The sequence below is a fragment of the Pelecanus crispus genome, chromosome Z (assembly GCF_030463565.1).
Source record: "Pelecanus crispus isolate bPelCri1 chromosome Z, bPelCri1.pri, whole genome shotgun sequence".
In the NCBI taxonomy this organism is placed as follows: Eukaryota; Metazoa; Chordata; class Aves; order Pelecaniformes; family Pelecanidae; genus Pelecanus; species Pelecanus crispus.
In genome coordinates this window covers 7,157,251-7,229,339 of record NC_134676.1, presented here as the reverse complement: position 1 = coordinate 7,229,339, position 72,089 = coordinate 7,157,251, and positions in this window count along the sequence as shown.

Here is a 72,089-nt window from a genome sequence, read left to right as displayed (position 1 = left end):
TGGAAAAATCACAGTCTCTCTTAATATTTATGTCCCCAGGTTAACACCCACCATTTAATCTCTCCTCATCACTATCAGTTATTTCCAGCCTGCCTTATTTAGGAAATAATTGCTCAAAGTTCAGTGGAAGCATCCTCTATGCTTTAGGAAAGCTTAGGATGAAAATTAAGAACATTCTACCACTTTGTAATTACAGAAAGGTTTTCAGAGGCAGGGTAATTAATGTCATTTAATTGATGGTCCAGGACAACTCCAACATCCATACTACCACATAAGTACCATAGTATCACTATGACCGCATTTGGTCAGCACCTCAATTTTATGTCACAGATGAATGATAGTATATCCAGGAGCACAAGTGCCTTTTGCAGTGTGTTTGGGTATCTATGCGTAACCAGAACTATATTAAGATTGCAGTCTATTACATTAATAACAAGCTTTCCAACAATTAATTTTCTCTGATCCTCTTTTACCCAAAATTTTAACATCCTTGACAGAACTTAAGAGATTATACTATCTATTAAATTCACAAATTTGTATGTTTTGGCTGTAGGTAACTTTTTAATGAAAACGATCGTTGTTTACCTTACTGAGAATACAGTGTGAACTGCAAGGAAAAACAGTGACACTATCCAAAACTGTATGGATCACATTTCTTGATAAAGGAACAGAAATGAACATTAGTCAAATAAATCATTGTCTGTTTGACAGAACTTCCTGAGTTTGCATTTATTTTCTACAAAGTAGCATTATCTTGGTTTTGGGACACAAAGGATCTGGTTCAGATGCATATTTATTAAAATTTTGCTAGGCTGATCAACATTTCCAAGATAAGTTATCATTACCTCTCATTCAGCCTGTCCTTCTCATTGAAGTCTTTTAAAGCTGGACTAGTGATTACAGTATTTCTGATCATCAGTAGCGTTATACTAAATGCTGCCAAGTTGGCTTCAGCTCGAGACTTATCCCCTTGCAGTATGAAGAATACAATAGTTCAGAAAGAGAGAATAGAAAGTTCAGAAGGAGATGCACTGAGTTTCAGTGGTTTTGTGTATTGATAGGACTAACAATCCTTGGGGGAACGTAGCAGTCAGTGAGAAAGAAGTTAAATGCATCTCGGTTTACCACTGTTTAGAATTATGCCCAGCCTCAGAAGATGGGTTGAACCTCCTCAGCCCTGGTGGTTAGGGGACTTCTGCAGATGTGGACCTTGTTTAAGTTAAGAAAGACCGTAAGAGAGGAAGTGCCTTTCTTTTACCCAGGACATGGGTGGGATTATTTCACTGCTAAAAGAAGATTTGCACCTTCCAAAAGAAGGTGACACCTCACTTTCTTCTGGCCTCCGTCTTCACTGACGCTGACTTGTGGTGGTTGTAACACTACTAACTGTACCCTCAGTTTTTAATGGAAGACCTAGTAAGAAAAAACCCCAGCACAAATTCTTAATTATTCTTCCATAGAAGTTGCACCTCCCCTTCCGTTCCCTTCCCTTCCCTTCTCTTCCCTTCCCTTCCCTTCCCTTCCCTTCCCTTCCCTTCCCTTCCCTTCCCTTCCCTTCCCTTCCCTTCCCTTCCCTTCCCTTCCCTTCCCTTCCCTTCCCTTCCCTTCCCTTCCCTTCCCTTCCCTTCCCTTCCCTTCCCTTCCCTTCCCTTCCCTTCCCTTCCCTTCCCTTCCCTTCCCTTCCCTTCCCTTCCCTTCCCTTCCCTTCCCTTCCCTTCCCTTCCCTTCCCTTCCCTTCCCTTCCCTTCCCTTCCCTTCCCTTCCTTCTGTGGTGGGTTGACCTTGGTTGGATGCCAGGTGCCACCAAGCCACTCTACCACCCCCCTCCTCAGCAGGACAGGTGGGGAGAAATGAGATGGAAAGAAAAAGGTCTTGGGTCAAGAAAAAGACAGTTTAATAAAAAAAAGCAAAAATAAAGGCCATGCACAGAAGAAAAAGAAAAAAAAAAAAAAAAAGGAAACAAAGAGTTTATTCTCTACTTCCCGTCAGCAGGTGATGTCCAGCCACTTCTTGGGAAGCAGGGCTTTGGTATGCATAGCTGTTGCTCTGGAATACAAACGTAAATAATGAATGTCCCCCCTTCTTCCTCTTTTTTCTTAGCTTTTATTGTTGAGCTGATGTCATATGGTATGGAATATCCCTTTGGACAGTTTGGGTCAGCTGTCCTGGCTATGTCCCCTCCCAAGATCTTGCCCACCCCCAGCCTACTCATGAGGGGGGAAAAATGTTGGCGAGAACACCTTGATGCTGTGTGAATACTGCTGAGCAGTAGCCAAAACACTGGTGTGTTATCAACACCTTTCGAGCTACCAATGCACAGCAGAGGACTATGACGGCTGCGGTGGGGAAGACTCCGTCTCAGCCAGACCCAATACACCTTCCCTTCCTCTTTGTGTTTCACTTTTTTTTCCCCATCCCTTTTTCTTTCCCTGCTCTTTCAGTGAAGACAAAACACGGCCCATCCAGATGAACATGTTAAAAGAGTGTAAAAGCAGCTTGTGCAATCCTTTCCACCACTGTATTGCCTACAACACTGCCAATGACATGCTCCAGTGCTCCATAAGGCTTTCACTTCCCTCTATGACAGGTGCCCAAAAAGCAATACACACCCCGGCTTCATCAGACTTGCACTTTAATGGAAAACTTGAACAGCAATCTTCCACACTTTTATATCAGCACCTTTGCCTCCAACACACTCCATAACTTCCATTTGGAAAGTTATTCTGCCTTAATGTGGTTAAGGACTTTGACACACAAACCAGTCACTGCAGAATAATAACTTACAGAGCATCAGAAGGTCCCTGGTAGCTGCATGCACATCCTTATCCCAATACACCCTTCAGCAGACATGAGTTAACTTAGCCACTCTCTCTTAGAGGGTGCAAATTAACAGTTACGGTGAAGCTGGTACCTAATTTCTGCCCCCCCGCCCCCCCCAGTGCCAATGCCTGACTGTATCACTCAGTGTCTCCGTCTCCTTTAAGGACTGTTAGAATATGCATACAAATTCTTGTGCCACTTGTTATCTCCTAAACAGGGAGATAAGTGAAAATGATGATAAATCATGAGGAAGCATTTCCTTTCTCAGTCAGTTAGCAGGACATTCAGCAGAAGTCTGTGGCCAGCATCATTTAGCAATACCTATTAACTGCAGAGGGAGAGGGAGAAAAACCCACATCAGGTAGAGATTAGCTGGAAAGGCGCGCACACGATGTAAAGGTCGGTGCTGTGTGAAATTCTCTCCTATGAAGAAGGTTAGCACAGGGTTCTGTTTGCAGGGGTGAATGTTACTCACACAGAGCAGAGCCAGCAGCAGCAGCCTTAGCTGCCTTGGCAGATAAGCATGGCTTTTCTTTCCCAACAAGAAAGCAGCATTAGCATCCCTAAGAGTTTAATATGAGGTGTCGGGTCCTATAAAAATCATGGAGCTGACATTTAAAAAAAAAAAAAAAAATCGTAACTCTGAGGCTTGCAAACAGCATATTCAGGGTACTTCTGCTATCTGCTGGTGTTCTCTTCAAATTTTAATAAGGATGACTCCCCAGCATGATGCCTAATGGGGGCTTCATAGTCACCAAGATGCAGTTCTTCATCATCTGTTTTGCATCCATTTTGTCATTATTCGAGTCCCAAAATGTTTCTTGCTCCCAAGATGGCCATGAAGTCAATGCAGCAGCATCTCCTGAGTCCTGTGGGTATATGAGGATGGGGACTGACAAGCGCGATGCTCTCTGCTGAATTGAAGGGGATAGAGATGAGAGCTGTAGGACAAAAGACTTGATAGTTGCTTTAGCTACAACTCTTTGAAAAAAAAAGTATGTTTTATGTTAACTCTTCCTTAAGAATTACCTTGAGTCTTAGGCTTGCAGGCCTGCATAGGGGAGACAAGACATTCTTTCTGTGTGCCTCTGCTCTTCTCCAGTGAGCACAAATCCTTAGAAGCAGCCTGCCACGGTGTCAAGCAAGGTCAGTATTGTTGTAATGAGTGGCTCTATATTTATTCAGTGCACCTCCCCAGTTCTCTTCCATTAGAAGGAGCAAGCTCAGTTTCAACTGGATTCACAGCAGCAAAAGCTATTGCCAAAGGTGGGGTGCCTGTCTGTAAAAATCAAATCCAACCGGCATGATGTGCCTGTCAGGGAAAGCTTCACCAAGCCAGCTTAATGTGAATTATCTGACCAGAGCTTCCCAAGGCAGATGGGAGAGAAGTGCACATTTGCTTACAATCAGCATAGTGACTTTCCATTGCAAACATCCCCAATGCAACTGGTACAGTGCTCCCAGATAGACAGACATTTACCAGTTGGTACACATACTTCACTGCTGGCTTTGCCTGCAGAAGTCCTGATAACATCTTATCTGAGACCTCTGAATATTACATCAATTCATTGTGTTTTAACAGTTAATAGGAGATGTTTTACAATACCTGACCGTTCTGCTCCCTCACCCCAATTTTCTTCATAAAGAGAGAAGCATATATTGCTTTATAATAGCATTTTCCCAAAGACTTCATGTTTGGGGAGTGAAAAAGGAGCCTGCATACTCAAAGAAGTGTTTCCGGTCATTGGCAGAGCCAGCCCTGAGCAAGGGAGGCAAGTTCCCACAGCATTATGGAATCAGCGAGTACACTGCCAGCCTGGAGGCAGACGCCATCCCTCAATTGGTTTATTGATGCACTTGGTAGTGTTAGGTTAATGGTTGGACTGGATGATCTTAAAGGTCTTTTCCAACCTAAACAATTCTATGATTCTGTGATTCCATCTTCCACACCAGGATCTTGCACAGGAGGAAAGGTTCAGGTTTCTGTTAGTGGTAAATAGTATGTTGAAGCTTGAAGCCCTCCATAAGATTTTGCTTGTCATCATTAAGGTGCATCAGTTTCAGTGGGGCAGTATGTATGACAAGTTTTGTGACTGGTTGCCAAGGTTTAGCCCTAGCCAGCAACTAAGCATCACACAGCCACTCACACATTCCCTGCCCCAGTGGGGCGGAGGAGAGAATCAGAAGGGTAAAAGTGAGAAAACTCGTGGGTTAAGATAAAGACAGTTTAAGAGGGAAAGCAGAAGCTGTGCACACAAGCAAAGCAAAACAAGGAATTCATTCACTCCTTCCCATGGGCAGGCAGGTGTTCAGCCATCTCCAGGAAAGCAGGGCTCCATCACACGTCATGGTTACTTGGGAAGACAAAATGACATCACTATAAATATCTCCCCCTTCCTTCTTCTTCCCCCAGCTTTATATCTTTATATGCTGAGCCATGACATCATATGGTATGGAATATCCCTTTGGTCAGCTGGGGTCAGCTGTCCCAGCTGTGTCCCCTCCCAACTCCTTGTGCACACCCAGCCTACTCGCTGGTGGGGTGGGGTGAGGAGCAGAAAAAGCCTTGTCTCTGTGTAAGGACTGCTTAACAATAACAAAAACATCTCTGTATTATCAACACTGTTTTCAGCACAAATCCAAAACATAACCCCATACTAGCTACTAGGAAGAAAATTAACTCTATCCCAGCTAAAACCAGCACACTGGTATCACATCTCTGTGTATGTTACAAAATGGATTGAAGCAGGTGGCTACAAAAGTGAAATCCTGGATTGTTTTCACACAGCACAGTGTGGCACCAGGTGGACTTAAGCACAGGTCTGAGTGGAAGGACTTATTAACTTGAGTTCGGTCCCAGACAGCACATGGACCCAAAGGGTACGTCTGTACTGGTAAATTAAATGTTCCTGGGCTCTGAGGCCAACTGGCATGGAGCAGTCTGCCTTTATGCTGGTAAACTCTATCACTTTCCAAACCAGTTGGAAGATTTCAAATTGAAATGGGCCACATTCATGCCAGGAAACAGTCCAGTCATTTAGTAGTATCATCATGTTTCAGCACACAGGCACACTTGAATTTACTAGTATAAACACAGCCAATCTGTCTCACCTGGAGCAGTTGAAGTATCCTTATCCTCTATTTCCATGCCACTGTTTTTTCCAATGCTAATGAATGAAAAGCAGCTCTGAGTTAGCTGCACTCATGATATTAGAAACACTTTTTTTCCCAACCCATATAACGGAGTACAGCTGGGTTGACTGGGAGTGAGTGTGGAAAGAGCTATCAGCCTTTGGCATCAGTGTTAGATAATGGTTGGTACATAGCTCCAGAGCTGCAGAAGTCTAATTTGGTTATTCTGTCACCATACACAAAGATTAGAGGGTTACTGATTGCTGTGACATTATTTCCAACGTAGCTGTAAATTCCTCCTGATGCAGCATAATTCTTCAGACAGTCCAGCTCAAGTTGAAATGTTATGGTGTTATGAATGTCCTACAGAGAAGTGCCTATTATATTACCTGCAGAGCAGTTAGACTCTCTAACGGATCAACCAAAAATAGTAAACGTCTCTAAAATTGGAGGAAATGCATGTGTAGATGTGCTCTTGGGGCACTCCTTCTGGGAATAAGTCCTCTTTCTGCACTGAAAGGGCACAGATCACGATACTTTGCTTTAGTGAAAATGATCCTTCTATGAAAATGGGGAGGATATAATTTATTTTCATACCTATGAAATAATAAGAATTGTTTATCACTCCAGTCGGCTCTAAAGGGCATCCACTGTAGGAATGAAACAGGAAATGTTTAACAGAACAAAGCTGAGTTTCAAGAGAGATATTTAATTTCTCCAGCTAAAGACAGGAGATAAGGTAAATTTCAAGTGTTGGTTTCCATTTTAAAATTGATTTCTACATGGTCATATTTGCACTTGCTTCAGACATACTTTCAGCTTTGCCGGGCAAGTAACCCAAGCTACAACTTGGTAACAATACAGTAGTTTTGCAAAGTTATCTTCCAAAAAACACTGTGATACTCTCAAGGTTCAAAAGTGTATCTAGTTTCCATGCATGTATGTATGTTCAGGCCTACAAAGGTAAAATAAAATGGCTTTTCCTTCCTGCTCCCAAAAAAAACCCCAAGCAAAAAAATAAACAAAATCCAAGAAAATATTTTTAGATGCCTTTGGTGAAAATATTTATTATTGTTGTTGTATTTATTTATTAAAAGATGTGTATGATGATTCTGATATTACTACTATAATGTTTTGTGACAATATTAAAAATTAAAAGTCCTAATACTTTCTCAAGCTGGATTAGCCCTTTGTCAATAATAACGGTAACAATTAAAAAGTCTGTAGTTTAGATAGCTGCCCACACAACTCACCTTTTTCCCAGATTATCCACTGGGTTTTAGCCTGTCAGTTTAAAACAGATCCTGGTTTTCCCTTATCATAAGGAATCCTGTCCCCCAAGAAGCACATCAATGAGTGAGAATGAAGTAAATGAGACCTAAAGAGAAGGACTTGCACATGCTTCTCTAGAAGGTTAGCTTTAAAATGTAATCTTTTTCTGATTTGATCTTTTGCAGGGGGGATTTATTTGTTTCCTCCTTTCTTTGGTTGCCTTACCTTTGGGAATCAAATAACATGCACACCACCATCTTTGTTCCATGCCCTTTTCTTTCCCCACTACCAAAAAATGTCTAATCCAGTGAAACTGTGTATTGTTACATAAAGAACAAAAGTTAGTGAAACTTCAAGAAGTTCACCAGGGACTTTATTCTTTCCATTATTTTCACTTGGAAGATTCTTTAAAACTTCACAGGGGAATGGTGGCATACACCAAAAACGAGACCTTTCTGCTAACTTTACTTCTGAGAATAAAGAAGGAAAGATGCAGAGGTGAACTCAGCTCATATTACAACCTCTGGCGCCCTTTGCAAGATGAGAATAAACTCCACAAAATTAAGTAATGTACTGTACAAAGCAAAGGTGGATAGCTATCACCGAGTTCTGAGCTACCATTCCCAGCATAGCTGAGATGCCTCAAAAAACCCACAAATTAGTTACACGTACATTGTTCTGCAGGTGGTAACTGAGACAGAGTTAAAAAAAAAAAAAAAAGGTCCTTCAAATTCTTCACTTCAATTCTAAAAAGGAGCCAAAGCCAAGAAACCAAGCCAATAACGACTCCACAATCATACAGCATGACCAATGATATTTATGGACGGCAAGAAGCCCTGTATTCAGCAATTTCCCAGGTCAACAGGGAAGAAATGGAGAAAGCAAATCCATGAAATAAGAAAAGGAAAGGCCATCCTGTGACTTAACATCAGCAGGTAGATGTTAGAGCCAATACAGTACTCATGGATAAAATAGAGTCTTAATTAAATTGAAAATACTCTTAAGAGAAGGTGTGGATGCTGAATGTTGAAATTACCTTCCCCTCTTGCCAGCTGAAAATCACATTTTTGGTATTGAAAGCATGTATCAAATCTTCCTTAACCCTCTGCTGTCGTCTGGGGAAAGGAAGGGAGGGAAGAGGAATACTAAGTAATGTAATGCAAATAAAACACTTAAACATCCTGATGTGATAATGCTAGATATATGCTGCAGGTAGCCCATGTAATAGGGCCTAAACAGATATTTTTTACTACTAGATATCTTACTGGAAAGGTGAGCTTAACTGAGTGGATGCTTTAAAGATGTAAGGAATATGTTTACATGGTCTTAGAAATTCTACATAAGATATGGTCAGAAACCCCTTCATTAAAGGCAGAAGAGCCCTTAAATGCAGACGGCTTCAGGTCTGAGCCACAGGCAGACACAACTGGTTCATTGCATATGAGGAAATCAGGAGAATTAAACAGTAGATGCACAGAAGATGTCTAACCACTGTAGAGAGGCTATGGAGATCCACCTGGCATCTCCACTTGGACTTGCCCGGGCTCCTGACCTGATGCCCACCCAGACCTTTAGCTAACAGCAGAGCCCTGGACACTTTATGACACTCTGTCTGCTTAATTTTGTTTGGTTTGCTTTTTATCCACTTTCTCCTTCAGGAAATATTTTACTCAGATCCCAGTTATCAAATGGCAAATAAATAAAACCTCGCCCTAAAACCATGTGAAAAATAAACAAAAAGAGCACAGAAGAACTGTGATTCTTCACAGATACTATTTGTATATGCTGTTCTTGCCTGAATTTCTTGGGAATTTGTTTTTGTTTCATTTTTTAATCAAAACAGCAAGACTTGTAAGGTGAAGACCAACTCGTTATTTTTTGCTTTAGTTGTGTCAAGGCTCAAAACTTGGCTACAACACCTTTGTGCTTTTGTAACAACAATATTTAGAACAATCGTCTTCCTTGTAAATAGTATTATTGTACAATACAGATGCCATGTAAACATATGTATTACACATATACATATATGTAAGTATATACATCCATGTATATAAAATCATAGTCATAGATAACATACTGCACTGCAATTTGATATTGAAATTGCCTATGTAGTAATAGCCCGTGTTTGTGGCACGGGAAATATAAGAAGCAGATGCTTTGGTTTGTTTTATTCTTGACATAAACTTTGCTGGAAATACTATGTGCAAATGTAAGTTTCCCAAAGGGGAAAAAAAGTATTATCTATGGGGAATATTTCCTTGATGAAATCACTCAGAATCCTCTTTAATTGTTTCCTCACTCATTTGCAGACCTTTAGTCCCAGATTAAGTCAGTTGTGCTTCCAGTCAAACAGAACTTGATATACTTGTAATGTCCCGGGGAAATTTTCTCCTTAATTAGGATTGAGGGCTTGCAATAGCCTGGGATGAACCTCCTCTCACTGAATTCTTTCCAGGTTTTACTTTGACACTATTGCACGATGGAAAGGGACACTGAGAGTTCAGTGTTTTGTTGGCATTTATGTACTACAGACATGATCAATAAAGCTCGCAGTCACTTATTTTATTGTAAAATACACAGTATCTATAATATATAGGATCTATAGTTTGAAGTGCAGCAGAATCATGTATTTGGAACAGGGAGTTCACTGTCAAGCAACGAGAAATATGGGGAGTCGTGGAAGGTAACAATACTAGGTGGATGTCCCTACTTCTAAGAAACAAAATGTAAGACTGAGATCACACATCTAATTTTGACCCTAGCTACTGTCCCTAGACAGGAGCCTGGACGGTGGCAGTTTATTCCCCTCACGTCTCTGCTAGGAATAGAGAAGGAAAAGAAGAACTACGCACATCTAGATAAACTCCAGTGGGGCCACAGAAGACATTTCAAAAAGTCTCGCTGGCATCAGTATGTACGATCCTAAAGCATAGCTGAAATTTATAGAAATTTTAAAATCAATTAACATGTTAGGTTCTGAAGAGATATTGTTAACTGTCCAAAGTAATAAAATCAGCAATGCATGGCATTACTTTCCTCTATGAAGAGCTTGAATAAATAAGACATTTATAAAAATGAGCAGAAAATATGAAATGAATATCCCAAGAACCATGAAAAAATATAAACTAAAAGAGAAATTGAATTTTCCTCTGAGTTTCTGAGAGAGAATGCAGTTGTGGATTTTATACATAATTTATAAGGGAAATTGGCCAGTTCACTCAGGTATACACCATATCAACTTTTAGGAAAGATTAAGCCAGCTGTCTTCTTTTAATTGAAATCAAATATAGGCACAGAAGAAAATGACTTCTGCCCATGGAAGAATACGGTGATGTCACATGGCCAACAGCATTTACAGTGTACATGAGGTTTTCTTCTACAAAGTAAACTTCTGCTTCAGTTCTTGATCTTCTACAAAGTAAACTTCTGCTTCAGTTCTTGAACAGCCACAAAACAGTGTGAGCATCGACAGCTTCCCCCATCTCTGAGCCAGTTCTCCCTTACCACAGCCAGTACATACACTTACATTTGACTTTGTGTACAGTAAAGAAAACCTATGCCCTACATACTGTTTGCATCTCTAAGAACATAAGAATTGACATAATAGATCAAACTAGTGATCCATTTAGTTCAATATCCTATCTCTGAGTTAAGCGTCGGACGCTTCAGAGAAAGGTGTAAGAAAGTCTTTAGTGGGCAGTAATGGAATGACCTGTCACAGGGAAAATTTGGTAGGGACCTCCAAAACCACGGAATGCAATTTCCTGCTGTGTCAGGCACCACATCCTAAAATGCTCTTCCTAAATATATAAAGCTCAGTCTTAACTTGTTCCATAAAATACAATCTTTCACCTTTCCTGGACTGTTTCAAATGATTAGGAAAGGTAACCGCCACTCCCAGGTTCTGTTATTGGCTCTGTCACTGTCTTGCCATCTTAAACTCTCAGTGATTCATTTTCCCAGTCTGTAATTAGGCTTCCTTATTTCACTGCAAGAGGTTTCTGATGACTACAGAGATCCTCAGCTAAAAGCTTGTAGATGTCTAAGTGCTTATTCTAACAATAAAAATAAAGACACCATTACAGTCAACTTGCCATTAACCAGCATAACGTAAGGTGAGGATACCCTGGTGATGGAAAAACACTGATGATACAGGTTATCACTGCTAGTGGACAAGGGAAACTTAGCTGCCTCTCCAAGAGGTTTGCTTGATTTCTGACCTGCAAGCTGGCAGTGGCTGTTCCTTAGCCTACTGGGGGGAGTTGTGCTTCTTGAGAACCCTCCCGGGAAGCTCTACAAGCTGGTCAAGTTGTTCTTCTGTCAGTAAGCTACATCATTAAGAGAAGGAGATAGGAAATACCTCCTCAGCTGTGTGAGAAATGTGCCTACAGCCCCCAGGTGTTTTGGGCATGCTCCAGCCAAACCTCCCTCCCCTTACATCCCTGGCTACGCCTCACAAAGACCATAACAGTGTGACAGCTAGGTAGGATGAGAGCTTTACCTCGGCAGATGTAGTTCATTCCTGACACTCCTGAGTCTGGTGCTCTTGGAATTGGGCAAGGTGAAGACCAAGCAGAGCAGCAATTCCCAAACCTGAAAGTGCTATCCAGTGACACTTCAGCTGGGCTGTCCTCGAAACAGCAGGACTTAAAAGCATAAACCTGAAGGAAGACTGGTTGTCACCAGTCAGCCATCTGAACCCAAGAGCAGGGAACAAGTGCATCTGAGCTTCCAAGTCCTGTCACAAAATTCTAAGGCTTTTCATATGCAACCTGAAATATAAAAAAGCAGGTAAACAACCACGACTGAATTCTGAACTTCATAGCAACCTAGGGAAAAAGATCAGATAACACATAATTCTACACAAGCTAAACAAGAGCTATTCAGTAGTCTTTTTAATCCCTTTACTAAAAAGGCTTAGGATTTGCCTGTTCCTTAGCTCAAGTAAAATGAGTTTTTAATTTCGAAGCAGTAAAATCTATGCTCAGTACTTAGTAAGTATTCTATGACTCTATGATTCTAAGTCCTTCAAGTATCAAAAGAAAGGACATACAAGGTTCCAGACAAATATATATTCTTGAATGTTGATAAACAAAAAGAGCTTATTTCTTGTTCAGAAAGAGCATGTGTCATAAGGTCCCTTTTTGCATTAGTTCTCTATAGATGTAGTCTGGACGGACGCAGCTAGTAGCATGACCATAGGTTTGTGAAAACTAAAAGATGCTAGAAGTCTTCTATTCCATTCCTAGATCCACGCACCTTCTGAAAATCATAGTAGCATCCTATAGCATATTTCCTAATGCTTCTCCAGTTTAACTTGAAACATTTCAGTAAAAAGCTGGTCCATCAAAATACCTAAATATTCTCCACTACCTTGAAATATCCGCTAAGGATTCCAACTTATGCGTGTGTGTGCGTATGAGGATGTATATGCATATGTATATGTATGTGCGTGTGTGTGTATATATACACACATGAGGAAAAAATACGTAAGAATACATATATGAGGAAAAATGCACAGAGACCCAGGAGGTTTATGTTTTGAAAAAAGGTACTTCTGCAGTGTTTGGAGGGTCAGCAAAACAGCAGTGCTAAAGTCACACCTGAAGATGGAAAACATTGCAGGGTGTAGTGTAAATATGTGGGATACAGTTGAGAAGTCTGGGCAGAAGTTGTGAGAAAATTTTGCAGGACAGAAATAAAGATTCATGCAGAAAGACTGGGGAATAATTAAAAGGAGCAGGCAAGAATAAGTGCTAGCACAGAAGCAGAAAGGAAGATAAGTTCTTTAGCTAAAAGGGGAATATAAATGGGCACAGACAGAAAAGTAATTTTCAGTCAGTTAGGTAAGAGAGAGAGAAGCAGCAGAGTTTAGAGATGAGTTTAATGCTTGTACAGGAATGCAGTTAGAGTAGAAACAGATTCTGAAAGAGAGGAAGCTGCTGGATGGGCAGAGATTTTGCTGTTTTAAGATAAAAATTAGATTAAGCAGGAGCCATCAACACCTAGAAACAACAGTTAAGTTGCAGCAGTGACCAGGGACGATTTTCACCCTTCCCCAACACCTCAGTCACATCTAAAAGCAATTATCAGTATTAATAGGACTCTTTCCATTGACTTCATTGTGCTTTTGAGCAAGCCTTGACAGAGGAGTACAAATCTGCAGTGCCATTAAAGAGACTTGACAGAAGGATCAAGTTTTTATACCCTAGTCCTTCATCTCAGCTCTCATCTGTAATCTGATCAATATCTCTTTCTAAATTCTTTTGTTTTAAGGATTCATTTTTATTCTTGTTTTGGAGGATGGATAACTGTAACAAGTATTTTGAACTATCTCACGAACAGTCAGGAAAGAGTATGTCTGGCAAAGCGACATGGTCCAGGGAACATTGGTCCTTATCAGTTCTGCTATTCAATGAACAATTTTACTAGTGAGATGCAGATGACTCTGTCAAAGATTAAAAAAACAACCCTACACATTATTAGCATAGGATAGGGAACAGGGCAAAGAAGGGAATCCAAAGGAAGAAATGCAATTAGGATTAATTCCTGGGTTTGGTTTGGTTTGTTTGTTTTTTTTTTTTTTAAATAAAAACTTTACATAGCTGTATAAATCAGAGAGCTGTAGACCTTAGAGAAAGAGCTGGCATATAATCAGTGAAGGTCTCCCTCCAGAGAATAGTATTTAACAATTAAACAACAACTGTTATTTAAAAGTCAGCAAGGCATGGGATGAACTTATTGACCAGTTTTTCAGGTCCAAATGAGGTTGAAATGGCCCTGTATGTTTACTGGGTCATCTCTCAAGATTGTGGAAGACATGTGTTCCACCCCAGACTTCTGTATTTCCATTGCAGGACTTCCAACCATTAATTTTAACTATTGTCCAAACATTTTGATTACTATGAGAAATAATTTACTGTTGGCAATGAAGTTATTGTTGGAGAAGTTTTTCCTCATTTGTGTTTAGACATCTGTGCACAAAAAAGGCAGTCTCACTGATCATCCAGCACACAAACCACAGTGGTGGATAAGTTCACATGTCTCCACATTCTTATTTTGCATGGTTTTTTAGCTATCTGACAAACTCCAACAAAAAAGTAAGTGAGAAAAATGGGAGAACTTGGATTATTACAGAAGGACAATTTAAGAAACATATAGGTGGCTCTGGGGAACTGTACAGATCCTGAGGAAATTAAGATAGAAGAAGACCTAGGACACAGGAGAGAGAAAATGTTCCTGTTTAGCCCAAGACACAGAGGCATAGAAAAGCAGACTCTTCACAGAATTACTTTTCTTGTTTTCTTTTCTTTTCTTTTCTTTCTTTTCTTTTTTTTTTTTTTTTTGTTTTGGGGTTTTTTTGTGTCTCCTTATTGGCATTTGTAACACACTAGCATTCCCTAAAATCATGAATGTGGTGTTTACACCTTCTTCTAAATCATTAATAAGACTGCCAAATGAGAATACACCAAACACAAATCCCTTTTATAAACACTTTCCCCTTGGCTTGCTACATTGTTATTTATTACCAAAGCTTGTTTATATACCTAGGGCACTTTTTATTCCATCTGACAGCATTCAAATTCAAGTCAGTTTGGATTAATTTTCTTCATCAGCTAATTTTGTAATTAATTTTTAAAAGTCAAGAATTTTGGGGGGTTTGTTTTTTGGTTTTTCCTTGCTGTCATCTGTTGTTGTTGTTATTTGTTGTCTCCTTTTACATGATTCTAAGTAGGCCAAGGAGTAAAGACAGTCATATTATTGATAACAAATATGATATTCAAATATAATAAATTATTTTCAGATGTTGTCCCTGACACAATGCATTTACACATTGAAATTAGTGAGATAATGGTAACAGTTGCCCTTCACTGAGAATGACTGTACTTACCAATTGTGTTATTAAACTGATGACATTACAGGCATTTAGGATCCATCTGCTATTGCCAAACATAAAAATTATTCCAAATACTAAAAACTGGAGGGGGAGAGGAATCTGAAAGAAGACAAGACACTGAATGGATAAGTCAGGGCTAGACAGATGCTCATGTACTTAAATTATATTGTGCTGCTCAAATCTGCAACGGAATATTTGGTTGCGAAACACTGCATGTCATAAAGCATGGTCTTATATTTTCATATTTGTTTTATAACATTTTGGATTGGTCCCTGATAATTGATAGCTTTGTATCAATTTGAGCGTCCCATCACCTTGGGATGGTGGAAGGCAAGTTCTGATGAAACATCGTACTGTCTAAGCTAACAACTAGCAGGTTGTCTCACATCTCTGCTTGAACCTATTTCTTTTGCTATATATCAGGGAACAATCTCTGGTGAAGAAGTTTAAGCCTAAAACTGAGTGTCTGATCTAGAGGTGATCCCCTTTTCTAAGTCTGTTTCTTCTTTTTTCTGACTTGCTTTCTCTTACACAAACACACACACACACACACACACACACACACACACACATTCAGCATTTCTTCCAGCATTTTGCTTTTGAAGAACTAGCCCAGCCATGGGAAAGGAATAGTTAAAGGGCTTCAATCAAAGATCACAGCTCTGTTCCTAAAGTTGCCATAAAAAAAAATACCCTTTCTACTTGAGGAAGTAAACCACTAAACAGAGAGACTAAATGGATTTTCCAAAAGCACCGAGAGGTGAATGGCAGAACTCAAAACCCAGCCCAGAAATTTACTGCTCTGTATTTTGGCAGTTATGCTGCTTCCACTCCCTATATTTCAGATTTCCCCACTGAGGGAAGTTTCTAAGTGTATGGTGTTCCTTCCCAATACATTTGTCAGGACAGTGCTTTATAACTGTTTCTATCCTGGGATTTCTTGCAAAAAGAATAAGCTTCTACACCAACCTGCACCCCAAGAGTTTTTTCAATAAACCCCCAACAAATCCCTCTAGATCTCTAAGTATCTCATTGTCAGAAACACAATAAATTTCTGCACAAAACCGGTAGTACTTTGAATTACTGTCTGTCCAGATTCTTATCTGCCAGCAAAAATGGTAAAATAATCAATACTTTTCATTTTCAAAGAGTCTTAGCAATAAAGAGATAATATTTTGTTCTAACTTTCCCCCCCCCCCCCCCCCCCCCCCCCCAGAAACACTGTTGGCCTCAGATACTGCCATAATAGTAATCCTTCACTTGGATGCCAAAATTACCACAGAAACAAAGAGCCAGCTGTGTGCCCTGATGTAAATCTCCATTGACTTCAGTGCTATGTGACCACATATTCTTCAGGTAGAACATGGTTGGACATCACCATGGAAGACCTGCCTGAAAATCTTAGTTTCACCACAAACTTCTAGTTTTAGGGCCTTAAAAGTGTACAGACAACTAAGTTCTTTAAGCAAGGTAATAACCTTAGGTCTTCTGTCCTTACATCTGTCAAATAATGGAGAAAGTACCTTTTTTTAAACCTTACAGGAGTTTTTTGGCAACAGTCTTGCTCAGTATAATTGAAAGTAGCTCAAGATAGCTAAACACTGGGCAGAAGATTTAGTTGCCTACACATAATCACCTAAAGCAACTTCTAAGACCTCTTAATCTCTGGGATACATGCATGGGACTTTCACCGATGACAGAAGATCTACAGGAGATTAATGCCCTTCTGGAGAGGCAGCAAGAGGCAGAGTGAAGGAGCAGGGGATGAGCTTAAAACGTCACAAGGTGCTGACACTTGGTAAAAGACTTGTACCTTCAAACCATCTGTGGACACAAGAGCATGATTTAGTCACCAAAATGTAGGGAGTTTAATCTGGAGCTAAATACCTGCCTGGAACATTAATTAACCTCATTAAGAAAACATTTAGTATGCTAAATATCAAACCACACATTTTGGAAGGGATGACCCAAATTCACATATAAGTCCACAGCAAAAGTAGTGATAGAATTTGGGAAACCTGGCTCCCTCTCTTGAGTGTTTTAATCTGCCAGTGTTCAACATGGCAGAACCCCAGACTTCTGTCACTCTAAGAAGCAGCTGGGTATTGGGCAGAAGTGTCTTTAATTTATATTTTCTGGTCATACTCCAAAAACAGTGGTCATCTGAGTTCAACATAAAATATGAATGAAGGTCAAAGCGATTGGTTAAGGTTCTTCTTTTACCTCAGCATTTAGCAACCACAAATGAATAAATGTTTTCACAAGAGTGCTGAGTATTTCTTTGACTTTGTCATCATGTGTTTCAAGGTTTCTAGGCACCTGGGCATAATTTAGTTTGATTTTAACAGGCAATCTAGGAAAATCCATTCCCCACCCAACATATTTCACATTGAGCAGGTCAAAGGAACTTGCCAAGACAAAATGTTGATCCAATAAAAGAAGGGGTGGGGGGGTGGGGGGAGAGAGAGAGAGAAAAAGAGAATGAGAAGATTTTCAACATCCACATTGGAAGTGTGGTTGATGTCCAAGGAGTCTGCACATGAAAAATCATAGGTGGTATGAAGATGCTTGCCTAAAATATGACAGAAGGTTCAAGTTCCTCATGCCATAACAAGTAGCACAGGAATCTAGTAATGTGCAGGGATCTGAGCCTAAGTCTTTTACATTCAAGAAACTACTCTGATTATTAGATTATTTCAGGTTGGACATCAGTGTTTCTGGTTTGTTTGTTTTGGATTGGTTTGGTTTGGTTTTTAATTCTTATTAGCTTTCTCAGATGAGCCTGATCTCAATTCTATACTTAAACACAACCACAGTTTGAGACTGCCTCCTTGCTTTGTTTGTTCCTGCCCTCCTTGCAATTAGCCATGACTTTTGTTCATTGAAATGTAATGAAAATATACACCTTCAGTGGAATTTCTCCCAGTATATTTTGGAAATAGAGCCTTGCAGTAATTCCAGTCAATCCAGGACAAAACAGAACAAGTCTTTATTTTTATTCTTTGTGCTATCCATTAACAGTGAGAAAGCTCAGTCAGATAAGTGTTTACAAGTCACTTCACCTGAGCATCATGTCTGTGTATGATTCATGACAGTCAAAAACATGTGCCCTCATGACAGCAGAGATATTTGATGTAGACCATGAAGCTAACCCAACCCTAAGGCTGTATCCTTGGCTATGACAGACCCAGTTAGCCAACTGAATGTCTGTCACTCTTCTGCATTTCTGATTTTCTGTTTTGTACATCAGTTTATCCTTGTTTTCCCCTTGGGAATACAAGAAAAAGAGTCAATGCCAATCAATCTCTAAAGGAGCTCTTGTCCTATCAGCACAATTTTGAGTATACTCAGTGTCACTTGGAGTTCTGGATATGGCCACCTTCTCATTTTCTTGGTTCTTCAGTAACCTATGCACACCAGCTATGTGGAAAAGCAATTCTTGGTGAGAAAGAGGTGATATCTCAGTATGGTGGTGCACAAAGTGTTTCGATCTGTATGTTATTATATAATTTGTTTGCTGTCACCCCACCCGCCAGCCATGTTTGTTTCTTTAAAAGGTGAGGAGACCAGTTGACTGCAGAATCTGGGGTACCCAGGATTTAAGCCAAAAACTTGCTTAGGAAAAGTGTGTTAAATAGCTCTACCAAGATAACTCAGTACTTGTACTGAGATATGAATACTTCGCAGGTGTAAAATTAAATGCCGAGTCAATCCGAATATACCCTGGCAAATCCAGCAATGAATAATCTTATCTGGAGACCATTGAAGTCAATGTGATGCCTACATTGGATTTTGGGGGAGAGTGAATAACAGCCTGGGGTTTGGTCTGAATTTAGTCCTATAAACTATGAGAACTGTCAAGAGCTTTTTAGCAGGTAGAGGATTATGGGAGTCTTGCCAACCATGTGTCTGATCTGAGAGAGGTTTTAAAAGCAGTAGAGAAATTACTTCAAAGGAGGATGTCAGAAAAGATATGGCCTCTCTTATTTCTTAACAGATGGACAAAATGAAGAGACTTTGCAACAATTTTCCCAATAACATACATTTATTTGTTTGCCTTCATAGAAACCTACAGAAAAGGGATGTGGGCTGACCTGTGGTTGCGACTTTCATTTTCTTCACCTTCTTTGTGAGTCTGCATGGTGGCTTATGCAAGGAAACACTGAAGTGACAGAGTGAATATTTCATATTCCTAACTTTAGAGCTTACCTGAAATCCTTTCAGTCTGCCTACGCAGGGAGCTACACCAATATGATAACCTGCCTACCTATTTTAATGATACATTTTCCAAGCAGAAAAACCATATGCCACCTTTTTGTCCTCTCTGCAATGAAACCTAATGAGGGGACATTCAAGGTATTGCAGAGGATTAGAAAGAGGTAAAATTCTCAGATGGTCTGCATGAAAATTTGTAAAGTTGGCTGCAAATATCATTGCATAGCCCCTGACCGTTATTTTTAATCTCTCATTGACAAGGAAAAGCTTGCTGGGAGTTGGGACTTGTTATCTTCGTTTTATGGGCCACTGCTCTCAGAATAACAGGGCTGATAAAGCACTGGTGGTAAGTCAGTTGGGAAAGAGAAATGGACAACAGAGCCACACAGAGCACAGAGTGTGAGGATGGGAGAGAAAAGTGCTGTTAATGTTTCTGGCAAAGAATAGTGATTTCTTCATCAGTGGAAGGAGTCCTTGTGAAATAAAGAGTCATGCAATTTATCTGGTTATTTATTTACTCATTTATTTTGATGTTGACCTAATTCAGAGTGCAATGTGCTTTCTTTCTTTAAAACCAGTTAGATAAGAAGTGAGATGAGAAGTTTTGAAACATATTTCCAGGGAAAAGTTGCTCTGTTTCCTTTATCTTTTACATATATTATCATGTCTGGTATGAATATTGGTATCTGAATATCTCAGTCTTTGATGTATTCATCTACATAGTTCCTCTCCTGCTACCAGCTCCACCACCACCACCCCATGCCCCAAACCTCTGGAAAGAAAAAACAGTGAAGATAAAGAAGGACAATGGAGGTAATCTGGCTTTCAATGGCTTCATACCTGAGCTGTCAGGTTTCTCAGATGAGGGTTTTTAGACATCCAGGACCATGGAGTGGGGATGAGAGCTTCAACTCATGCTACCCTTTACAGAGAGCACAAATGTTGTGTGACACTTTACTGAAGACTGATCTATTTAGACCAGCAGAGCAGTCTGAATTATATGTGACTCTGAATTATATGCACTCTGAGTTACATGTGAATTATATGTTGGAATTTGAAGAAATTTAAATTCCACTTCTTCTTGGAGAGCTCCAGTTGTCCAGTTACCCTTAAGGTTTCAGTTTGCTCTCTTCATTGTCTTCTTTCACAGAAGTGGGGCATATATTTATTTGTTTATTTCACTGGAAGCAAGCTGATTAGCTCAGCTCATCTATGTGAAGAACAAGCAGAAGTTTTCTTGGGAAGTAGGTATGCGAGGTGAGCATTAAATTTCATTACTTTACCTCATGGTGAAAATCTAGTGTCTGAATCCACTGGGATTTTACAGTCAGAGTTTTAAGGTATATTAACTACCCCATAGTAAGGATTTACAAGAAAGACCAAAGCAAAAACAGCAAATAGGATAGGAAGGTGACATTATACTCAGTGCACAGAAGCAAAAGGGTCACTAGTTCATAGAATCGTCAACATTTTTGACACAGATAATTCTGAAAACATCCACCAGTCTGATATCCATGTGGACCTAATGAGATTTGACACAGTAGACCCCCTTGAACTTCCATCCCCAGAATGTTTTCACGTTGCCTTTTGGATGTGCTCACAAGGGATACATGTTGGTCCTTTCATGTCAGACCTTAATTGGAGCCTATATTCCCTTCCTCACTGCATCTGTTTCACTAGGGACTTTCATCAGACAAAGTAAAGGGCTTTTTCACTCTCTCAGCCCCCTTTAATACAGAGCATTCAGCTCTTCCTACAAAGTGTCTTCATTTTTTTTCCCCTGTTTTTGAGGTCTCCCACTCATTCTACTATTGAAATGTTGTCTTTGTGGAGTCTGTCCTCTGTATTAACTTCTCCTTGTGCGTGGTTCTGTCTGCTCCTGCGTGAGTTTGTGTTGGAGGGGAGAGTGAGGGCTCAGGCTTCCTTTTGCGTTTCGTTCTGGCTTTCTACATTTATGAACATATTTTCCATCAGCATTGCATAATGTGGGAGATTGTCATCTTTCCTCTTTTTGCCTGTTCTCCACATATATTCCTGAACCTTCATCTCTGTTCCCCACATTTTTCAGACCCAGAGATCCACTTTTTTTATTACCCCAAATCTCTCTACTTCAGTCCCGCTTGCCTTATCACTTTTGCTTTGTGAGTCCTTTTCAGTGAGGACTCCTTTTCCCTGTACCCTTTGTTCATTTACTTTCTTTTCTTCCTTGTTAACTGCCACACAAAGCCGTCTTTCAGTAGACAGAATGGTCCCCATCGGTCTGATAATTGTGTTGGCTGTACTCATAAAAATGTTATTAGGAACCAGAAGATTTGACCTTGCTTGGTGTTTCTCAGTCACTGTTGTGTCTCAGATTTTGGATCTCAGCTGAGCAAATCATGTAAACATTTGCTGTTTTCTGCAAGACTGCTATTACAGTTGATTTGATTCAATTCGATTTGATCCAGTTCGACTCTACATAGAGTACTATAATTCCCATAGTACCGCAGTGTTTAATGCCTTCCAATACTGCAGAGACCAATAACATTCTGCCTCCTAAGGGTGATCCTGCTTCTCAGCTTCACTGGTGTCAACGGAAACTAAGTGCTTTGCTTTGGTCAAAACCTGTGCTGAATTATGGTCTTCTGTGCAACCTTATATGCCTGCAAACGGTAGCCAGAAACAAATGTGCACATGTAATAGGCTAATTTTATCAAATGCTGTCTTACAAACCATTTAAGAATTCAGTTGAATGAAACTAAAATAATAATATGATGACAATTTTGAAGACAAATTTATCATCCACAAGCCAAAAGGGTTTGCCTTATCAATATTTTTCCAATCATATATTGGACTGCAATATATGATTTTGAACTTAGCTATGTCATTGTAAGCCATTATGTAAAGTACATGATCATGTTTAGAATACAGCTTGAATTTCTTTAAAATGTAACTCAAGTGACTGTTTCAAAAACAGCAATAAACAATTTTGTAATGATTGACTTCTGAATACAGCCTTTAATAACACTGATATGTTGAGAGACAACCTGATTTTACTAGGTTTTACCATGCCTGTTACGAAAAACACTTTCAAATTCATAAAATGAATTAATTTCATAAAATCCATAGGAAATTTGTTTTAGATGTATAATTTAACACATATTTGAAAAGATTCAAATAGTTACTTGTAGGAAAGAGAAGCAGAAAAGGCTCGATTCTAAAATCATGTTCAGCATTTATTGCAGAAGACAGACAGCCAAAATAGAGGCCACCACTCTTGAGACTCTAAGATAGCTAGATAGATCTGACTATTCATTTAGATTGCATTACAGATCAAAGCATACCATCCAAAGTGGATGTAACAAAATATTCCTGCTACAAGAAGGTGCACTCTGATAATAAAATTTAATAATTACTTTTCCAAAGTGTCGTCTTCACCCAATTAACAGGCCGTTACTGTCAAACACTCAGGATTTAACAGGTTATGTAGCATAATGTAGTGGACTGAGTAAGAAGCATATTGCAAGAATTTTTCCAGCCAGCCTGATTTTGTAGCACCAGTAGTGTCCTGTACATTTACTATCATGGCATTTGTGCTACCCAAAGTTGCTTGAGCCTAAAATCCAGATGCAGGATGAGATGAGCGAAACCTCCAGACCAAATCAACCGAGGCTGTATGGAAAGACTCGGTGTTGTATGCAAAGACAGTCTAGTGAGACTGTATATATACTACTGTCTAGAAAGATGTGCACGTATGGGAGATCCAATTGTCCTAATTTTGCAAGGACAGGTATAGCAACTCTATCTTGAATGCTTAGTGAAGCAGGCTTCTAGAGACCTTCCAACCGAGAACATACATCTGAACTAGTCCTCAAGACTTGCTTGAGCTGGCTCTTTTCAGTGGCAACAGCTGGACTCAGAGCTTTCTGAAAATTTACTCTTTGGGATAACAGCCAAACATTTCTGATAATCTGGTCAATGCTTCAATTTGACACAATGATTGTGTAATTATTATGAACAACAAGTAACAGAAAAAATGCCAACATGAGTGACTTTTGAACATTAAGAATTTTTTTAAGTCCTGCAAGAAAATAGATATCAATGAAAGGCAGAAGTGGAGGCTGAGATAGAGCCCAGCTTTTGAACAAATAGCAGAGCCTCCTCTGCTTTGAGGAGAGATGAAGGAGAATGGGTATCCTGAAAGAAGTCCCAGCGGAAAGTCACATTGTCCTAAGACTTTCTAGAATAAAAAAAATCACAAAGAAAATCAGACATCTGCATGATTTAACTTAGACCAGCATTGGAAACACTCCCTAAAATGATTTTTTTGTATAATTCAGTTAGTTTCTCACTTGTTTGAAAGCCAAATGCCTAAGTTACTTTAAAAAAAAAAAAAATCTCCCTTTGTTTCAGCACCTTCTGCCTAAGCACTTCAGCATATTGCATTATGCACACTGTGAAATTTGGGGGTGTAAATCTTCCCTCTGCACAGAGTCCTTGTTTTTTGTTTATAAAAAATAGAGTGTAAGGGGACATAAAACGTAAGTGAATCAAGCCCTCAGCTAGCATTTAATTGATAAGAACTAAAGCTAATATTAGATAACAAATAAATGGTCTGTTGCACAGGCATTTAATTAAACACCAAATTAATGCAGTAATGACCTACTGGAACTAACAGCCAGAAATGCTTTACTGCAGGCAAGCATCTGGAATGTTTCACCTTTTTTTTTTTTTTTTCTTCCCTCCTGTACAAATACATTGAAAAGACATACATTCATTTTTAATACTTAGTCTGGAGGGCTTCTGTTTTGTCCTTTACCCTGTCTGAAACCCTGACCTGGACACCAAACAATCTTTGCTTGTGCCTCTTTCCTGATAGGCATAGCAAACAAATGGTAAGTTAGTGTTCCTCTCTCTTTCCCCTCCACACCCCCCTTCTGTATCATTATCTAGGTGAAACTCAGCCCCGTACACCTTGGGTGATTACACGCTGCCCGGAAGATTAATTGCAGACAGTGCTTTGGATAATGGTCTCAGGTAAGAAGCCTACCATGTTGTGGAGAAGGCACAGGAATCAATACATTTCTTTATCTGTACAAGTCCATGTCTATAAAGGTGCTTTCCATCATAGCCCAGGATATCTGAGAGGTGCAGGAGATTAACTCTGCTCAGACCCACTCAGAAGGCTTTCTGTCAGTCCTCTCCAAGCCAAAATATGCAACAGAGTCTTTAAGGGGGCCTTAGTCATACCCTGTCATCCTCTGCCATGCTGTTGTATGAAGTTATCCTTGTACTACAAAGTTGTGTGGCTATTAGTTAGTGTATATATATATGAGTTACTGACTGGATTCAACCCACCTGGCTCTGGATATTGAACTGAGTCAGGTCCAAGGTCTCCCTGGTTTCCTCTGCAGCCGGTGGAGAGAGATACCCACCTCCCTCCAGTGGCTGGTGCAAGCACTGGGTGAGCTCCACCTGTCCTGGCAGTGCCTTGCTCTCCCCACAGGATGCAGAAGGGTCCCACATGGCCCGTCCCAGCTAAATACTGATGGATATACTAGATGCGTTAGGGCCTACCTGTCTTTCCAAAAAAACCTAATGATTTCATGATTATTAAAGTACATTTGTGCTCTAGAGATCCAGCTTCTGGGCCAGTCTTGTCCCAGTTTCAAGCCTTTCTAGTTTCTGTGCTTTACAAAAAGGAGATCCCATGTGGAACAGGCACATTCATCAGCCCCGTTGTAACACCCTTTGAGTTCAAACATCCATGTAAGTGTATGAGGTAAGAACTGAGGCAATGCCACTGCTTCAGCTGTTATCTTACTAATTATGGTCTGAATGCTAGAGGAAGCGAAGGGACAAGACTTCAATTGTATCCCCACAGTTCACATAGGATTTAATGAAAGTTAGGTGCATAGATTATTCTAAGGACTTAGAGCTAAACTCAATGTCTCACAGAGCGTGTGCAACACAGAAGATGTGTACCATATATATCTAAACACATTGCTTGTTAGACTGCATTTTCTCTTCAGAAGGGATTTTCTATCACCAGGTTTTACTTTTTTATTTATCTATGGGCTACACGGGCTGGGATAGAAACAGAATCAATCTTACATTCAGCATCTCTGGTGTTCTCATCTTCAGATTTCAAATTCATCAGGCTACACTGAAAAAAATGTTCATCTAATACTTGTTGCAATATGATCCCACCTGGATGAAAGCCAGTTTTGGAACAAGACTTTAGATATCTATTTTACAAATCTACATTTAACCCAGTGATATAGATTTGTTGTATTATCAATAGAATACTAGTGGAAACAGTCAATGAAGTCTAGAACACCATTCATTTCACCTTAAAATAGACACTTGCATTTGGAGAACTGAATAATGCCCTAGACTCCATTCTCTGTATTGACTAGATCTTCACTGCCCATGGCTTAGGTTAGAAACCTAAAGTCAAGTGAATTTATCAAAAACTTGGTACTAGCATAATAATTATCCTAGTAATAACCATAATAATAGTAATAATAATAATAACCACAACGACAATAATAAAAAGCACTCTCAGAGAACTGCAGAGAAATTGAAGAGATTTGTAATGGTCCTGATGATTCAATAGGAGGCTGAATGCTGAATGAGTATTCCAGCTTGTGCCTGGGCATTATGTGTCACTAGAGTCATTGTTTTTTCGATGAAGGATAAATCTGAGACCTTTCCTTGCCATTACAGACTTCTTATCATTTTATAAGAAGTAAGGGTTGACCTCAGGGTCTTTGCCACATGACAAGGGGGATTATCATCTAGTTACTTAAATTCTTCTTGCAGCTTCCAGTACAGACCTTCTGTATCTTTTCCTATCCTCCACAGTTAAGAACTAACAATATCCATTGAAAAAGTAGTTCTTGTGTGCTCTACAGAAAGCAGTAACTTTTCGAGACTGGGTGACAATACTTTGGTATATGGCTAAATGCATACACAAACACGTCCATGGAAACGTATGATTACTCACACACTCTTCAGGCAAATTCTATTCCCCTTTATAGTCACTGACTTACTGTGATCACTTTGATGCTTGGCTTGAGACCATTTATACTGATATAAGTAATGGAAAAACTCCTAAACAAGGAGCAAATTCTCTTCTTTTCTCAGGCAATAGATGAAGTGCTAGCTACACCTGCTCTAAACAAAAGTACAGGTAACACCTCCCATCAGAGCACTGAACAGTACTAATTAGTTCATTAAGCATCTCAGCATCCCTGTGGGGTAGGTACGTATTTTATTATCCCCAAGTTAGCAGGCAGGTAGAGTTGACTAGCTCAAAGACACACTTATGGTAAATGAAGGAACTAAAACACCTACTCCTTTGTTCTACTGAGTAAACAGGCAATAGTTCAAGGCAGCTTTAGTTCCATGTCCCATTATCTTTGTTATTTTCCGTGTGTCACATGGCAATGCAACAATAATGTAAGAAGTCACTTTTTCAGTGGTGAAAAAAAGGAATTGTTAAAACAAGGTAGTTTCTTGTTATAATAAAGGAAGTATTGTTGAATATATAGAGTTCCTATTAACAGCCCCCTTTATTCCCCATGCTCACACACCTTTTCCTGTAAGGTTTGCAAATATGGTTTCAAGGAAAGCACGGTGTGACTTTGAGAAGAAACCTGAGCCTTTTCAATGCAGCCTGCATTATACACATGTGTACACAGTATATGAGCTGGTACTACTAGGGATAAGGCATCTGGAATTTCAAGTTCAGATGGCTCAGAACCAGATTGAGCTCATAAAATGAACATTACCAGAGCCACAAAACTAACTGAGGTAATCATGTACTATTTAGACAAGCAGCGGCATTGCCCTTTGTGAAGGGCTTTGGAATGTGCAAGTCAAGTGTATGGTTGCATAGAGATTGGGGATATTACACCCAGAGAAATCCTCAGAAGACGACAGCATCATTAACTATTTACATCGTGACTCTACCCATTATCACATTTGACAAACAGTTTAATTTCAAGGAGGAAAAACAAAAGTAAAAAATAAAACAAACACCCAGAGACACAAATAGGAAAAGAAGAAGGCTATGTGTCAACAAAAGTGGTTCAGAAATGAAAAGCAGACAAGATGTCAAGCACCTCAAAGGAGAGAGATGGGAAAAAAAGGTTTTGCTGCTTTCCCTTTTCACTTACTTTCATTTGAGATAAATGAAATTTGTTTATCAAATTTAGGCTTTAATACAACGTGGCAATAATTTGAAGCCATGCATAGAGAAACAAAGAGCCTTTACTCTCAGCCCCATTTTTCACATTGAAGTGAACAGTCACTTATAGAAATGACAATTGTCAATTTTAGCCATATATGAGCAGGTATATATATCATATCCAAAAATATCCAAGTAATGATTAGACTGAGTGTTTGCAGTATATAAAATTAGCCCAAGGGATAATTTGGTTTTTGTGTGACTCAGCTGCTACTTTCTTAGACCAGACAAGGTTCATAATATAGCAATTGTTAGAAAAGGCTGAGGCTATAGAAAGCTGATATTTTTCTGACTATTTAAACAGGCTCAGGAATATGTACTGAACAACTGACAAGAGCTAATGTATGAAACACAAAAATGCCTGAGTAATTTCAACCATTTCAGTTGAGGTCAGAAGACTCCTGAGGAAAACCAGATTTCTTAAACATGAGCTGGAGTGAGTTAAGGCAATTCATTGTGTCCCTTTCTGTGTCAGACTAAGGTGAGGATAATTTTTTTGCATAAGCAATTGTTAGAGCTGCCCAAATGATCTGCTGGGTAGCTCAAATCCTGATGCAGGTCTGTCATGCAAGTTCAGAGACAGGATGAGAGGAAACAGCCTCAAGTTGCACCAGGGGAGGTTTAGATTAGACATTATGAAAATTGCCTTCACAGAAAGTGTTGTCAAGCACTGGAACAGGCTGCCCAGGGAAGTGGTTGAGTCCCCATCCCTGGACATATTTAAAAGACGTGTAGATGTGGTGTTTAGGGACATGGTTTAGTGGTGGACTTGGCAGTGCTAGGTTGATGGTTGGACTCGATGATCTTAAAAGTCTTTTCCAACCTAAACAATTCTATGATTCTAATAGGTAACTTATAAAGCTGAGAAACAAGTTTCTCCAAAACTATAGGGTTGCTCAAATGGGTCTAATGAGAACATGAAACCGTGACCAAGGAGGAGGCATGTTCTTTTTTAATCAACTCAACAAAATACCTTGCCAATCATCCAAATATGACATTCTTATAGAGGGAATAAAGTTTTTGTATAATAACAGGGGGTGGGGTTCCTCTAAGGAATAATGTTCTTATCGTGGGAGAAGGACAGTTCCCACTGCATTTGGTAGATCACTGAAAATTTCACATCTTCCATAATATACAGTGTCATACATACAGGGGACAATATGCAAACACCTACATACCCATATTTTAAGGATGAAGTTATGAATAAAACCGTAAGCTGTTATGTCAGTCTTCTTGTAAATATGTGACATACACACAAGCAAAGGAATTAAGGCAGGACATTTCTTTAATTGTGTCCATTTTAGTATGTTATTAATTATTTCGCACTGCATTTCTCATTGCCAAAAGGAGGGTACCCGCTTTGTGAGCACTTATTAAATGATTTTTTCTTCATAAAGCAAAGTACAGTCTCATGATATGTTTACTACATATTATTCAACCTTTATTTTAAAGACAGAATCATTTATTTCTTCTCAAGCTTTTCAGCAGTTCTCATCAATATACCATCTGTCTGTTTTGTAGGCGTGAATATATTTATCTTCACAACAAGAGGAACAATGTGCTGTATAGGTGGGGATATTGAGGCACAAAGTGATAAGCTGAAAAATGCTATCTAATTTTGAGGGTACGGTTTTCTATGAGAGTAATATGACCCAGCCTTTCCTCTTAGTCCTTTTGACATGGTCATAACCATGTCTGTGACCTTCTTATACAGCGTCCACCTCTGCTGCTCCGTTGGTCAGGGGCTGCCCCAAGAAGGGGAATGAGCCAGGAGCTGAGGGTAAATCAGCATGGGCACTGGGGCCAGGGCTGAGCTGAAATGGGGCTCATGGGTCATGGGCCAGAGTTGGGTGGGGATCCTGATTAAGGCTGCTGACCAGTGCCCACAGGGCCCCAGCACCAGGTTGTGAACCATTCTTCCCATCCCTTTCTGCTTTTCAAACACCCTTTTATGCAATGAATTTCAGCTTGCTCCTTTTTCCCCCTTCCTTATCACTCTCAGTGTCTGTCCCAGACACCTGTCTCAGCCTCCAAGAGTCAAACCCAGACTTCACACCCAGTTGTGGTATTCTATTCTTACTCATGTTATACTCCAGGCTGGCTTTGTGTCCCAATACATTGCAATTGTCTATCACACCAAAGCCTGGAGAAATTGCTTTCTTCCTACCCCTCCAGCTGCAGATCAGCTGACTCCTCATTTTAACAACATTTTTCTCCCTTTTAGTCAGCTTTTCTTCTCTGCGTCCAGAATATGTCCACACAACTTGGGTCAAGATGAAGTATGTGTTTATTGTAACTGCTAAACTGTAAGATATCTTGTTTGCTAAGCAAACTTAATTTCATTTTTGAAAGACCTATCATCAGTCACAGAGAGACTTCATAATAACAACATGCATAGACATGCAAAACCATCTATGAACAGCCACATAACAGAAAATTTCAATTTCATCATACAAATTGTCAAAATTATTATGGAAATCATGTGGGAACTTTACAGTAAGTGTTGCTGCCAGCCTCGCGTAGAATACTTTAACCAAAAAATCCCCATTGTATGTAGAATAAGTTCCAAATTTAATGTCTAGGATAAACAAAGTATGAAATATGCATACATTACATGACATATGGCAAACTTGGTTATATTTAGACCGGCAAATTTCCTTAATCTGGATTTAAATATTAGCAGATTAAAACTTTAGAAGATTATGTTCAGGATTTTCATGCATTCATGCATAAATTTGGCCATCTAAATCAGTATTTAAATAGCTAAAATATGTCTGCTTTTCAAAAGTTCTGAGTACACCATTTCCCCAGTCTTCTCTGCAGAATTTATGGATAAGGTAGTTGGGTTTATTTCTGGTTAATAATAAATTCTTAAAAAATACAGATTTATGAAGTCTGAAGCTATTTACAAAGCCAAGAAAAATTTGGGGAAGATCTTCAGCCCAAAAAAGAAGCAGAAAATAAAGTACTACAAACTAAACTGGTTTTGACAAAGTTCACTTTTCTCTTTTTAAATGGCTTTTGAAATTCACTCCTGACCCACTACCAAGTTGAAGTAAAAAGACATTAAATAAAAGTTATTTTTTTCCATAACAAATGCTCCTACAGACCATACAGTTGGGAGGAATGGGTGATCTTTTTTTTTTTCAATAAAATATCTTTCTCTACTCATAATATATTTTTCCTTCTGACTTTCTTAGCTTACCCAACAACTGAAATTTTCCCTACTCTCATAATTCTCATGCCATTCATGTGAAAATCAGATGCTGTTTTAAAAGGACATATTCAGAAGCATGTCAGCTTTTTAAATGGTGCTGTTTAATATTTTTACCTTCAGGAAAGCATGTGGCAGTGATAATTACCTGAATTTGATGATCTGCATAGCTAACACTATTGCATAGTTCTGTTTCAGTGGTAAAACCAGTACCCCCACAGTACCCAGTGAAATGCCCCATTGCAGTAATATCAAGCTGTCATGATTTCAAAAAATGCAGATGAAGTTGTTTCACTGTCATTCTTTGGATACTAATCAGAGAATCCTATAGAATGAATATTTAAAAGAATAAAAAAAAGGGGGGTTCATGCTCTGCAGAACAGAGAAAACACAGGCTCAGGCTGTGGGGCACATCGTTTCCACAACTCAGAGTAGGTGAGTGTTTAGAATAAGGAGAGCATCTTAATTCAAGAAGCAAAAGAAAGACAAAATGACACAATATTGCAAAAAGTAGCCACCAGTTGGGTTGTTTTTTTTCCTAAATTGATGCCTTGAGTTTGTTTCCTTGACATGATGCTGCAGTGTCTTTTCTCCTGCTTGACTAGACAGATAGGCCATGTCTTGTCTACTGCAACTGCTGTTATATGGTATTTATTTTGCTGCCACTACACATGATCTGGTTTAATCTCTGTGGGCAGCACTGAATTCTATTAATCCACCTCTCCAGACACAGAAAGGTACTGATTCACCTGAATGCCTATATTCCAAATGTACAGTAACTGACCCATTAAGCTGTTTGCGGAAAAGCTGAAGAAAAGTAATATCAGAATTTTCTTAGAAAGAATCCAAAGGTTTCAGGTGGAAAACATTAGAGGAACTATTTAAAGCCTATTGGATTGACTGCCACTATATTTAATTTAACACAGAGGTAGATGTAAGCACAATTTCTGTACATTCCTTAAAAAGGAATTCCAGTGCAGCAAACATTTCAAACAAAGTAAATTTTATCTTCCTTAAATATTTGCTCTCCTTTTCGGGGGGATATTTTTCTTCCTAGCTGATGTGCAGCAGAAAGTCATAACTTCAGATAATACAGGAATAGAGCCAAAATGCCACAACTTGATTATGAATGAAATGCCATCTGGATTCCACGTTCAGGCTGATCAACAAAAGTCACTAGAACATTCTGTGCCACCGTATCCATCTATAAAGCTAGCCAATGGTCATAAAAATGTCCTTCCAATAAGGTCTCTCTTTTTTTTTTTTTTTTTTTTCCTGGGAAATATTTCTAAACCTCTGTTAGATCCTAGGACAAATAATGTCATACTTCCTCTCATTACATAGTTTTCTTTTCTAGAGAGCACTGATTGGACCAGGTACTTTAGTTGAACTGTCTTGCCATTTTCTAACACAGCTTGCTCTTCTCTGACAACTTCTCACAAACTATTTTTTACAAAGCATTTTTATGTTAAAGTGTAAATTTAGTTCCCTTTGCTGAAAACTCTTTATCTTTATTCTTGTTGTTAGACTTTCTATGTTATTACTGTGTCTCACTTCACCTTTCAGAGCCTCAGAAGTCCCGCTAAGCCTTGCAAAGACACCACAGTATTTTCTTGCAAGGACCCTTTTCTCCTTTCCATGCATATGCTTGATATCCTCTCCTTAAGATTCCCTTTCAGTGCGCACTAGAAGACGTTCTTGAACTTGTCCACAGCTATTTCTAATTTGTCTGATCTTCATCAGTCAGTTTAAAGGAGCATAAAATGTCATCTGCCTCATCTGTCACCATGTGTGTATTAATGTATTTATCTGATTCACTTCCTCTTGCTCATCTAGGCTTGATGCAATTCTGAATCTTTCAGATCTCCTAATTTATTTCAGTCACTCTTCAGGCTTACTGAAGTTGAATTTCTCAGGTGGACTAGTCTGAAATGATGCCATGCTCTAGCAGTTCTATAAGCAATTATCATCTTAATAGCCTGTAAGCCCTGTTTTGTATACTCTTTTTTGGTCTGCAGCCAGGCAAAGAAGTCTATTTACCCCCAAAAACTCTTTGCTTTCTTTATGGAAGCAGGAAAAGAAGCAAAGCAAACAAAAACTGGCAAAAGAAACCTGTCTTCGCTGGGTAGCTTGGCATAGCCACCATGTTAGATTGACATGAATGCTGATGATTCAGCCATGTCACTTTGCTTTAGACACACCCCACCTGTATCTATGACTGTGATCAATGGTAACTGATCCATTTCATTCCAGATAACCTGAGCAGTATGTCTGGTTTATATAGTCAGTAAATGACCTAATTCTTCCTCTCAAAGTCCAAGCTGAGCTCAACCTTGCACGAAGACAGAGAAAAACTTTGCCGAACTTCTTTTCTTTCAGTCTTTGCCACACTGGCAAACAAACTGGTCAAAAAAACCTGCTTTAAAGAGAGGGTATTTCACCTCACTTAAATTTAGGAGACTGAGACATAGTTGCTAAGTCTTATCTGCCACTGCGGCTATACTTGTAGTCAGCAGAAATGGACGCAGCCACCTCCAGAGGGTGACTTTATCTCTGTACGGAAGGAGCCTCAGCAGCTAGCTCTGAGTAAGCGAGGATAGCATTAATCTCACTAAATATTTGTTTCTCAAGTATATGTGCCTATATCTGAAGAAGCCCCTATAGGTTCTTTTTATATTCAGCATGGGGCTAACCAACACACTTGATACGTAGTTTGTGGAGTTCTTCATTTCATCTTAAACTGGAAACTTGCACTCGGTCACCTTGCCTGTACTGTAATTCAGCTGTATTGACTGAATCTTCATTTCAAACATAAAGAAATAACATTAAGTGAGATGGATCTTCTCCTTACAGAACTGGGCAACTGAAAAAAGTATTTGAATTTTTAGAATCACCACCCTGGATTCTTGGTATAAAGCAGATGGAAAATTAAGGTGGGATGGATGTGAATTCCAGCATTAACAACTCTAAGAACCTCTGTGTTTTCAACGACAATTAATTAATGCTAAAAATACTTGAAGAAAAGGCTAGAAAGTATGCATTTCCACATTTCCAGGGGTGCCCAAGCCACCTCACAATTTGTTGTTCGCTTTCTTGTCTAGTCAAACTTGGATTCTTTCCCCAACAAAGACACGTTTCCATTAGGATAGAGATTTCTCCCTTCCTTACACCTCGCACATATATAGTGAGAAGTACGAATGTGAGCTTCAATGCAATTATCAAGACAAGGCAGAGCTCTAAAATATAAAAATAATGATTACCATCCCCTTTTCCACTGCCCCTGATAACCTCCACCAGAGTGGAGGGAAATTTGGCAAAGTTGAGAAATAAAGAAGAGTTTTATTTAAATTTGTTGGAGATATTGTTGTTGGCAATAGAACACGTACCTTCCCTTCCATGCTAATAAGCTCCTTTTTCTGCTATTTTGATAATACTACACTGGTACATCGGCTGAAGCTGACCTGGGAGTTTCCATGGTACAAACACAGCCCCTTGTGTGAAGCAATGAGTTTTATTTATAGTGACAGGATACTCTTTGTGCTTTTTTTTCTATTTCAGTGTTACACACACAGATTTATTTACAAGTGGAAATACAGCAGTGACTACCCTTTGCTGGTGACAGCAGATGAGCTCTGCACTTTATTTAACTGACTTTGTGTCAGCTTCAATTTCTTGGCTGCTTGGAGTGCAGGTTCTGTTGGCCCTTCCAAGGTATCCTTTGATCTTGCTCTGTGTTTGGTTTCCTGCTTTACCCCTTGGGCCTGTGGTTTGCTGCAGGACTCCTTCCCTCAACTTCTTTCTTTGTGTCTTGAAAGAAAACTAGTACACATTCACATGTATTATTTTAAAGACTCCTGTGATCATAGAGGAAGGGGAAATAAGCTCTTCCATTACAATGTGCATCACTGTAGCTCTGCTTATGTAGTCATACCAATAGTACATAACATTTCATTTTTTATAGTTGTAACAGAATAGAGACCAAAAATTCACTTTTCTTTACAAAAAGAGGAAAGATCTAATTTTCTGTTGCATCGCTTAATTCCTGAACACTGGGCAAAAACAAATGAGGGTTATGGGGACAGAATTCACATTGGGTTGTCTGTATTCTGGAATAAAGGATGGATTTCCCAGTTGCAGGCAAACATTAGATCTTAGGACTAGTCTCTTTCATACCCCATGAGTCCTGAGAAATAAGAATTGCCTTAGTTCTTCGCTGTCTGGTCAAATTCTGGCATGTTCCCTTACCTTCTCCCGAGACAGGTTAACCAAGGGTAGCTTGTAAATGTTTTGTAGTTTGCAATGATCATGGAAACTCCTTAATCAAGAAATGTTCTCTGGTTGCTTCTTCCTCATTATTGCCTTGTCTATGGTACCAACGTGATTTAAAATTATTTAAGTAAAATTCAGATGCAGGCTCTGGTTATAGAAGTGCCAAAAAAAGTATGAGAAAATTATTCTTTTATATTTTGGATCTTCACTAACCAGAAATAAACAGGTCTAGACATCTCAGCCTCCCCCCTGCCAAAAAAAAAAACCAACAAAAAAAAAAAAAAAAAACCCCAAAAAGTTTCCTCATCTTCCAGGAAGCACCCAGGAACACAAAATCACAAATAACTCTAATCTCACAAGGAGTTTAGCCATACTTTGGGGATAATTTCCATCAAGCTGAAGTTTAATAAGCCTCTAACTTTCTAAATAACTCTTCTCTGAGTTCCTCCAGTGTTGATTAATGGGAAAATAAAGCATACTACTATCATATATACTTATATATTTTATATATACATGTATATGTGTGTGTGTGTATGTCTCCAACTTTTCGCACATTTCTGTGTGTTCAACTGCATATTTACTCATGGAATCTAAGTAAGAAAGAATGGATATTTACTTTAAAACATACAGATGAGAGAACTTAACTTCTAATTCCTTAAGCAGGGACATATTTAACAATGTGTATATATGTGACCCATAATAAACCCCATCCTCTGCTTACCAACATTGGCTTTGGCACCTTGGCTCCTTCCATACACAGCAGAGCTGTATGTGGCCTTACAGCTGTGTGCAGAGCCTAAATCATGGATTTAGTGCTATGTCAAGTCAATGTTTGTCTGACCTATGCATGAACAAATGAAAAGGATTATGGCTATTGGAACTGATGACTGGATGCCATTATTCATTTGTTAAAACTAAAAGCAGGGAAGAAGTGATTTTGTTTTGTCTTGTGATGTTAGATCAGTGGTGTACACAAAATAATTTTGTGTTTTGGGTCCAATCTGCAGGTGCTATATATGCATGTTATAAAACACTTTGTCAACCTCAATAGACATGCTAAAAACTGCTTCTCATATTTTTTCAGCGGTCCTTGACATTGTATGTCTTTTTTTTTTCAAGTAGGTTAGAAGATAACTTGCCTACAGAAGACAAGACAGACTGAGATACACCAGAGTGTCCTTTTATAGCTTGAGGTGTATCCCAGCCATAACTTGACACTCTTCTCTTTCCTTCCAATCCCCTGGAAGAGAAAAACTGGGTAAAGAGATAGAAAGAAGCTGCAGAATGATTCATCCAGGTTCTCGATCTGCATAATCAGAGTACCAAGTCTGCTGGGAGCATCAGGTGCTCAGCAGGTGTTGGGAACAAGTTGGGTTATGGAAATTTGGGAGTTCTCAGACACTCCACAAATTAAATGTAGAAAGTAAGTAATCACTGAGTGATGTCTCAGCAACTTGGAAAAATCATATTTGGAGAAGACAGATAAAGAGACAGATAATAGAAGTTGTAGGGTAATAGAAGTAGCATCTATGTACCACAAAAATTAAGAAAAGAAGTCCTAAGGAGGTATGGAAACACAAAAGCCATACCCTTTTTGTGTTTGAAGCCAATGACCAAACTCAGGCTGACATTAAGATTCATCATTCCTTAAATGTGGAAACGTTTCTGGCTATGCAGAAATTAAGTCCTTGTAGTAGCATATATTGCCTTTTCTTTTTCATGCTTTAATCTATTTTTAAGGTACATGTCAAAGTAGGATACAATTGTCAGTTCATGTGTTAATGCAACAATACAGGGAAGCCATACAGCACTCACATTTAATCAAAATTTAATCAACTCTAATAAAAGTGAACTGGATAAGTAAAGATAAAGTAGAATTTCACATCTGTATGCCAAAGATGTTCTATGTCTCCAGGAAGTCAGTATCCAATATACCTACTTTTCTGTACTTAATTATTTAATTGCAAGTTTCTTTTTGGAAGGACAAAACTGGGAAACTCTCTTACAGCAAGCTCTTCCAAAGCCCAAAGTAGGAGTCTGAACAGCATAAGCTGACGCTCTTATAGGATAATGTCAGGTATCTGTACATGATGGCCAAGAGAGTACCTGGAGCTCACATGGACACCCCTTAGTAGCTTTGAATAACCTTGATTGGTTATACTCAGTAGGTTTTCTCCACATCAGAGTTTTTCATACAGCTTGCAAAACATGGCTGGGAATTTGAGTAAGTCCTTGGACCATTAGGCTGTTTTGGTTATGGTCTGCTCCAAGCTGCCTATTCAAACCATAATCACATTTTAAACTGCAGTATAGACATTCTCCACATACTGAAGTATGTGTGGCTGCTGTTGCCTTCTCTATACGCAGCCAGGCCAAATGCCTCCTTTGCTACTTTTCCATCTCCCAGATACATCCTTCATTCCTGCCTATGCAGCGCTTCCCACTCAGACTATCTCATTTCCAAAGACAACAAAAAATATTTCTCTTTCTGAAATATTGCTGAACTTTCACATCTAGTTCACTTACCATAACCTCAGAAGACATGATTCTCCAGAGTAAATGTAAATTCTATTGATCCGTACTCAATGTGACCAATTTTCTCACAAAATGCTTTGCCACAACTTCAGTGGCTCTATTAACCTGCAAATCATATAAACAAGAAGCGTTCACATTTTCCGTTCGAAGCCCTATGTTCCCAAGAGCTCTTTGCACAACAGACACATTGCCTTCATTTCAGGTATTTTCAGTCTTTGGCTGAGAAGTTAGGCAAAACACTTCTGACCTTTATAAATGAAGCAACTACTTCCAAAAAGCTGAATTTACATGATTTTGTTTCCGTGGTCTCTGCAGTCCTTCATGATGCTTCTTACAAAGTCACACCACATTTTTCAGACTCATGCAGATTTTTCACTCTTTTCTGTTCATATATTTCATATATTAGTATCAATTTATGTTATTTTCTTGTTGCCAAAACTTAAAGTTTTGTCTTGCTATTCCCTTTAACTTGATAAATTTTAACAGCTTTTTCTAAGTTTAGGTCAGAGTGCTCTAGGATTCTTGTCTCACTTTTCAGTCTTTGATTTCTACTGTAATCTGATCTCTCATTGGAGAGTCATTGAACTCTCTGAAATTATTCCAACCACTCATGCATTTTTGCCTCAGCTCTGTTACAAGGGATCCAAAGTTTCTCTCCCAAGTTTTAAAATTCTTCTGTGAAACCAATCTCTTTCAAAAGTTACATTCATTCCAAGATCAAAAAAGTCTTCAAACTTCTTTAGTTCTTTCTGAGAGGTAGCTTATGCTTCTTCATTCATGTGTAGAATATTCAACAAAATTTCCAGTAGTGCTGGAATCTGTAGCTGCTATTCTTTGTCCTCTATTCACCTCCTTTTGTTCTACTTTTTGGTTTCCAGGTGCAGTTATCTATTTGTAACCCTATTCTATGTAAAATGTAGGTTCCTTAAGTGGTAATTAGTACAGAGTAATCACCACTAGCAAGTCTGAATAAAACCATGTAATTTATGCAGTATAACCTGTGAGCTAATGTATCAGCCTATTAGCCTTGGGATGGTCTTGTAAGAGACAGGAACACAAATTCCAAACTTTGTTTGCCGGCCCAGCAAACCCTCACAAATAATCAGAATGTTTAACAAACGTAAAGTTCCAATTTCAGTCACTGAAAGGAAAAATACCCTTTCACATATAAGTATGCTTACCCTTATGAGACTTTAAAGCAAGAATGTATGAACAGAATCATGCAGTCATGCATTCATGCAAAAGCAAGATCATGAGACATCAATATAGTTTGAAAGACACATAAACTTATTGTTCTACTCTATTCTGTTTTGCTATGTCTTGTGCTGAAATATTGTTGTCAAGAAAACCGTAAGACAATTGGAGCAAGTCCAAGGGATAGCAACAAGAATGATCAGAGGTCTAGAAAACATTACCTATGAAGAAAAATCAGAAGATATAGAGCTGTTTGGCTTTAAAAAAGAAGATGCCTGAGAGGAACATAGTAACAGTCTCCAAGTACATGAAAAGCTATTGCAGAGAGGAAAGGGAAGCTTTGTGCCCCATATCCATGGAGCAGAAAGAACGGCCTTAAGTTTCTGTAAGACTATATTTCTGAATAGAAGAGACAGTGAAGCAATACTGTTGATTGCTTAGTAAGGTTGTGGAGCCTCCATCACTGGAGATATTAAAGAACAGTTAGATAAGTATCTGTTCAGAAAAGTATATTTGATTTTGTCTTAAGAGAGGAAGGTATGTTATACTATTAATTTTCAAAGTTTTTGGAGTTTTTTGAAAGATTCAGGGGAAGTATAAACATCTGAGTAGCCAGTTCAAGCCAGCCAACAATGTGGCTTTTCACAGGCTACATCTACTTTGCAAAAGGTTTGTACCTCAGAGTGTGCTCCCTGGCTTCCAGTACAAGTGCTTCAGAGTGGTATACATCTACACTAAGCAAAGGCATCCCTCCCTTCTACAGCTAAGTGCCATGTCCACATTATATGTAGGTCTTCTTTGGGCCCCTGCACCACTATAACTAAGGTATAACTAAAGTTTGCATGTTTCTGTTTTATTTCATGTTCAAAGTATCTAAAATGCTGTTGCATCCCCTTAGAGTTGTGTTTTTACAGCATGAAACTGAGACTATGTGTTATGTCCCCCAGAGAAGAGCAAGAAAACACATGGCACTGTCTGAGGATACAAAGGAGAGCTGTGTAGGGTGGAAAGACCAAACCAGCCTGGACTGCATTGCCTAGAGACCTGGTCTCAGAACATTCTTCCTCACAGGTCACTGCTTGGTTTCATCTCTGAGGGAGTGAACCGGAGTACTCCAATACGAACCAAACGATACTATGATCCCACTTCACAGTGATAGGTAGGTGATGATTGTTGGCCTTCGACTCTGCCTTGGATGCCTTTTGTGTCTGGCTAATATATCCCCAGAAACTACAGAAATCTTAACCTGATTCCTAGCAGAATGATTTTTCAATCCAGGAGAGTCCAGGATCTCTGGGATGCAGATAGTTGCCTCCATGCCTTCCTCCCTTGCTGTGGCTTGTACATTGACTTTACTGACGGATGCAAGAATAGGAGCTGTTCCAGCGTTTGGATGGATTTCAAGGCTGCCATACAAAAACAATGCAGAGGGAATGTGTACCTTACAACATCATTACTATGGGTCCCTACGTTGTCTTTTACACTGGTTGCTCAGAAATCATGATGACCAATGCAGCACGAATGCTAAGAAAGATTGTCCTCAGGTTTCACATACTCTTGCTACATGTGAATGGGTGCCTGATTTTTCTTCTCCAAGGTTGATTGAAATCTTTCCCTTTTCTCAAAATAACTCAGTAGTTTCACTGCCGTTTAAGAAGGCACTTCTCAGTGTTTCCACTGGACTCACCATGAGGTGGTGGCTTGGTTGTTACAATGTGCAGCACATGAAGGCTTGCTGACCACGTTCCTTTTATCCCCACACATCAACATGGATTTGCGCCAAACTTTTTCTCCCCATCGCCCTTAGAAAAGGTGAAGGCAACAACATCCCATGGTGAATCCAACTGCTTTTATTCAGGATGTGAGAGTGTTGCTTTGTAATGATCATAATAAACAGAGAATCCCCACTAACATTTCCAATGCACCATGCAGCTTGGCGTTTTCAATATATATTGAAAACAACAAACCAAGACAAGCAAGTGCCTTTCCCAGAAATTGCCAACGTATGCTCCAAGATCTCTTGCATTTTGCATTGTGTCAGTCTGTGTCAGAGGCTTCAGGAAAGGTAATATAGAAGATGAATGGAAGTCTATCATCGCAGTGCCAAGATGAAAAAGTGACAGCTCATAATGAAAAGAAAAATAGTTTCCATTTTGGGCCTCTGTAAGTAAGAAAGTGACAGAGCCATGGGAGCTGTGAGGCTGAAAAATGGTCCCTTTGACAGACATGCCTGTAAGTGAAAGTGCATGGGATATAATACTAGCCATAATATAGGGAATAATGATTATTTTAGGGATCACATGATTTTGAATAAATCCTTGACTACTCCATGGGAAATGGAACCAAAAGAAAACTAGGAAAAACTGTAGTTTCATTTACGGAATAAATGACCTCAGGATGTTTTTTGGTCTCTCTATCCGTGATTGAAGCCTGTGAAATTACTTCGGATATACACAGGGTAACCAAAATGAGAATCAAGAGCTTCCTGTAAACCTGAAATGGGATGCATTGCTCATTTTTTAGAAAGGGCAAAAAACAAATGCTGTAAAAGAAGGCTCAAGCTGATGAAGGTGAAGATTCTGGTCATAAAATCTTTCATAAAGCTTCTTTTTATTAAACCCACACATGACATTTGCTTTCAGGTGAGGTGAGATAAGAAATCTTTCCTATTTTCAGAATTGCCAACTAAAGCAATATCTATAGGGGCAAGTCATACACATGTAACTTAAGGCTTAGATTAAAAGTGGTGAAAAACGCTGTATGACATTCTTATTTTCAGTTTAAAGGAGTGTTTAAAGTCAGCTTAAGGTAACTTGAAACTGCTAAGTTCATGTATATGAACATAAGGCTTTGTGTAGGTTTAAATGTATCTGGTTTAGAACTGACTTTGGTTAAACCAGTGTGACTTCTCCTGATAGACAAGGCCTTGGGGCAATATTCACCCCTGTGCAGAGACCCAGCAATATAGAGCTTAAAAGGGAATTACATGGTGCATGAATTCTACCCTAAAGCATATTTAAAATAGTTTTCCCTGCATGGCTTCTTTCTTAGCTAGCATTCCTCAGGAGGAAAGGTTAATAAGGATAATACTTCCTCCTTCCACACAAGCATCTATTTCAGGATCTCAGTGAATTCTGGAGTTCTTAAAAAAGCAAGCATTTATAGACTTTTATGAGACATTGCATTCATTTCTCTTTGCAGGCTCTTTCAAAAAAGTAAAATGTTAATGAGGAAATGAAAAAAAGAGTAGACAGAACTATTTCTTGGGTTTTCATTTGTGGTTTTGGTTTTGTTGTTGGTTTTTTTTTTTTTTTTTTCCTCCAGACAAGGAAATAGAGAAACTGAGGATCCAGCTGGATCTCTGCTAGGAATATCTTGTTCTCATTAAGCACCTTGTCATCTTCATGTCAAAATTAAAACCCACATTGTCCATCTTGCATCAGTTAAAATCAATGAGAAAACTCTATTAATTTCAGTGGGAATAAAATTAAGGTCTAAGTAGATTGCTGAAAGTCACACCAGGCACAGTTCGCTGTGTGAAGATTAGAAGTTAACTCTCTGCCGTCACCACAACTGTCTTTGTAGCTTTAAGAGACTTTTAACATAGCTAAACAGGGAAGGAATATGCATACTACTGTCTAGCATTGGAAGAATTTAAACTTTAAGCAGGAAAAGAAATTTTAAGCTACTCAAAGAGACTATAACTAGGACAAATGGGATGAATTTAAGGAAAGAAAAGGCTGATGGTTAGGGAAAAAGCCTTTCCTAGCAGTGAGGACTATTAGACTGCAGAATAGTCTCCCAAGGGAAGTGGTGAGAGCCTAGTTTCTTGAGTCGTTTAAAACTGGACTAGACAAAGCACTCTGGAATATACTCCAGGGAGCAATCCTGCCTTGGCAAAGGGATGTACAAAATAACCTAATAGATCTCTCCCATCTTTCCTTCCTGTGATTCTCCTATTTCATAAACCTCTGTGATTGAATGGAGAGCAGAAAACTTTAACCCCTTTTTTCAGAAACAGAAAGCATGTTTGACAAGATATTGTGAGAGGAAAATCCTCTAGCAGAGAACAGAAAAAGCTGCATTTTCCGTAGTGAGTTATCAGCTTTTCTCTAGCCAGGCTGAAGAACTGTCAAGGAAGGTCCAAGTCTGCCTACTGGATGGCTGCCATTTTCAGTATAGGTCGATGTTTTGTTTCTTAATTTCCCTAAAAGCCCCAGTGGTTTAGATACTACTCCGTGTTACAGGTTTGTTTTCTTTTTTTTTCCCCAAAATGATTCAACTAAATCTCTGGTAACCGAATGACTGTCTTTATAAACCAGAATTGACTGGTTACTCTCAGCAGGTTGGGCTCTCATTACACTATATCCCTGCCCAGACTCCTATCAAGAAAGAACTACCAGCCCTACCCTTGCAGGACCCAGGCCGTGAATCAATGTTAGGAGGTATTAGGAACTAGGAGACATTATGCTCTGCTATTCCCCTTCTCCCTCGAGCAGGTGAGGAAAAAATGGCCTTGGCTTCTGCCTCGCAAGACAGCAGCCAAGGGCACAGAGCAGGTGCAGGTAATGGTTTAATCCGCTGCTGCTAAAACCATATCTTTGCAACACCTCCCAGACCGAGGAGAAAGTGGGTAGCTTTGCAGGGAGGGGGGAAGGGAAGTCAGGCTCTGAAAAATATTTCAGAGGAGGTCAGACTTCCGTGTAGCTATTCAGAGAGCTTGAAGAAACACCTTCCTGGCCCTGTGTAAGAATTGCAGAGGCATTCAGTGGCATGCAGGTGTTTTCCATAAAGTCCTGCTGCTGTTGCTGCTGCTCTGGGCCCCACAGTGGAAAGAAAGCTTGGTACAAAGATCAGGACAACTTTCCAGGCTTGGAAAAGGCAGCTGACATGGAAAGTACTCTGCTAGTAGAAATGGCTAGGAGTGGGCCACCAAGTTGGGAAAAAAATCAATGCCTTTACACATATGTACATTCAGATGGTGTGAACATAAAAGTGACCATTCTGGATCAGATTGAGGACCCATCTAGCTCAGTATCAGATGACAGAGGATGGTGGGATAGGATAACCGGGTGATATGGGATAACTGAAGATGCCTGGGGAAAAGTAAAGAAATAGAGCAAGCATGTAGTGACACTTCCTCAGAGTACCTCCCTCGCCTCCTGCAATTTCCGTTCAATTTGCACTTAAAATCATAGAATCATAGAAAATCTCAACTTGGGAGGGACCCATAAGGATCATCAAGTCCAACTACCTGCTCCTTGCAGGACTACCTAAAACTGAACTGTGTGACTAGAGTTTCATCTAGACGCTTCTTGAACTCTGACAGGTGTTTCCAACACTTGTTGGAAAACAGAAACTTTTCCAATAACTTTCTGAAACCTTGAAAAAATGTAATGTCCATAATACCCTTGAGCAAGGAGTTCTAAAGATTAGATGTTTATCATATGTACAACCACCTCTTTTTGTACTGTTTTGAAGCTGGTAGTGGCCAACTTCCTCTGATTCTTCCCTCCCAGTTCTTGCATGGCAAAGCATGTGATGATGGATACAGCAGCATGTCAGCTGTAACTGCCTCAAATTGCATCATTTCTTATTTATGAACAGAGAAGCGCTGAAGTATGCAATTGTAAAAATGGTCTTTTTGGAGAGGGGATTCTGTAGTTTATGGCACCCATAACTAAAATAATATGAACAAACCCCAGTTCTATCCACATTTGCAGATGTACCTGTCACAAAAACGTGTGACTGAGGAACGACTCATTTTAGTTATTGAGATGCCAGAGGAGAGTATCTAAGTGCTGAGAAAGCACTCACAGCTTAGGCCTTGGCTTTTTTGGGAAAACTATCAAGGATGCAAGTGAAAACATCCTAATCTGGATTTTAAAAATATACAAATTTGGAATGATTACTTTCTACTTTAGAAGAAGAAAGACTGAAGGATAAGTCTCATTCCTTTTAATCTGGGTGTACCTTGGTGACTTTGGACCACACTTGAACTGCTTGAGCCTTTGTATTCCTTTCTAGTCAATGGGACATGAGGGATCCTCGGCAGCTCAGGAAAACCTCTATACTGGAAATACTTTGATTGAAATGCCAATGTTTTCTCCAGGGGGATGTCAATTCTGAAAGTATTTTCAATGTCATCTCTGGGATAAGATTGCACTGACATTCTCATTTCATTATTATTTAAAAATAGTAAACGATAAAGTCTAGGATGTCACTCTTCAGCCTCCCTGTTTGAGAAACACGCACTGTAGCTAGTTCTCTGTTGATCCTTGCTGTTCTGACAAAACACGGCAAATCTGTTGCACTCTGCTTGTAAGGATTGGCGAAATGCTGCCCAGAACTAGAGTTGGTAATTTACCAGGAACCTGAGCTTTGCATTGGATTTGCACAGAGCACACATCTGTTACAGAAACCTAGACCTCTTTTTGTCTTCAAAGCACTTTGCAAATATTGAATAATATTGAATATTCCTTTAGAAAAAAACATGGGACAACTTTACTGACATTGGTGTGTTATGGCTGCCTTCTGTTTGCTCAGTATGGCTGATGATTTCCATGTCTGAAGGAAAAATAATATTACACCTTTTTTTCCAAAGTGACCCAAAGTATTGAAAGCATTTGGTAAGGTCACAGAAAGAAAAGTACATTTAAAGCAAGATCAGAATAACTCAGAACGTCATGCCTTGCAACTGTAGACGCAGCTACCAAAATCCAGTTTGCCATCCTTGACATAGAGACATGGCCATAGACATCACAGGTTGGTATCTCCAAGGCTGCCAGGATTGTTCACTTCTGGGACTTCTGTCAGCTGTCTCATCAAATTTGCTGTGATTCTTTGTAACCACTCTCCCAAAGTTGACCAGGTCCTGCCGTCTTGGCAACCTAAAATGATTTCCCAGTGAAGAGGAGGCAAGACAGACTTGATAAGACAGACTGTGAATGTGCCATGTGGCTGACCTAGGCGTAACATGCTGGACATCTCCAGCCTGCATGTTCTGGAAGAAAATCACTGTTCCTAAACCTTGCAGTAGAAAATAGATTCCATGCCACTTGTGGCAGCTGCAGTTCGTATGGACGATTGGTTAGAATGGATAAAAACAGATTTCCCAAACCAACTGTATTCAATGCAACATATTTTTCATATGTTTAATGGAACAGAAATTTTTATTTTAAGAGGCTTTTATGAGCACTACTAGCTCTCTGCCTAGGGAGTGGAGACCTGGTAGGGGGGAGAGCTAGCAGGTGTAAGAATAAAATTAGTTTTATAATAAAATTGGAAAGGAACAGAGATTTTCTCTCCCTACTTTTGCCCTTAACCACTGATGAAACACAGTCATTAGGCACAAAAGGTCCTCCTGTGCACAGCTACATTGCAGTTTAACCCTTTTCTAGGGAGTTCAGGCAAAAGCATTCTACTTCAGCGTCTGGCACAAGTAACTCAACAGTGTTGGCATTGCAGATTTCGGTTTAAGCTAATACCATCAAAAAGAACAATTCTTCATTATCAGTCCTGGGAGCTTCCTCCATACCGATCGGTGCTTCACAGTGTCAGAGAGCTTTTAGTATTTCTGTGGTGAAGCCTTGCAGTCCCTCAGCGTAGATGAGGCACCATCTCTTCTGTCCTCACACACTGGTTCCAAGTTTAGTTTAAGGCAGAATTTACACTGTTCCCACAAGCCTCCTTTTCCCTTTCTTTAACTGAAGGAATATGCACCAGAGATAGGGGAAAAAAAAAAGTCTGATAATGGCTTTGCTGTCACTACATTGCTTTTCTTCAATATTGTGAAGCAAAAGGAAGTTAGCAGAGCTCACAGCTTAGCCTAGATCCGGATCTTACCTCAGATATGTTCACACATCACCTGTTAATGTCTCTTTGCAGCCACAGAGAATGTATTTAGAGAGCATGAGCACTGGGTTTTATTTTTCTGAGAATATAGTTAGTTGAGGTCTGTTTGTTCGTATTGCAAGGAGGTTGAACAACTGATTTCCATGAAAAATTAAGTTCAGCGTTAACTACAGCCTTGTAACTGTGCCTAATGTGATATCTGGACTTACTGCAATCGTTTTGGCCCAAAAATGTCAGGCAAGGGATCTTATTATTACAGACTATTTCAGAATTTCATTCTATTTCCTGTTTTTTTGTGAGTTTGGAGCAATGGCAAATGTTCATTCTCTTGGAAGAACTAACAAAAATATTCCTTCTTGGCCAAACTTCGAGAAGAAAATGTTAATCCTAACTTTTCAGTTCTCCAAACAAAGGGAAAGGCGAAGGAAGAGATGACTTGTGCTTCAGTCCTTTTTAAGGCTGAAGTTCAGGTTGGGGTAAAAAAAATGGTTTTCTTTCTAAATTCAATTAATTTTATGTGCTAAAAAAATACACAGCCCCATACAGAAAAATGGAGAAACAATTTCTAACCAAATAGGAGAATAAACACATCGAGAGTGGGAAAAATGATGCCTCCCAGCAAGAGGAGTAGGAAGGAGGAAGATGAGTAAAGCTCCCTGAAAATAAAAGAGCGGATAGAAATTGAGAGTCGTAGGAGATGGATAAATAAACAACAAGGTTACAAGTTCACAAGCCCACCCGGCAGGCACTATTAGGACTTTAATTTGCTACAATCACCAGTGTACGTGGTGTGTGTTTACTTCAAGGGGAAGGAAGTCGATTTTCTGCTTCTGACTAAATATGCTACCAACGTATCATGATGCCTGGCCGAATTCACCAAAGCATGTCTTTGCTGCTCTTCATTGGATTGTGTTCAGAGACAGTTGTGGTACCTGTTAAAATACCTTAATGAATCTGATACTCATGAATGGTGCTGAAATGACAGCCTTGGAAATTGAAGTCTTCTATCAAACTACAGAACTTGCACAGTATGGATGAAAATAGCGCCAACTTCTGCCATGCTATCCTCTCAAAGTGTCTCAAATTTAACCTGGAAAAATTATTTCTGGTGGTAGCAGCACTTCAGCCTCAGTGCCTGGTCATTTCTTCCTACTTCAGATATAATTGCCAGCATGTGTATGGATTATCTTGGCTATTTTATACTGCAGACAGGAGCTGGGCAAGACATTTTCAACAGAATTATTTCTTATCAGAAAAAACAGTTGCATTGAAATCAGAAGCGTTCTGGGAAAGTGTAAAAACTGCAACATTCTCAAAAGGCAGGTGCTGAAACAAAATGCTTTTTAATATATTTCATTTACATTCCTTTAATTTCCATATTGCCATATTTGTATTATTATTTTCTATGTAATACGGCTTATATCATGTACCAGATTTTGGCATTCTTGAAATGAAGCCTTTTATCTTATCAAATTTAAGCATTTCAATGTTTCTAAAATGAGTGATGTGTAAATTTCAATAGCAAGGCGCATTTCAAAATGGGGAATTTTATTTTGGCTGAATAATAAGAATAAAAAAGCCCAAATTCCCTGAGTTAAAATCCTTCCCCCCGCCCCCCATCTTTAATCTTTTGTGGTTAGGGAAGACAGCAGCCCTGTTTCTATGTACTTTATGTCAGGCAGTAGTAACCTGGGAAGCTGGAGGGAAAGAGAGACTTTGGGGCAAATCTTAAGTGTTGGTTAAGCTGTGGCATTCAAGAAAATATTGGAAATATTGGGGCCCCTGGCTAAGGTAGAAGGACAATAATTCTGGTTAGTATTATAAGTTATTTATCTATTATTTATCTATTATTTATCTACTTTACCTCTGTTCTGAATGCTCAAATCTGTGCCAGCTCTAGTGATGGGAGGGGGAGGAAGGGCTATGATCTCTCAGTGCAGAGAAGGGACCAGAATTTCTGCTTTCTGAAGGAGATTATACCAGGAGAGGAGCAGAAGGTGGAGGACACATCCCTCTGGTGCAGTCACAGAGGCAAGGGTGGAGAAGGAGGCTTTGCTGAAAGCAACACAGAATGAGCGATGAGAAAGGTAAGAAGAGTCTGAAAAGACCAGCGTGCCGATTGTGCAGCTCTCCTCCTGAAAAAATGTAATGTCAGCTTAAATGATAGGTTGGAAAAAAGAAACAGAAGAAATAATCCCTTAAGGAGGTGCCTGCGAGTTGATACAGCAGACCTTTACACAGAAAAACAATGTTCATGGTGCGTACCAGCTGATAGCTGTTCTCTCTTCTGACCTTTATCTTCAGGTGTGAGGACAGACCTGAAAACTCACTCATGACTTTTCCATTTGAGAGTTATCTTTCTCTTCCACTTATCACATGCCTACAAAACAGCACTCAACCATTACCTTCACCAAAGATAAAAGTATTATTGCACTCTTAGTATACTCCCTCTCACTATACTTGATTTCTTCAAGCACTCATATCAAATGGTGTACTAAACAAGATTTTTTTTTATCCTTAGTAAAAACTTGTGGACCTGCCAGCCATTATTCCATCTTACAGCTTTCTGGAATAACCTGCTTTATGAAAAGAGATGCAACCTTCAAAGTAGGGATAATTCTTGCCGTATGGATTTCAGAAGACAAATGACAAGCGAGCAATTAGTCCAAAGATAAAAGTGGTATAACTTGCCAGCACCATGAGCACGACTGGCCATGTGTACTCATTTTAACTGCATCCAGTATCCCTTCTGCTCCATTTGCTTCTAGTCCTTCAGTGCCCAGATCAGTCGTTGTGGGTACCACAGTTTGGGTAGGGTCTGAAAGTGGAAAACAGAGTAACCAAGATGGCCAGCCCTGGAACTGTGTTTATTACACAGCATTGTTGACTCAGGTGTTCAAAAATAATTTTTTACCTTTGCTTCTCCCCAGATACAGTTTGAAAAATCTGTCCTTTTTGTGAGACACATACATGGCTGCCAGCATGATAATATTGTGGGACCTAGTACCATCTGGAAGACTAGATGCTATGGTCATTTCCTGACTAGTCTTGTCAGGTCAACTGTGAATAACTGAAATCCTGTAATTAGGAACATCCCCAGATTTGTTTTTCCACTCTTTCAGGTTTTAATGACCCAGGCTTGAGCAGCCTTCTTTGTTAGGTGCAACGGCATCTCAGAAGCAAGGTCACATACCCTTTATGGCTTCTGTCTCCTGGACAGATCCTGTTTTGGATATACAAAATCAAACCAGCAAGAAGGCTCGCATTTGGTTTGGTTGGTTGATTTTTTTAAATTTCAAGAATTAATGCAAATCTAGTGTCACGAGGTCATGAATAAACTCCTGCATCTTCCTCTGGGGCTGAGGAACAAAGGATCTCTCCTATCCTCCAAAACATTGTTTCAGATGTGCTTCTTATCAGATAGTTGTACCAATGTTCCTTGTATCCCCAGCCAACCCAGCATTCTGGGAATCTGTGGAAACGGCATGAAATACAAGAGTTAGACCTTACTGATAAGACTTCATCAACTTAGAGGAGGAACACACATCCTATAAGGCATGACATAGTCACTCAATGGGGCTGTCTGCCTACAAAAGTTATTATCCTATTAATGCACACGAAGATTTTCCTACAAGATCTCTGCTCACAAGGGGCTAAACCGGCAAAATGTGTTCTTGTTCTTTTAAGGATTTGCTGATGGGACTGAGGGATGGTGAATGTGTAGTTGACATAACCTTCATGTGCCACAGCAATTCAGCACCTTTGAGAAGGAAGCGGTAATGCTCTCTGGACTAAAGAGATCATGCCCATAGATACTGACTGATCGGCCTCGCTGTCTCCCACAGGTCCAAACCACACCTATGTTTTCAGTGATAGTTGTACATACAACAAATTGAATGAAAGCTGAGCTCCACCCTTGCTGTGCTGAGTATCCAGAGCTGGTCTGGACCTCCTGGTTCAGTCCACCCAAACTACTCTGCCAAAGCTCCTGCCTCAGACTGGTTTCCTCACAGTTAAACCCTCTGCTGCAGCTTCTGAGCCAGCCCAGCTGCTCTGGGACTTGGCTTCCTCCATCTTGACCCCTGAACTGGCCCAACCACACTCACGTGCTGCCTACTATGCAGTCCTTCAGCTGGCTGTTGTGTCCATGTGGGGCTTCTGCAGCCCCTCCTCTGGAATCATCACAGAGCATCATGTAGGTAAGCTGTATTTCAAGCTAAACAGAGCTTCTCCCCCTCCTAAATGAAACTCAGGTTGCTGCCAATCAGGTTGCTTCCCTACTTTAGAGGGGGAGTAACATCCTTCCTCCCTTGAGGACTGGGAGTCATTCTCTCCCTCAACTGGAAGGCGATGACTACCTTTAGATGGAGGTCCTCCACAGCATAGCTTTCAGGGTCTAGCCTGTGCAAGACCATGCACAGTGTTTCTTTTCTCTATTTTGAAGCTATTCGTAGACTCTTACTCCATTGATCTATAATTGGAGTTGTGCTAGACCTAAATTAAATTCAAAACTAACTAGTAAACAGGTTGTTTTGCATAGGTATTTCATGCATGCAAATATCTATAATTATGTAGAAGTGTGTGAAATTCATACATATTTAAATATATGGCAATAGAGATCATGTTGCTCCTTTCAGAACTCAGGCTGTCTGAGAAATGTCTGAGTTAACATTACCTCATCGTTCAGGAGCAACTAGATTATTTTGCTGCATTGTTACATTTCTTAACTTGCTGTGGTTGTTTCCTTTTTCCCTTTGTCTGTTGCTTGTGGCTGATGAAACCCATGCAGATCTGAAAAGCTGCAGAACTTCATTGTCTGCATATTCCTTTCGCTGTTTCTCATCTGAAAACAGTACTTCCTGGCACCTGGAAAACCATCACAGATGCAGAACAGGTGATCTTTACAGAATGCTATTCAAAGTGAACAGTCTGCCAGGCCCATAGACAACAAAACACACTGCTGACTCCAGCTGGAGCAAGCGATTACTTTGATAACAAATTAAAACAGGCTCAGAAATTGGAAATGAAGGAGCTATGCAAGGATGAATAAACTCCTCAGATGGCCCCAATTTTGTGCAAGTCTATCCAACACATGTGCTATAAATTGGTGCTGTTCATTAATAGCTACTGTTTATCCACGAACATCCTTCAAGAGGACGAATCAGGATCTGGCTCCTTGCGCAATGCTAACTTCCATCCTGATTGAGGAGACCATTTTCTCTTAACATGTTCAGAGTGCTTCCTTGGGATCTTAAAAATTCTTTATGTGTCATTTTGCTTCTTGCATATGCAGACAATTGTAATGCTCAATTTAAAAATGTTCATATATTTTCTGTCTATGGGAATTTTACAGCACTGGATAATTCCTGGATGATTACTGTTTTTAATAACTACATAATTACTGTATTAATCAGAACTGTCCTATTGGCTTCTGTGTGACACAGAAGGGCAGAAGCAAGATAGAGATAAAGATACACCATATTTAAAAGAGCCCGATGACATTTTTTTTGTGTTCACTTTGCAGTATGGCACACACAAAGGTCAAAACACAGGAACAGCTTTAGCAGATATCAGCCCAGAAGTCCATCAAGCCCAATGTCTTTCAACAATAATCAATTTGCAAGAACTGGAAGAACATATAATATGTGAAGCTATCAAACGTGACAGCTAGCAAGACAGAGTGCTAATATGGAAGTATCCAGGACTCCAGGCATATGCACAGGACCTTGTGGTATGAGGGGACACACAAACACAGATGAGAGCCATCCTTCCCCAAGAATTAATATCCTCAACAACCCTGAATTTTTTTTGAGACCAGAAAATAAAAGGGATGGTCAGAAAATTGCTACAGATTCTATGAGAAGACAATAGGTGAGTTGCACAGGACAAAAAGGAACAAAAGCAGCAAAAAGTCAAATATTGCAAAATATGATGTTTGCATTACTTGGTGCCTTAAGGAACAAACTTTCCTAGACTTGGGTGCACTTCTCATTGGGTGCACTCCTTTCATCTGTGGAGGATGGGTGTACCTACACGGGACAATGCATCGATATATCAAGATACCCAGGCTCTCTCTAAGGCAGTGTTGCAATAATAACCTTGTGTCATACGCAAGTGGCTCTCAGTACATGTGAACCCGTGCGAGGTGCAGCACTGCTCCTGCCCACCATGACGCTGCCACACCAGCACATTTGGAGCTGGGCTGGGGATACCCCACACAGAAACGAGTCACTTGTGGAGACGTACCGTCATGGACCGAGATCCAGGTTTGCCAAAGATACTGTGCCCAGCACATGTGACGAGAAGAGGCTAAACCAAGCTCTTCAAAGCCATTTTTGTCTTGCCCAGAAGAGACAAGGAGGAGCAGAGGTGGACGCCGGGCTGAGCATGGGTAGACATCTCCAGGCAGCAGCAAGGGCAGAAGCAGAGCACTCTCAACTGCCAGACTTAGTGAAGCAGTAAGGACTGACCGCAGAATGTTTGCAGAGTAGCTTGACGTTATCAAACGCAGGCCCTAAACTATTGCTAGTTATATAAGAATTTATGCATATAAGAATTTATAAGAAACCAGAGCTTTTAATTCTAAGTCGCTGCCTTTACCAGTCACTCTGAAAGACTGAATATAGAATCATAGAATCATAGAATCGTCTAGGTTGGAAAAGACCTTCAAGATCATCCAGTCCAACCATTAACCTACACTACCAAGCCCACCTAAACCAATCAAGGGTAGACTAGACTAAAATATGTCAGAGTAAAGACAAATTTCCTTTCTGCTTTTGATATCTTCTTGAGCCCTTTATATTTCTTCTTAGGATACTTGGCAATGCTTTCTCCCGGCTGCTCAATTTTCCTTTACCGCAAGCGTACATAAGCAGGTGAGATGCTCCACGTTCAGTATCTGAACCCCACACCCAATAGGCATCCTTTAATGGATGCGAACCCTGAAAGGAAGGTTAGTTTCATTAGTGGGATTAGGAAAACAACCCCTGCTTTGGTTTGATCATCCCCTAGTTGGATCTGACTGTATGAATCTGAAACAGAAAGCAGCATTTTTTTTTTTTAACTGACTTTGATGGACAGTTCCTTTTTATAATGTACAAATAATCTTTGTGACCCTGATAAGCAGGTCTGACGATACTCAGCTGAGTAATGTACCAGAACTGAAATTTCCATCTACTTGATGTTTTGCACAGGGCTTTTGATGAAGTCACTGTCACCTGCTATTAACTTAATATCAAGTCTTAATAGGGTCCTTTTCTTTCCATCTTCACGCTGTTGGGGTCCGAATTAATTACTGAGGGGAAAAAAAAAATCTTCACATAAATCCTTAAGCTTCACAGGAAGGAAAAAGTTTCCAGTACCAGTTGAGATCTAATGGCTCATTAGGAATGTCTGTCTCAACTAGACATCAGTGCTGTCCCTCCCCTTTCATGTACCTTTCATAAAGACACTTGAAAATGTGCTTAACTTTAAGCTGGTGCATAGTTAAGTGCAAAAGGATATCTGATGTATTTGAAGTTAAGCACATGCTTAAGCAATTTGCTCAATCAGAGCCATATCCTGGCAAGAGAAAACATCTTCTTAATGTTTCTTCATGATTTGGCTCCATCCACAGCCTGCCTGAATGCTCTCATCTTTGCTTTGCCTCACAAACAGGAACTGGCAGCTTTAGAGAGATTATCAGGGAGATTGACTCAGAACTGAAGGGCACATGATAATGGAATCAGATTTACCTACAGATGCTAAAATCTTTATCCTTGGAGACTCTGCATGGGCAAAAGGCATTAACAATTGAAAACATTCTTTTCTTCTTAAAAGGAGCATAGCTCTATTGGGCGGGGGGGGGGGGGAGAGAGAGATCAAATATATATATATATCAAATTATAGAAGATTAACAATTGTACATATATTGATTTTACATGAATTACTTAAGTCTAGAGGGTCTTATTCCGTGAAATGCTGTTTCTGCTAGGGTCAGGGTACTAAAATTATCATTAACAGTAATAGGAAAAGGAAATAATTTTATTTTATTTATTTAATTTTATTTTGCTTGTGGAAAAAGCATACTTAAAAGAGAAATTTGCATTGCAAAAATATTTTACTATTGTTCCCTCCCTTTTTCTCTAATGACCAGGGGTTTAAAAGCAGCTATAAATAGCTAAAGTCCGCTCCATTCCTTTCTTTTTTTTGTGCAGTTCCAGGTATGTCATATATCTAAAGAGGAAATGAGTGACAGCCCAGTCCGCAGTCTGTTTTGTAGGAATATATGGCAGGTTTCTATTATGAGGTATTTACTGCTCCTCAATTCTGTGCTTGCTTTGGGGATATGTCGATGTTTGAACTACATACTACTTTGCTGTAGAGAGGGATAATTTCAGTGAAACTAGTGGAGTCAGGCTTGCTAGCAAACAGACGGAACTTGATGATTTTCTCTCTTATCTTGGTGGTACTATTCATTTGGCATTTTGCAGATGGTGAAATGGAGACATCGCTATGCAGAGGGGCTTTGTCAAACTCCTTCTCATCACCCTTTTCAACACCCCTTATATTATAGCAAAATAGGAAATTACATGTTTAGAGCACTCTGTCTTTTCTTTGACAAGTAATAGTCTTTCCAGCAAACTCTACTGAATCTGAGTCAACACCAGTAAACACATCACTTCTCATAGAGAGAAACACCCTGGCTCCTACAACAGTGGCTTCAAATCAGGTTTAAACCTTTGATGCCATGATGGGGGCTACTGGACGTTACTCAAGTGCAAATAAAAGTATTAAGTTTTCCTTTCTATTAGAAACATAGCTCTTCATGAAAAAGGGGTTTGCTATACAGAGTAGATGACTCTCACATTTATTTATTTATTTTTAGGTGCTGCCTGTTGGGTCATCTTCTTTACTTCTGTACAGATGTTCAATTCCCTCTAAAATCAGCTGCCAAATGCTGAAAAAAAAATTCCACATAACAGAAATGGGGGAGCTGCTCTGAATGCAACTTTGTTGCCTCGGGACAAGGTTGTCATCCTCATCCCCAGGAGCTGCTCAGGGAGGTCCATGAGGCTGACCAGGGGTTAAGACACAGCTCTACATCAGTAAGAGTGCCAGGCAATGCCCTCTGTAAGCGGTCCTGAGCGCACAGAGATTGCCAGCATGCTGCTGCTTCCTTTTTAACTCAGGCTAAGCCAGAAATCATTGCTGGTTTGGATTCGCAAAGAGTTCCTAGTTTTTCAGGCGCGCTCACAGAAAATTGCCTCTTCAGTTTTCCTGGGTTGTTGCAATGTCAGCTTGAGCCTGGTCCCATCCAGCTACATCAGTCAAACTGAGCTCCACAACGTGACATAACCTGACACAGCTGACACAGCCAGGTGTTACAAACCAATGGACACCATGGTTCACAAACTATTCAAATTACTTTCAGATACATATCCTTCCTCTCTCCTCAAATCCTTCCCAGCTGTCTCTTTTCTCAGCTCCATATGAATCAGGGTTGGAGGAAAGAGAAGAGGGGGGGGATGGGGGAGAAAAGAAGGAGGCGGGAGAGAAAACATCCTGCCTGGCAAAAATAAAAAAAATAAACTGAATTCTTGCAAACCATATTGCCTGCAAAATTAACTCTTTGAAGGAGGCTTACCACAGCCTCCAAGCTTCTTACAGGCTTACTAGGGGAGGTTTGCAAATATGTCAGTTGTAAATGCACATCTGTTAGATTAAATATTCATGGTCTGGAGTACTGGATACTTAATAATAATAATAATAATAATAACAATGAAAATCTATCGCATGTTTATAAGGTGTTACAAGATTAAAGACTTGGAGCAATTCTACAAACCTGGAAGTAATTGAGCCTAGCAGCACCAAAGAGCCAGGCAACCAGACTGGACATCTACCCATGCCTGGGCAACGATGTGGCTGTAGTGAGTTGTGTCCCACTGAAGCCAGTGAGATGATCAGTAGGAACCACTGCTTGCCACCACCACAGTGAGACAGGCCTGGCAACCTCCATTTTGCAGAACAGAAACTGTGGATTGCGGAGATGAAGTGACTTGCTGAAGGTCATACAACAAGTCCATGGCAGAGTCAGAAATTCAGGCATGAATTTAGCTATCCAGCTAGCCATCAATCACCTTGGGTGAAGGGGGATGTTCAAATGCAGAAAGAGTTGCTAGATACCCAACTTCCAGCGAAGGTCAGTGAGTGCTGAATGCCTCATGTCTCCCATTACTGCAGGAAGTCTCCCCCTTACAATCTAAGTGCTAAAAAATGCCACCTCCCTCCTGAATATAAATCTCTATGATTCTATTCTTCTCTTAATTATAATGTTCTGAAGCAGGAGAAATAGGTTGGAAGTCGATGGATTTACACCTCCTTAGCCAAGAGCAGAATTCACCCTACAACCTTCATGTCTTTACTTTCATGTTTTGTCAAAAGCAAATAAAAATATGGATGAAACCAGCACCATAGGCCATTAAGCAGCATTTTTGACTGGTCTTTAATGCAGCGTGTGTAAGAGACCCCACAGTCCTCCCCTGAGGTTTATGCTCCTTTTATCTATTACAGACGGCCTCTGTGGGATGCATCTCTCTGTTCCTATTTATTTGTAAGCAGAGAGGAAGAGAGAAAGAGGGAGGCATAGAGAGAGAGAGAAAGAAAGAGGAAAAGAAACAAATAATGAAAGAGAGAGAGAGAAATATGAAAGGGAGAAAAAGAAGACCAGTGAAACCCTAAGTTTCTGAAATATCAGTTGCTCTGATATTTGTATGTGTATCTCCTAAAGAAACACAAAGAAGAAAAGCAAGCAAACAAAAAATCCCAACAACAACATTGTTCCTGGAGCAGCTGAACTAGCCGAGTACAGCGAGCAGTATACAGGTGTCTTGTGCTGCTTTTATTCGTTGTATAATAGGTGCCTACTGGAACGGGAGAAAGGGCATGAGAAGCTGTCCTTGTCTTTACAGAGCATGAATAGCATTTATCTCAGTGCAGTGGGCATCGCCAAGTTGGGTTTTTGTCAACCTGTCAATTCTTTTTTTTTCCCTTTTTCTTTTTTTTTTTTTAAACAGAAAGCAGAGTTCAGTAAATAAAGATAAATGATTGTGCTCCTTGTCTGCAGACCCTGGAGCTAAACTGAACAGGCCTCTTATGGTTTGGACCTGCTTCATTGACTGTTCAGACAGCCCAGTAATACGACAGATGTACCCAGCCGTTCCCTCTTCCCCGCTGTCCATTAGATTATGTTCATTTTGTCTGAGATGCCATTATAAGTCTCAAGGTCAAATAAGTCACAGAGAAGAAAGAGGAGGACTAATTTTTTTCCCTGCCGCCCTCCATGCATAAGGGCTCATTCGCAACTTGCAAAGCACATCGTCTTTTAAGGTGCGCATACAGCTCAGCACAATTTATTGAAATAAAATGCAGGTGTAACATTCACCCAGAGGCTGTTCTGGCACGACAGCAGAGGAGACTTCTCAAGAATTATTTGGGCTGCTTTCCTAAATTTCTAATGAATTATTGGTAAGTAAAATTCATTAAGGAGGAGCCTTCCAAAAAAAGAAGAAAAAAAACCCCAACAAATATACAGGAAAAGAGATCGCAAGGTCCAAAGGCTGTTTTTCAAGGGACACTAGGCAAGTTACACGTACTGAGTAGAGCTGTTGAAGTGTGGAGTGGGGAGAGGAGGAAGGAACAGCAGCTCTGGGGTAAGAGTACTAGAGATTCTTCCAAAAACCCCTGTTAAAAATGTGAGGATGAATTTTATTCTCAGTTACAGCAGGGAGTGTGTCATCCCATTGGACTCTTGGGTAGTGAATAGAGATCTGCATCATGCCTGAGAACAGAATTTATATTCCTGAACCTGTAAGGATAGAACTAAACAATAATAAAGCAAGGACCGAATTTCTCTTCTTTATGTAAAACTTTCTGTTCTTTAAGGAAAATTAAAGAACAGCTACTAATGAACCACAAATAGGATTAATTATGTAGTTAGTATGATTTTTGTTTTCCCTGAGCTTGATTCTGAACAAGTTTCTTATTTCTGTGAGTTTTGGACTATGTTTACACATAAAGCTTGAGTCAGTATGAAATTTAGGGTTGGGAAAGGGTTTGGTTTACTTTTTTATGTAAAGGAAATTATATTTGCCTTTTTTAGTCACTTTTGCTATTGGCAAGTTGTTACATTTGGGAAAAAAAAAAAAAAGAGAAATATTACTTAGGGCAAAATATCCAATAAGCAGACACCTCCCCCCCCCAAAAAAAACCCTCCACAACAATTTAAAGTTCTACAGCATTTTAACAGTTTCAGAATTCCTTTGACTTAATCACTATGTCTCTGAGGAAGGAAAGCATTATTTTTCAGATTTTGCAGATCAGAGATCAAGGCAGAGAGAGATTAAGGGACTCGGCAAACCTGCAGCTGGTTGATTATGGCAGAACCTGGAACTGCTTCTGCTTCTCCTGGGTCTCACATTTGAATCCTACATGTTGGACAGTCCTACCTCTGCAGCATGAGGAGAGGGCAAACATGAGGTAGACAAGCTGGATTCAAGACAGCTGTGGGTAAACTTTATTTTAAGAAATAAATATAGGCATGGTTTTAAAAGGATGTTCAGAAATTAATTTGTAAGGGCAAGTTCTGATCCCCAACTCATGTTAGGGGAAACCCAACTTGACTAAAAATCCCATAGCATTCAACAACTCAGAACTCCTGACTGTTCAAACCTGGACCTTTAGAAAGTTGGAGCAAGAACCAGGCTAAGATAAGGAATACAGAAGTGTTGTAGAAAAGCAATATAAATTACTATATTTAGATCAAATTTAAGTAACTTTAAAAGTCTCGTATGGTTTAATTTTACTTAAAAGGAAAAAAAAAAAAAAAAAAACAAAAGATGACACTGAACTGGTAGTGTTCCCAGAGAGACACTTCAGTGCTTGTGGCATGTGAAGCTGATGGTTCCTGCCTGCACTTTCCAAGGCTGCTGAGTGCATCAGGGTGGAGCCACACTGGAGCTCACAGGGAGGCTCAGCCTGCCTTGCCCCGGCTCCGAGTTTGCCAGACGTAAACCAGCTCTTGCCCAAAGCCCCACAACGGGGCTTCTCTGTAGCTTGAGCTAATAAGCCTTCCTTTGTTAGGACTGTACAAGCAAAGAAGCCTGAGGGAAGCAAGAGGAAATGCTGAGCAACTGAGACACTCCCCGAGGCCAGCCTTGCGCTGCAAAAACATATACGGCAAAAGTAGCTGCTCTGCCCTTTCATAGGTTACCACGTCCACAACCCCCTGTGCTCTGGTCAAGACTTTACTCTTCCCCATTTCAACTCCCCATGGGAAGTCTTAACATTCATTTCTTTGCAAGGCTATTTTGGTCTTTGCAGTTACACGTTATAGTGATGAGCGTAGATTATTCCTTAGGGGTGTGAAGAAGGACCGCTTTATAGACACTTTCCTCACCCTCTGCATGCAAGATTAAACACAAGTCGATATGAAGTATGCAGGGTTAGAAAGAATAGAGCCATAAGATTTTTAAAATATGAATCCACTCGAGTGAAACATAGACTAAAGTCTTGCAAATGCATTTTTGAGTGTGCTGCATTACTTCCCCATCGAGAGTTCTCCACACGATCCCTTGAGATATGCGGTCCTCTGAAGCCTGTAAAATTATTCTAATCAGCATTTGCTTAGCACTTCAGAAGTTCTGGCAAACACAAGCTAATTAATTCTCACAGTTCCCCCAGAGAAGGAAGATCTTATTTTGTTGATGGTAGCAGAGAGGCAAGGATAGTTTAAGTAACATGCCCAAGGCCATATTTTGGGTTAGTGTCTAGCACAAAATGGAAAGTTTGGGACTAGCTACCAAATCAGGCCATCCCTTCTATGACTCAACAACATCAGATGCAACCCAGGGTATCTGGTGGAGCCAACTAACTTTCCGCTACATTGTACTTAGATTTAAGTGCTAAATAAGTCTGACAGCATTTCTGCTTGCAGGTATTTGAAGGAAGATATTTCTCTTCATCGACTGCACAGGGAAGTTGTGCACAAATGTGATGACCTTAAAATGTAGAAGCATGTTAGCTGGGAGAACTGTATCCATTACCTTTGCTTTTGTGGGGAATTACGTGATACAGAGATTGGGACGAGAAGAGTGGGAAGGGGAGGTTATGCATCAGGCTTTCTTCTTAACAGCTTTTGCTTTTCCTACTTGTGAGAATAAATTGGGTGGGCCTCATGTTTTTCCTCTCTATACATGACATAAAGTACTGGACCAGGCAGCAAAACTTAGGGGAGAAAAAAAAAAATCCTGGAAATCAGTTTTCCAGGGTGTGAAAAGGAGGATTGGAGCTGTGAGAACTTATGATGGGTCATGTTGCATAATGTGTATCATATTATACCTGGGTCAGGATCATAAATTCCTAATTTTCAGAAATGTTCAGAAATATTAAGAAAGTAAACACAAAGTAAAACTCCCATCATGATGATATCAAGTAAGGGCTATTCACGAACTGTTTGTCTATTATCAATTTGTTCTGAAAAGACTGGAATAGACTGTTTAAAGTTTGTCAAGGAAATGGATTTCCTGACCTCCTCCAACTGCCACCCATTTTTCAAAGAACTTTCACAAGTTTGACTAAATGGGCATTGAGGGATGCCCTTTGTGACTAGACAGCTAGGCACAGATCACCCCCAGTGCAATATGCGTTAATAATATCTCCTTCTGGTGGCTCGATGTGGTAAGGAGACAAGCGACTTCCTAGATTAATCTCTAAGAAATGAATAAAAGAGAAGATGAGAGTGCTTAAGTAGGCACTGAAATTTCTAGGTAGGGAAAACTATATCCCTTTTGTGAAAACAAAATAAAATAAAATAAAATCCTACCAATGTTTCCATTTAAATTTGGGCTTGAAGTTAGAATTCTGAAAAACATAGAGTATAACAATCTGGGGAAAAAATCAAAGTATTTCTAAGTATCGTTTCAAAGCTTCACTTCACTGTAAAGATTCCTCTTTTAAAATTCTTTATCAAAAAAAAGGTAAACAATATACTTTTTGCACAGTAGTGTTATTTTTACAGTCCCCTATTTTTCAAAGAAGGAAGTCAATAAAATCAGCCCTTTTTTTATCAACAGTTATCCATGAAAAACCTTTAAGGGGACAGGGACAAAGCTATAGCCATTATGTCTTTAAAGCTCCACTGGCAGGGATTCTTGTGATATCACTGAAATGAAGGACCGGTTTCAATCCACAGAAAACCCTACATGCTTTGACTCTCTTGGTTAGTACCTTTATGTAGTTAGAAAAGCCTGTAATCAAACTGGATTGGAAAGAGAAGGAATACAAAAGGAAATGGAATTGCTTAAAAGGAAAATTATTTTACCAAGGCAGGTTATATTAAAGATTGAACCAGAAAAGTATTTAGGTTTTCTACAACTTAGTGCTATTTCTGTTGGATGGCGCTTCAGTGTTTTGCTCTTTATTTGCATTTTTTCTTCTTTTTTTTTTTTTTATCTGGGGAAGTACCAGAGTTGCATCCTTCCTTTCTTTCTCTCTACTACAACAGCAGTCAGACCTTGCTGAAAAGTACTGTCATGTGGTGGGTGCTGTACTATTACCTTTTTGGTTAGAACTTGGAGCCAATAAGTATTAGAATGCATGAAACCAGAGTATTTTCAATATATGGGACAATATGAGAGGAACTAGAAATGGAAACCCATATTAGTTTGTACTGCCCAGTACCTACCAATACAGTCATTCCCATCTATTTGGATATCCAGTTTAAAATTACATGTTGTCGTGGTTTAGGCCCAGCCAGCAACTCAGTACCACGCAGCCGCTCGCTCACTCCCCCTACCCTGATGGGATGGGGGAGAGAATCGGAGGAGTAAGAGTGAGAAACACTCCTGGGTGGAGATAAGAACAGTTTAATAATTGAAATAAAGTAAAATAGTAATGCTAATAGTAACAGTATAATAATGGTAATAATAATAATGATACACGAAGCAAGTGATGCACAATGCAATTGCTCACCACCCGCCAACCGATACCCAGACAGTTCCCGAGCAGCGATCGCTGCTCCCCGGCCAACCCCCCCCAGTTTCTATACTGAGCATGACGTCATATGGTATGGAATAGCCCTTTGGTCAGTTTGGATCAACTGTTCTGGCTGTGCCCCCTCCCAGTTTCTTGTGCGCCTGGCAGAGCATGGGAAGCTGAAAAAGTCCTTGACTAGTATAAGCAGTACTCAGCAACAACTAAAAACATCAGCATGTTATCAACATTCTTCTCCTACTAAATCCAAAACACAGCACTATGCCTGCTGCTAGGAAGAAAATTAACTCTATCCCAGCCGAAACCAGGACACATGTGAATATGATCCCAGGGTCTAACAGAGATTAGGAATTTTTCTCTCTGATATCATCCCTTTCTCAATTTCTTCTTCTCATCTCTACATATGACCCTAAAGAATTCCTCTGCCTCTTGTGATATTATTTCACCTTTATGATGCTTGCAGCTAATTACCATAACTGGCTTATGGAAGAAATTGTTTTTAGTAGGGAGGATATTTTGTTGTAGATGGCTGCCAGAAGAGGAAAGTCCAGCCAAACCAGATGAATGACCTAAACTTCTCTACCTACAACAGGGACAAATGGCATCTGATGGAAATGAAACTTCAGCAGAGTCATATTAGAAACTGAAAAATGATCTATGCCTCAATCTTTTGAGCAAAAATTAACGTCAATGAATGCTCAATGCATAATAACTACACAGTGTTTTCTTCATTATGCCAGTAGTTTACGAATCCAAAGAGCTACACTTACATCATGTAATTTGTTTTCCTAAGATGACTCGAAGAAGAAAAATGTCAAGTAATTATATACTTGTTACTCTCAAGAATTTTCATTCCAGGCTCAAGATGAAGACTAATACAAGAATTTGGGAAATAGTCTATAATTTCTCTTCACTTATTTGATGTAGTTTACCTTTATTGCTATGGGGTTTTAATTGATAATTCAATAGAATATTTATATTCTGTCTTGTGGTTGCTGCACTAATTCTATTAATTCCTGGAGTGGCTACACGACATTCTGTTAGAATCATTATTTTCTTTTTAATAGAATATAGTAACAGACAGCAAGTGGCTCGGCATACGTTAGCTTGTTCCATTTATTGAAAATCAAGATACTGTATTTGCTCTATTACAATAATGAAGTTGATGATTTCCAATCTGTTTAATAAAATGTTTCTGCATTTCAATACTTATATTAAATCAACCAGCTGGTGAGATCACATCATTGTTTTTACTCAGAAATGTATACCAATTATTAACAATAAATGTGCTATTTGCTTTTTGCCTCAGACAGGATCACAGGAATTCTCATGCCCATTCCATGCAAAGCAAATACTCAAGTTCAGCCTTAGCTTTTTAATTTTAAAGTTCCAGCTATGGATATTTACAAAATTGCATAGAAACATCCCTTGAGATGTAAGATAATCATAGGGCAGATGTCAGAATGGACTTCACTCCTCTCTAACCTCCAATATAGCCATACATCTGCCCTTAAACACTTGAATGATTGCTCTCAATCACGTGGCAACAAGAATAGCTTAACAAGAGATGGTGTGACATCATCTAGTCCATTCACCTATATCGTTGTTCTGTTGTTCATTATAATGCTTTATGCGGGTAGGCTGTAAGTATTTTAGAATCAGCTGTTTGTGATAAAATGTGTTAAAACTTTTGGTTCTTCACTTCTTCACACTGCTGGGGATCTAATCCTTCCGTTGCTGACCTTCACCTGCCCTGGTTCTGATTCAGCTTGATATATCCTTATGCGCCATGGGTTTAAGCGTGGGAGTGCTGCCACCATGAAGTCTGGGACTTGAGACTCCAGATGTATGCGGTCACTGAAAACAAATGCTGAGGGGTCAAAACTTTGTTGGTAGATCTCTGTAATTAGATGGATCTGTGGTGACTTCTGCCACCGAAGGATGGACCAGTTAGGTATGCAAGAAGCAGACATGATTTGTTTTAAGCAAATTTGCTAAACAAAAGAACCGCTAGGAGAGCCATGGTGAGTTTTTTGGGGGGATTGGAGGCAGCAGAAAAATCTTATGTAAATCCATAGAGAGAAATGGCAGAGCAGGCTTTTGGCCCGATTTCTGTGCCCTTTTCAAAGGAGCCTACGGACATGCAGAGGGGTGGAACTGGCAGAGCTCTAAAGAAACTTAATAGGGTTAGAGAAATTACTCCAAAAAATTACAGGATTTATTAGAGAGTTATTTCTTCTCCACAGGTTTCTTTGAACCATCTCAAAGAAGTATATTTCATTGTATGTTTGATTTTACAGGTGGTTTAAAAAATTATATGAGAAAGTTTGTAATTTTCTACGAAGCCCTATAGGATTTTTCCATAAGGGAAATATCTCTGTGTATCTAATACATGCAGGATATTACACTGCACAAGAATTGCTAATGAAAAATTTAACTCTTGGTACTTCTTTAAGCACTAATGAGAGAAAGACTACTCAGGAATATGTACAAAGTATCCAGTAAAGACCTACCCTGGATAACACTGTGACTTGGGGAGAGAAACAAAACAAAACAAAAGAAGCAGCCTGTGAATATTTATGAGTTGATCTTATGACTTATCTCTGTATTGACATTTTCAAGTTAAAAAACATTTGACTAAAGGAAAATGGCTAGTTCTCAGCAGCAACAGCAACATTCTGCAAATTTCCTAGCCTAGAGGCAGCATGCAGAAAGAAGTAAGAGCAAATGATGTATACTTTGATGTAATGTGTAACCTGGGGGGACTGCCAGCCAAAATGGGGGGAGTGGGATATGAAAAATTAAAATGAAACAGGAGAGTAGGTCGCTGCCTGTAGGATGAAGTTTAATCTCTCAGTACCATTAGCGACAAGTATGGAAGGATAATGGGAAGAGGGCACCAGGAAAACAAATGGCTCTTTGTTCTGTTGGTTTAAAATTGTTTATTTTAGATGGTTTCAAGTAATTAAAGGAAATTGCAGTCTCTAACTATAAGAGAGATCGTTAAAGAAAGTTTGGCAGGGGAAAAAAAAGATAAAGTTCATTGTCCCAATTAGATGAGAAGTGTTTTGCTGGTGGAAGCCACCCAAGAAAACCTGGAGGGAAAAGAGAGGAACAGGAATAATCACAGTTACAGCCCAGAGAATCAGACTGAAGATCAGTCTGGAAAAAAAATACACATTGATTTATAGCTTCAGAAACAAAGGCAAATGATGGGTTGTGTAAATCACATCAGACAGAAACTTATCATTATTGTTATGCAAAACTAGGAAACTACACTGTCAGGAAGTTAAGGCTGCTAATGTCAGCGCTAATCCTACCAAGACTAAGCAATGTGCTGAAGTATGTAAACAGCGCTATTGTCTTCAAAAAGGCTTCACAGGTTTAAAGTTAAGCACATGCTTAAGTATTTGCAAGATGATAGCCCCAATAAAATAAAAGCTATGTTCTGTTTTCCTAACTAGCCAAATTAACAGCTTCCATTTTTCGTAGTATAGTTAGCATCAGGGTTTTTTGGGTTTGGTTTGTTGGTTTTTTTTTTTTTTTTTCTGAAAGAGCATATTATCATAAAAATGAAATAGCATGGAAAATCAGAGGATGGATGCTAACAATTTCTTAAATTTGTCACTCATTTAGTGCTGATTCCTGTCATGGTACATCCAATAGCCCATCTTACAGGCTCGGGATCAGATTCTTCCGCGCACAGGAAGTATATAACCTGCAAGTGAGTAATGCAGTGTGTCTAATCCAAAGAGGACAGGAGTCTGCTAGAGACCCTGGGTGACCTGTGCTTTAGCACAGTTGGAGGACCACATTTCAACCTCTTGCTGTAGCCTGAAATGCTGCTTTACAAAGACGCTGTCTTTGCCCCCACTTGTATGTGCGCTGCGGAGAAAGGAGGCAGATCTTGTTTTGATTTGGAAGCCAACAGGAGCTACCAGATGCAGGGATATGCTCACACAAAGGTTTCTTGTGTGTTTTTATAAAATGCTGCCGGATGGACTAGCAGGTGATGTCAGCAGGTCATGGGAGGAGTTGAGACATGGTTGTGTGGGCTCCAGTATATCTTGCTGTGACTTCTAGGCAGTTGTAGGTCCCTTCCAACTGAAATAGTCTATTCTACTCTGTTCTTGCAAGCTGTGAAGAATAAAGGTTTTCACTCAGTTTAGTAACTTTGGATGAGCTTTGTCATTCCATAACATACCCTGAGGATACTTTAGAATAAAAATAAAGAACTAGCATCTTCACACATTACTGTTACTCAGCTAAACCAGGTCTATGCTCAGCTCTAGCAGTTGGACATAACTGTAAAAACATGTTATGAAGTAAGGAACACCACTGGCTAAGAGAAATGTTTTAGTTATCTCATCTACAGTGTTTCAGTGGCCTTGGAGCATCAGAGAATTTGGGAAGGTTGCTGCCCTAGAGGCAGGGTGTTAGTGACACACTGGGTAACGGTAACTGGATGGAAAGGCAGAAAATCTTTCTCCATCTGTCCGTTTGCTGCTGACCCCATTCAGATCTGATTTGTTGTGTACTATTAGTTTGCATTTGGTCTCTCTCCGAGCTGTGAGACCAGACAATGATCTTCCTTGCTGCCTGCACACACACTGAAAAAGGGCCCCTGCTTTCAAAGACCACAGAGCTCTCCCAGTGTGGTGGGCATTATTACAGTTGTAAAGATCAAAGTAAAGGAGGTGGCAGTCTCCTTCCAGGGTTGTCCATAAAGTTTCACTGTGCAAAGTTTTAATTGCCTTTCAGAGCAGACTCTTCAAGCAGCATTACTCTCAGCTTGCACATTTAACAACGGAATTAACTCTTGCATTGCCGTCTCAGCTGCGATAAGGGGTGCTTAGTCTGAGCTGCCAAAGAAAACGATGGTGCCTACCATTGCACAGGATTTCTTCCAGTGTATGAATATCAAGGTTATTCTTTGCCTATCCAACAGATTTCAAAGCCCTTTGTAAACTTACTTTACAAGATGTCCTTGTAGTGCCCTGCGATTATCAGCCATCAAAATGAGATAGTATATGATTTATGTCATAGCAGCATTTCTTGGAACATGGACCGCAGATCAAGGAACTCTACTGTTATTGCTATTATCACTTGCATTGCTGTAGCATATGTAGGCCACAGTCAAGCATCGCAGTCTTACTGCAGTAGGCGATGCAAACCCAGAACGGAAAATAGGTGGTTGTTGCCACAGACAACTTGCAAGCTAACTCTTAGGTTTACCTAAATCTTTAGACTTACCTGACTGTAAGAGGAGAGGCAACAGATGGAGGCTGCAAACAGATGGAGAAGCACAAAATAACACTGAGACAATCATGATAATTGTAATAGGCAACATGCACAGCACACTAGGTACCTTGCCATTGCCATTACCCTGCTTTATCGCCAGGGAAAAAAAGGCATGGGAAAACAGTCTGTGCAGGGCTGCAAAGGGCAGGACTCACGATACTTCATGTAGATGTCTAGCCTAGACTTTAGATATCTAACAATGTGAGAGATGTCTGGGTTCCCTATAAAACCAGTGGATAGAGACAGGCAATTCCAGAGATGCACTGATTTTTAACCCATCCTAGGGATGGGATAAAAGCACCTTCTGGAGGTGCTTGTCTAGTCTGCAGGAGGCACTGAATAGCCAAGGCAGGCGAGGAGACAACTTTTCTTGTCTAGATGTGTATTTTAAGGGCTAAATTTTAGCAAAACAAATCCAATCAAGTGGAGAAATTAAGACTAGCAGCCACTAGTACCTGGTCCTCTTCACAATGCTGCATATAGGCACCTGAAAAAACTACTGAGGTGGTTTAGAGTAAACCTTTCAAAACGGGGAGAATAAAGCCACAGAAAGAAATGTCACTTCCGTATACAGATCCTGCAACCATTCCATGGGTAAAACATTGATAGGAATTGAGGTACACACACACACATACACATACACGTATACCAGTTTCTTACACACACACACCCCTCTCTTTCCAATTAAGAAGGAAAAATATAGAATCTGCTGGGTTGAACATGAGCACTAGTGAATTATCTAGTCTATCCTTTTGCCTGGGGCAAGACTGATTTAATTATCTCTAACACTTCTCTGATGGATGAGTGTCAAACCTTCCTTTGACTATCTCCAATGAAGGTGATCTGACTACCTCCCTTGGGTGACTTGCTTCATTGCCTTAAATGTACTAATAGTTATGAAGTTTTCCATAACAGTCAACCTAAATATTCAGTGCTTCATCCAGAACCTATCACTCCTTTTTTTTGTTCTCACTGACTAATGAGGATAATTGGTTCCTCTCCTTTTTCAGGGACATGCCTTTATGTGTTTATGGACATTCATCATGACTCCCTTTAGTCTTTTCCTCTCCAGACAGGATGTGCCTGGTTCTCTGAAACTTCAGTAGTAAGGAGCCCGAGGCAGAAAGATGAACGTGTTGTGAAAGGCAGAAATATGGGCATTTTTTAAGGTAACAAGGAAGACTGGGCATTTTGCTTTGCCAGAGGTTCAAGAACTGACTTTCACAAACATGAGGGGTGGGAAGCTAAACCAGGAAATAAAACTGGAAAAACTAAAATGAGTTATGAATGCAAAATATCATTCATCTGTATAGGATACCACATGAAGGGACCTGCCAGAGTATAGCACAAACAGGAGTTCTGCCACCACCCGTACTCATATGTATAAAGACAGTGCTCTGTTGCTCAACCTCATAAGCAGTAAGCTGAAGAGCAAAAGTGAATTCCCAAGCACCAATATGAATAAAGTTTGCATAGCTAAGACTAGTTGCTTTGTGACCCTCCACCTGTTAGAATTTACACTGGCCTCTCCTCATCTCTGATTTAATTTCAAAGAGCAGACAATGGGTTCTTCGCAAAGAGGCATTTAAAAGGTTAAAAGGGGAGAGGAACACTAATAAAGCCTTCTTTGTATTTTATTCTGTCATGTGGGTTAGCTGTCCCCCAGCCTATTCAGTCTGAAATGGCATCAATGCTCCATAGAGACCAATTCATCCTCCTGTTCCTGAAGTGCAAACAATTCTTAGAATAAAACAGCACCAGAAAACAAGAGGAAAATCTCTGTGGGGCTGCCAAGAGTCTAGCTTCATGCAGTGAAATCACCAGACTTCAAAACAGGAAGGAAGGGTGGTTAACTCAGGCCTAGATTGATGGTTAAGGCAGCAGACGTGGAATTCTCTCAGAGGTATTTAGAGGGTCTCTATTTCTACAGCACTGAGCTTGTCACAGTATTTATTGTGTTTATTTTCACAGCATCATTATCCCTGCTTCATGGATGGTGAATTTAGGCAAAGTGAGAGTAAGACCCAAATTTTCAGAACGACTTGTTCAGGTTTCACAAAGCTTCGGGTAATCAGTTGTACTCTGGCTCCCAAACAGTTCTGAGAAGCCGAGCTCTAGCCAGAAAAGTTCTGGAAATTCTTTCTACTGCAACTTGAATTATTTCCACTGTCTGAGGCTCTCCTTTTAGTAAGCTACCACTCCCACATCATCACCAGCTGAAAGAAAAATGCACTTACACCTTAGAATCATAGAATGCTTTGGGTTGGAAGGGACCTTGAGAGATCATCGAGCCCAACCCCCCTGCAGTGAGCAGGGATTGAACCTGTGAACTTGGCGTTATTAGCACCATGCTCTAACCAACTGAGCTAACCCCGCTGGACATCCCTATACAAAACTCTACAGCTTAACTGAAACTACCAGCAAAGACTGGGATGGAACTGAAACACTGTGAAAGGTGAGCCATATCAGCTCATATGTGGCCACATACCCCTTCTGATATCTCTGCAATGCCGGTGTTTCTTCCTATCTTTGTTTTTTCATGTACCTGAAAGCCAGACTGAAGAACACACTTCTAGAAGAGGATTTACAGCTGATGGTCTTATGCAGAACAAGGCAATGGTTTGGCCAGCAGTGGATGTCTGCCTCTGGCAAAGCTGAGCACCAAAACTCTGCTACTTACTCTGGTAGGATCCCTTCCTTAGGCCAATATCTCTTCTCAAGTCTGATAATCAGAGGTTCTACTGACACAGGGCTAATCCAGATGTAGATCAAATGATGGCTAACTACCTGTGTGAATATACTTTCAGTTGCTATAAATAGTATATCACAGAGATGACAACTAAAGCAAGGTGCTCCTAATCCCTTGTCAGTATCCCAGTCTCTGTACCTACCTTGCCATAAAATCAGCAATTGACCTCTACCCATACTTTCACTTCCACAAGTAAAACTGCTGTTTTGAAGAAAGAGGGGCTGAGGCAAGCTAACAAAATGAATCCTCTACCTTATCAGAAAGCTATAAATGGTTGCTGGGAAGTCTTGAGAGATTACCCACTGGCTGGATATCAGAGCTTCATACTGAAGAAGCAGCACTTGACTGTTGACATTTGTTATTAATGCTGAAGAGAAAAATGCCTGTGGTATTTTTTTTTGTATTTGTGTATCCCTAATGCCTTGTCTGCTGCATCCTGGGCTCTATCATGCTCTCACTGACGTCAGTAAGGGTCTTGCCAATAGATAGGAGGCTCCCCATTGGCTATTTCTGCAAACACTGTATGAATCTACTCTTATTTCTCGGGGTTTATCTGGTTATGATTGGGAAAATCATTTTTTTGAGTTGGCGCTTGCAATGACCTGTCTTTATTGAGCAATGAGTCATGAACAAAGTGTTGTTTCAGGTCTTGTCATGCCTTATAATGAAGGACATTCAGTAGTGTTAATATTTTCTAATCCTTTTTTTTTAATATATATTGGAGTACATGGAGTTTCTTTTGACAGTGCAGTCTCATACAGACTCTAGGGTCTTTCTTAGCTAGATCTTTTACCTAGGTGTCTTCCTGCTCTTCCCCTCGAGAGGGAGGATGTGTCATTAAGACAAGTCACACAGATTTTTTATTAAAAACACTTTCCACTGCTGTGATGTTTGCAAGCCTGAACAAGAACTTCAGCTAAAACATATGACCTGAATGAGTCAACACTAAGAAAAAAATAATGGTTTGAAAATGGGAGAGAAGTTTTGAGACTCCAAAGACTTGTAAAATGGGTTTTTCTTTCTATAAAACTGAGTTAAATGATGGGAAAAGGTGACAGATGAATAGTTCTGCAGGCAGATGTTCCCCTGCTAGGCCCCAAGCATGACTAGAAGGGGGAATAGCTGCACATTTTTCCATAAGACTACTTGACCTGAGGGCTTTCACACTGTTCAGAAATGTTGGTGCCTGATAAGTAGTTTACCTTCGGATGTGAGCTCAGTTTTTGGCTTCTTCCAGAGACTGACCACAAGCATTTCAGTTAGCACTGAATGGTAGAAGCTTGGGCAAAGCAGAGACCAGTTTCTGTCCATGAAGGCCACCAAATAGTTGGTAGGAATTTCAGTGAAATCTACTCAGAACCGTGTTCAGTTGTGT